This window comes from Lygodium microphyllum, chromosome 15 (assembly GCF_053477565.2).
Source record: "Lygodium microphyllum isolate KBCC chromosome 15, Lygodium_microphyllum_v1.1.10, whole genome shotgun sequence".
Taxonomy (NCBI): domain Eukaryota; kingdom Viridiplantae; phylum Streptophyta; class Polypodiopsida; order Schizaeales; family Lygodiaceae; genus Lygodium; species Lygodium microphyllum.
In genome coordinates, this window is record NC_141149.1 from 120004201 (window position 1) to 120076289 (window position 72089).

Here is a 72089-nt window from a genome sequence, read left to right on the forward strand (position 1 = left end):
AGAGGGTGGACCCTCTAGATTTAGTTGTAAATGGTGTGGTGGGCAGCACTTTCCCAAGAATTGTCCAAATGTGAAATGTGACATTTGTGGGAAGTCGGGCCATTTAGCTGCTACCTATTGGAGTAAGATTAGTTCTCTCCAACAAGGGAGTAAACAACCGGGCCCAGTGAATCATAGAGCACAAGGAAATAACTTGCAGCAAAATGATGCACCTAGGCAAATATTACAGAGGGGAAAAACAAATATAGAAGAGTTGCCACAAGGCAACGGAGTCAGGCTTATTGAGGCTGTACGAGTCCATGATGCTGAAACCTCCAACTTAAGAGCCGTGACAAGAGGCCAAAAGGCTAAAGAGGTTGACAAAGATAATACAAAACCGGTCGAGGCAAACCCTAAACAAGGGGATAAGGGGACGCAAGTCCAGAGTCCTAGCATAGAAGGGGGACCGCTAAAGCCGGTTGACAGAAAAGGTGACCCTAAAAAGGATGATGAAGTGCCAAGAAAGAGGGCAAGAGTTAAGAAAGAAGCACCAAAACCAGTTCAAAGACCAAAAGAGAGAATGGTTTGGTGTGAAAAGAGAGCTTTCGCTACTTATCCTGACTTTGATTTAGCAAGTTCTCTCTGTGAAGTTAAACCAGATGTGAATCTCTTGCAATTGATCAAATTATCTCCAGGAGTACGCAAGGAATTTAAGAAGATCCTGCGTATCGGGTATGCTGTGGAACCTCTGGGCATAGCACAAGTAGGGGAAGATTGGTTTGACCATGCTGAAAAGAATTGCCCTAAAATTCCAGCTTATGTGGATGGAATATTAGTAGAACATGCCATTGTAGACACTGGATCCTCCGTCAATATCATGAGTTCAGAATTTATGGAGAGACTGGGTCTAGGCATCCAGAAAGACAGCTCCACCCTTCTGAGAATGGCTGATGATAGTCTAAGACAACCAAAAGGTTGCGTTACTAAGGTCCATGTTACAGTGGCAAGTGTAGAATGTTTCTTGGACTTTAGGGTGATAAGATTTGCAGGACGTCCTAGCTATCGAGTTTTGCTAGGTAGGCCTTGGATCTTACGAACAGACTGTCAAGTTGATATACCTGTCGGTCGAGTGGTTCTAGGTAGAGGTGCTAATCGAGTAATAGTCGATGCTTATCCAGAGTCTCCTCAAAGTGAGAGAGCTCCTTTATCTTCTACTGAATGTTTCATGACTATAGCCCACTTGGATGAGCTGAAGTTACAGAGCTTGTTACACCAGGAGGTAGCCAAGCGTCGGATAAAGCGGTTGCATGACCTTAGAGTGAAGAAATATACCTTTAAAAAAGGGCAATTAGTCCTCTATTATGATGCACGTAGGGAGTTGTTTCCAGGGAAGCTGGAACCCAAATGGGATGGCCCCTACAAGATTGTTAGGTTAGGGAAAAATAGGTCTATGGCCTTATTAGCTGATCTACAGGGAGTAGAGTTTAAAAATAAGGTTAATCTGAATAAGATTAAACCTTATTATTTCTAAGTCTGCTAATACAAAGAAAATGCATTGCAGGTCCATGCTAGGAATGATCTGAGACCTGCAGAAAAGAGCTTAAAAGATGGTTGATGGGTTGATTAATCCCTTATTTGGGGCACCCATATCTGGAGCAAAGATACCATCAGGGGAAACTCATCTGGTGGAGCAAAGGATATAAAGTGATCGAGCAAGAAGACGGAACCTTTGTGTGGGAGATCAAAGTCTTCTGCCATCACTGCTTACGACTGTTGACGAGTATCCCTGTTGAGTTCAATGAAGAAGGTGGGATGGAGCCGTCAGTTTATCCTCTCAACATGCTAAACTTTGATTACCATAATTACGAATAGAGGAGTTCGTGATGGCAAGCTGTGTAAACCCATTGTGGATGTATATATTATATTTTGACGGAGTGTCCAGGGGCCCTAATAAAAAAGGAAGTGTTGGAGTAGTAATCCGAGACCCTTGACGTAGAGTGACGATGAAGTTAGCTGCTTATCTCGGGGTAGGATTCACTAACAATATGGCGGAGTATAAAGCCTTGATTATGGGACTGCATATTGCCAAACAAGGTGGTATTCGTTGTTTGTTAGTAAAAGGGGATTCCCAGTTGATCCTGAATCAGCTAGATGGGACATACACAGTGCGGAATCCCATTCTTTGTATGTATCATCGGACTGCGATGACCCTACTGGAAGAGTTTGAGAGAGTGTCTTTTCAGCTGATTCCACATTACTGGAATCAGTTTGCAGATTCATTGGCAAATCTTGCTTATGAAGAAGACCTCTTCTTTAATTGTGGTCCTAGTTTGGATATTGTGATCAATGATGAAACAAGACCCGGTCGCTTGTGGGGTATGTTATCAGAACATGCAATATCTGGTAGACGATTGGTTGATATGGGTGATGCAAAGAGTAGCCGAGACCCATCTACTGTTATTATCCTGGACTCGTAGGTTAATTAGACAACATGTGATGTGTATGCCTCTTGCTATATATGCAGGAGGGATGGGTCATAACCTTATGCATTTAGTTTAGGGCTACGAGCCCTGTGTCTTTCCTCCTTGGAAAGGAACCTATTATTGTATATCTAGATTCTTTCAGGGAGGGATGTGTAGGTGTTATTCTGTTTTATCTCATTAGGCCAAGAGGGCGAATTTGCGAGGCTTTTAGTGTTCTATTTCATTAGGCCAAGAGGGCCGATTAAGTTTTGTGGTGAAGTGCTTTATTTCATTAGGCCAAGAGGGCTAGTTGTCTGTTTAATGTAGGTGCGGTTAATGGTTTCTTGTTTTAGCTTTGTGCTAGACAGGTTTGAAGAAGAGCTTGGAAGGAGCCTTTTGTTGCGTGGAAGCTTCTTGTGGCCCTATCCAGGTGATATCTTTCCTTTATGAGTACAATGGTGTTTATGCTATATGTGTTTGTGTACTTGTTAAGAGGGGTTTTTCGTTTCTTATTGGGGACCGGCGTCCAAGGCATGAGGTCCCGAGGTTTAGGTTTAGTATGTCTGAGGGAGGTCTGAGTAGTTGTTGCTTCCTGTAAAGACATTGTCAAGTATTGAAGGACCTGTTTTAGAAGGGAGTCCTAGTGACCTTGTTCTGCTAGCCTGTTAGGTAGCCGTTCTAGGAGTTCTTGTTAGTTGTGAGGCCATTAGGGAAGCTTGTCGAAGAAGAAAAATAATGATGATAAAGGAAAAGAAACCTTGAATATCTTAAAGACAATAAATATATACAAAGGTGTGTAAAAAGGGGTTCTAACCCCTATTAAAGAAACTAAAAGAAAGAAAAATCTAGAAGCAGTTGTTCATCACCTTGCGAAGGACTTGGTAGGTCCCTGGGGACGAGTCAGACCCGGGGCCGATGCCTTGTCTTCCTAGGGGTGGTATCTTGCTAGAAAAGAAGAAATTAAGGAAGGTTGGAGCGAAAATAAAAGTGAGCGTCAGAAAAGGATTAAGTGTCGCCTTGCGAGGGCTTGGTAGGTTCTTGGGTACCGAGACAGGTCCTGAGGCCGATGCCCTGTTCTCCTTGGGTCACTACGCTCAGCTCCCTCCTTTTTACATGCCCAAGTATGGAAAAAATAAAAACCCTAAAAGAAGAAATGTGGTAAAAGCAAATACTTCTTGATCAGGCTAAAGGAGTCCTCGCCTCGTAGGAACTCCTAGTTGTGTTGTCCTTAGTTCGGTAGGTAGTTCAGACCACCACTTAGGGCAACCTCTTTGATAGTTCTTTTTAGTTTGGCCGTGTTGGAGCAGTTGGTTAGTGACTAGCTTCGGATCTTCTATCATATTATGCTAGGCCTACTCCTTGTGGATGTCATGCCTTGGTTTTGTCAGGGGGTAGGGTGAGCATTGTGCTATCTTTAATATGTATCTATTTTGTATCAGCTTGATGCTTCCTTTGGTTGTTTTGTGCAGATCTATTGTGGGATTCGACGGGCTCGGTCGTCCTATCCCGTGGTCACCAATGAGAGCAGAATTTTGATACTGAGAAATGCTTAAAAATAGCTAAAAATTACGAATATCAAGGAAAAAATATTCAACGTCGAAGGCGGCGGCTCGATCTAGGACGATTTTAAGCGCCAAAGTGCTTTAAAGGCGCCCAAGCGATACTTGTTGATTTTTCATAATTTTTCAGACTATCATGCGGGTTGACAAGAGTTAGTGGCCAATGCAGGATGCCAAGCTGGATGCCCAGGATTTTTCAGAGCTCAATTCGGAGTCCGGACGGGGAAATGACCACAAAGTGGGCAAGATTTGAAGAGGTGGACATGAGTTTGGCCAAAGGAGTGGTGACCTTTGGGGCTAGGGACATTTTATGCCAACATATAACTCAACATGAAATCGTGGAGAGAGAGAGAAGGAAGAAAACGTGATCAGGGAGGGCGCCAAAATTTGCGCTTGGAGGATGGAGGAGGATCATGCTGCTTGTGAATAACCATGCCAATTGATCATTGCCCCTCATTCCCCTCTGGATGCTGACTCTATCGCCGCCTCTCGCTCCTCCAATGGTGGTCTCTATGAAGATCTCTGATTTCAGTATTTCTCTCTCTTCCATCTCTCTCTTCTAAGGGCAGATTCATGTGGTGAAGAAGAAGAAGAAGAATGGATGACGGATTCTTGTCCAATGAAGATCGGATTGCTCCGTGCTTCAAGAGGAATGAAGATTGCTGATTGTGGACTGTCAAGAGCATTAATGGCTACTAGAAATCAGTCCCGAGACATGGCAAATAAAAACCCGCAACCCGTAAAGAACGGTAATTTTATTTTTACAAAGGAAATTGATGTTTTATGCAATTAGCTTCATGAATATTTGTTCCCATGGGCTGATTATGCATTATGTTGTTGTTTGCTATGAGTTTGATCAGTTTATGCTCAGAAAATCAGAAAATCATAAGTGTTATGACTGAAATTAATGGTGTAAAACCCGTAAAACACGCGAAATATGGGAAAATTGGGTGTTTTTGATATATAAATGGAAAATATAATAATACACACCAACTAAATTTGTGTTTTTGCTGCAAATGAACCTAAAGACCACAGCCCACAACTTATTTTGTATTTTCAGTCATTTAATATTGCAAAGAATACAAGAAAAATAGGAAAAATGGAAAAAAACAAGGGAAAAATAGATTTTGAGTGCCAAAAATTAAGAAAAAATAAGAACCATGTTTGTGAATGTATGGGGGGTCTGAAGTATGAGGTTTAGTTTCAGTTCATCCCTACCTTTATGTTCTAGTGAGTTTTTATGGCTTTTTATACAATAAAAATGTGGGAAATGAACCCTAAACCTGTCAATAATGCACAACCTAAACGGGTGAGGGGTAGAGTGTATAAAAGGTGTTTAAATGTTGAATGGAATGATGAAAAGCTTGCTAGTTTTTTTTTTTGCATACCATTTAGGTTGGTCGATAATTAAAAATTAAGAACCTAATAGCACGAGGGTTTCTCGGTGCTAGGTTCATGCAACGCCGCATACGAGCGATAGTCAAAATCATCGAAAGAATGTTTTTGCACTAAGCACAATGCTGATTTTTCTTTGTTTGAGCACGTGGACATTCACAATTTGCATGAAGCATAAAATGATAAAAGGTGTCAGACAATACCTCCTGGATGCATAGCACCTGTATTCTCTAGATCGTGACCAACGTTGAGTGAGTAAGGTTGTCCCAAGCTGTAGGCTAGGCGTTGGGTCTAAGGGGAAAGAAGGTGAGGAAAATGGTACATTCCTGGATGCGATCAATTGATACCTTGAGTGGAAATATGTGCGATATTGTGTTTTATGTTTAGCGACGCATCGAGGGGCCAATCCCCAAGGTGTAGGAGAGTCGCAGTGAGGTAGTGGCAGTCAGTCGTGGGGAGGACCTCCTATGTTTGTACTTCGTGCTATTTGGCAATGTGTTGGGACTCCCTCTGAGGAGTGTTAATTGGGTTAGAGTTGGACTACGAGACGTGATACAAACGCAAGATGTTTAGGAAGATGATGTATGTGTCATCCACACTCCTGGTCCGCGAGGCCGTGGGGTTGTTGAGCGCACGATAGAGGTCCGGCTAGTGCATGAGCCAGTGCCGGCCCGTTTTAGGTCCCATCAATGTCATATTCCATGAGAAAAAGTTGCATATGAGACCATAGCAAGTAGTTGAGATATGTAGGGTGATCTTTCAAGAGGAGCCTCCTATTATAGTCTAGCTAGCCCTAGTTAGATAGCTTGTTGTAGCTGGTGATGATGTAGTGGCCTAGGCTTTGCATGTTGTTTATGATCATAGTGTTGGATAGAGAGGACATGCCATATAGGTTCCACAACTAGTCTTGACACTCCACTAGAGCGTCATGTCCTGCTAATCATTTTGAGTCCTCTATGGATTATGCCATGGGTTAGATTCTGTTGAGTCCCTTACTTATGAGGAGGCTATGCATAGAGGTGAGAGTCACTCTTAGGAGAGGGCCATGCCGTTTGAGTATGATTCATGGTAGAAAATCAAATGTGGGATTTGGCTTCTTTGCTCAATGGAAAACATGCATTGCCATGCAAGTAGGTGTTTGTACAAGTTGAAGAGTACCCACCAAAAGGGACATAGTACCTATCATCATCCAACTGTCAGTGGAGATAAGGCTTTTAGTCAAAGCTGAGACATGACATACATCATGAAGCACAAATGGAGTAATAGCACCAAACTGTAATCTCACATCACCTATGCCAATAATGTCCACTGTAGTGTCATCTCCTAGTCCAACCAAACCTATAATAGTACAATAGGTATACAACTAATCATGATGTTGGGTAACATGACATGAGACCCCCAAATCAAGAATCAACACTAAGAGTAAGAAGAGGGAGCATCGATCGATTGAGTAGCATCAAATAATGAAGCAATAAGTATATAATCATTTGAGTTGTACTACTAGGAATTTATCTCTTCTATATTAGTATCACACTTAGAAATAATGTTGTGATTATCAAAAGATTTTTCACTATCATGCGCTTTTCCTTTGCCTTTTTTATGCATATCATTGTGCATCTTATGGCACTATGGCCTTATGTGACCTTGCTGCCCACAATAGTGACAAGTAAGAGAGGACTTACAACCATGAGACTTATTGCGTGATTGATCACAAGACTTAGACTTGACCATGTTGGATTGCGAGTCTCTACCATGATTCTTATTCCCATTACCACCTTGTCTATCTCTCACTATAAATGCATGAGAAGTATAGAGCGCATGAACATTCTTCCTATTTACTTCATCTGTAAGCAAAGAATCCTATACATCCTTGAGTGAAAAACCACCTTTAGGAGGGTTTATAGTCAAAGCAATGTAAAATGTATCCCAAGACTTAGGTGATGTGACAAGCAAGAAAAGAGACTTGGCACTCTTCTTCAAACTTAAGACCTTATGAAGTAAGTTGGCTGAAAATGGAATGAAACTCCCTTAAATGAGAGAACATAGACATCCCTTCCTTCATGTGAAGGTCCATGAGTAATTATAACCTAGTATACCTGAGCTGTAGAACTTTGCTTATCATAAAGATCACAAATCTTTTTCCATATTGCATAGGCACCACCCTCAATATTAAATGACATTGAAGTATACTTGCTTTGACAATGACAATATAATAGTAGATTTGTATAGCTCATCAAGCTCTTCCCATTCCTTTACATCATAAAGTTTTGTCTTTATGCCCTCTAATTTCAATGGCTTAACTTGCTTCTTTTGCACCAATACTTACCAAATTTGAGTCTTCCAATATGGGAAATTATTGCCATCCAAATTCTCTATGTTAAAGATAACATTGTCATTGGAAGCATTTGAAGCACTTTCCATTATGTCTACAAAAAGAGTGCATCCTATTATAATAATAGCAAATCAACCCCAAAAACAAGTCAAAAAGCATGCAATAGGAAGAAGATAGTGTCAATACACTACTGCCAATAAGTAGGAAGCACTCGAGTGTTGAATACAAATATCTGCTCTCAAAAGAACTACTCAAAATTGATTTTCAACATGGGTATCCATAAAACTATAGTAAATCAACATGTAATTATAGGCAAACATGATAAAGAGTAAGCTCTCACTACCAAGAAAATCGGGTATCAACCAAGATATACAATTCAACTAGCAATGTAGCATAAACTGTTGAGTCCCAAAGATTGTCAAAGCATCTAAGGTGTTAGGTATAAAGATGCATACCACAATGCATGCCAAGCATATATATGCATCATTGATAATCCACTGATAATAAGTGGTATAGGATGCCTAAATCAAAGGGAAATCCACCCACAGTCACAAACCTTTGTAGTTACAATATATGCATAAACTAATAAAGCATAAGAGAGTCTTCCATTGACTCAAATAAACCAAGATCTGCATAAAAAATACCAACTACTCTCAATGGAGTAAATCTAGAGTATCCAAAGTAGCAAAGAAAGCTCAACGCATAGGGCTCATAGCATTCAGAAGCCCAAAAAACATCATGTATACATTTGGAGTATATACATTCAATAAGTCTTCAAGCTTGCAAGTGGAAATTACTAAAGAAAATGGCCATTGCCTAAATGCAACTAGCCGAGCAAATCCAAGATATAGAGCTCAACATAAGTATATCTAAGCAGAAACAATAATATCAATCATCAAGATAACCATGTAGCATACCAAATAACATGTAGGCATTCAATACATAAACATTAACTTTAAATGCTTGCTGTCCAAATCAAAACTATTTTTTAATGTGTAAAACAATAAACATGTAGGCATTCAATACATAAACATTAACTTTAAATGCTTGTTGTCCAAATCAAAACTAAATTTTGATGTGTAAAACAATAAGTTGAAAATGGCATAAAATCAACACTATGATTGCACATATCTATATTTCTTGTCACCTATAGAACATCTCAATCCTCAATGTCATATGCAAAAGTTATGGCCAAAATACGAAAGTGATGTCAAGCTGCTATAGTTGACCATGATTGATATAACATGCTTTGTATCCACTCAAAATGGATAGAATGGTTTATTCTCAACTTAATAAGCACTCAACAAGGCTCAACTAATCCCTGGGAAGCTCCTCAACTAGCTTGGAAGAAGTGTTGAGAAGGTAGGGAAGCTAATGCATACCTCAAATGGACTGAAATGGGGTTGCCATGAAAGCTGCAAGTCAAGCTCTCTTCCCGGGTTGAATGCAATGTCGATGAAGCTTCTTGAATGCCCACTCTACACTAACACTAGTTGAAAGGTGGAGCAAGAGTGGAAGCACAAGCAAAAGCAAGAAAGAAACAAGAGCTATGGAGGTTCAAGTAAGAGAGAGCAAGATGGTATGTGGGAACTCCCAACAATCACAATGTATGTTGCACCTTCCCTTATTCTATTATAATGTAAAGAATTAATAATAAAGTGATAGTGACAAGTGGCCACCACCTGCCATGTATAGGTGTGTGGGTGGTAAGTACACGTAAATGTGGGTGACTAAGCACATGTGGCCTTCAACCCCCAACAATCAATGTGAAAAGTATATGGCTCAAACTCTATTAAAGCAACATGCACCTTGTGGTAGCCTAAGTTCACCTTAAGGACACTTGCCATTAGCTTTAGATCTCATGGTATTGAGGCCATAGGGAAATTTATTAAATGTTTTTCCAAAACAATCCTTGCACTTGGCATCAAAATTCTAAAAATATTGGGTTGCATATTTCAAAGTTGGAGACCCTTTTTGGTTTACATGATATGCCCTTAAGGCATCTAGGAGTTGAAGCATGCATACTCAAGTGACCAAAGCACTTGTGTTGATAAAGACCAGTAATAAGAGGTGAAAATTGTTGAGTTTCATCTTGAAGTTAGTTGCCATGATATGTATCTCCATGCTAGGAATCCCATCCAACCAGTAGGAGACACAAACTTGTCACCCAAAAACTAAGTAGGCCTAGTTTACAAATTGAGACACTTGACTTGGAAAGAAACCAACACCATGGAGGTGAAAGGTCCATGAGGAGATAAAATTTATTGAGCTTCATCTCAAGGAAGACTATTTTGACCTCAACCCTAAAAACCCATTTGATCATCATGAAGCATTAGTGAGTTGGGACATATATGGTCTTTACAGTAAGGTAGCTACTTTGATAAGAAAACACCAATGATGAGGTGAAAAGCCCATGGTGAGTTGAAAATTTATAACTTTTAGTTTGGAGATAAAACTTTGATTGACAACACCTTGATGAGCCCTTAAGCATCTATGTGCAAGTGAGAGTTTCTTGATTTTTACTTAGAGGTGTTCATTTTGGCCTAGATTATAGTCTAGAAAACCTTAAAAACATCTTAATACTAGTAGGAGTGCTTCCTAAGTGCTTCAAACAACCTAGTCAAAACTATCAATACAATCAAAGTCTCCATTAGGACTTTTGAATGGACTATCAACACTAGACTTGACCAATGAGACAAAATAAGAACTTAGGGACCAACCAAACAACCATAACCTCTCTTATAATGAGAATCTTATTAAAAGATATGGCCACCCTAGCAAGGATCCATTGGCTAGATATATTTCAACCAAAAAATTATTAGGTACTACAAGCAAAGCCTCTATTAGACTCTTGAATGAACTATCAACTATAAACTTGACCACTACGACACATAAGAACTCAGGGATCAACTAGAAGGCATAATGAAATAAAGGTTCAACATTATAATTGGAGCTATAAATGAGGAACAATGCAAAATTCTATAGAAGAAAAAAGAAATCTTGTAGAAAGAAGAATATTCTAGATGGGATATGTAGGTTGCTATCTATTGTGATGATAGCTAAAACTCCTCAAACACAACGCCCTTAGACTTCAAATAGAAATTTGGAGAAATTAGGCTAGCATAGATGATAAAATTATACTAGCTTCAAATGAACTTAGTGGCTCATGACTATGCTTTTCTACAAGGGGGACTCAAAGCTTTTTAGTCTAATCATATTGTTCAATATTAAGACCTTTTCTAATCACAACATTTCTAATTATAGTGTTCATATTAAGCTCTATAATGATTATGGCATGTGATCAATTTGATCATAGACTATGAAAAGCATGATACCCACTCACGATAATATTTAAATTAATACCATAGATTGTGATTGATATGCAAATCATTGTAATTAGGGCATACCATCTCAAAGTTGCCATGTGATTTATTTTATAGTATTGCTTTTTCTTGAAGTTCTTGATGTGATTTTTATTGTAGCCTTAATTATTTGGTGTTCTTTATCTTTCTTGATCATGGGATCGATTATGGGAATTTTCAAAAGATATATCTATTTTTCAAAATTATTGTACTACAATGTGGCCTTATTTTATATGATGTAAAGAACATAGACAAATTGGCTAAGTACAAAAGAAGAAATAATGGCTGCCATGAAGGCTTGAGTTGAAGCTTTAAATTCATGCTGAAGTAAATGATAAAGAAGCTCCTCAAATGGTTAGCTGTGATATCAATTGAAAGATAGAGTTTGAATGGAAGCACACAAATGGAAGCAAGATCAAAGCAAGAGCTATGGCGAAGAGAGAGAGAGAGAGAGAGAGAGAGAGAGAGAGAGAGAGAGAGAGAGAGAGAGAGAGAGAGAGAGAGAGAGAGAGGCACCGTATGTGGGAACTCTAGTAGTCACAATATGTGATCGACCTTCCGTTATTCAATAGTTACTAAAATAATAAAAAATAAAGTGACAATAATAGGCCTTGCCATATGCACTATACAGGTGTGTGGTCACAATGTGTGAAGTAAATACAAGGTGGTGTAGGCACAAATGCCTTTATCCCAACACATTTGTCTACTCCCAAATCAACCCCAACAATCAATGCCAACCCCCTCTCAATTTCCTATCACTATTCTATCTATTGTCATCTTCAACCCTTAGTATATCTCCTACTCTCCATTCCTAAATCTACCCAAGAATATAGAAAATGATAATATCATAGTTTGTAACTACTTGAGTCCCAATATCCTTATGGGACACCCTAAGCATCAAGTAGATGGACAAAAGTATAGGCACTTAGGAGGGGAATCCAATAGGAGAAACCCTCTTGTGATGGTACTTAGTCCATCCTTAGAACTCTCTAAACAATTGAATGTTTGTAATGCAATGATGAAATAATTAATCAAGAAAATGAATCATAAATCAAAGTTAACTTTCCAATTTTGAAAGGAAATCTTCATGTGACAAAAAAACTCAAGGAAGTTAAGATAACTAGGGATGATGGTTAGGTACTACCATAATTGTCTCATGAAACAAATTAATGTAGAGAGGTTGATATCTCAAGCTAGCATGGATTAGAAGAACACACTAACTCATTGCTAGAAATTTTTCTAGCAAAGTATTATTGATGAGAGTTTCCTTAGTAGATAGAAAAATAAATCTTGATGAAATTGAAACAAAAAGATAACTTAGGTATACTTAGATCTTTTGAAGAGGGAAGCCCTTTAATGCTTGAAATAGAAACGTCATCTCATCCTTATTACTTTGATTGGGAAAGAAATAGACCAAGGAAAGGCATCTCATTGGTAAAGCCTAAGATCCAATATCAAAACCATGACTTAAATCACTTGAAACTTATGCTTGTAGGGTTAGGGCTTGAAAGAACACTTATGCACAAGTATACTTGCCATAGTGCTTGCCACAATGAAAAAAATGTTTGAACTATTTGCGGATTCTAAGAAATAGTTCATCTAATATAGGTTAACTTGTTGTTGAGTGTTGAAATGACTTGATTTTTGGCTGTTTTTTGTTGTTTTTGAGAGCTGAATGGTTGATTTTATGAGACGATTGATTGGTTTGGAAGTGGTTTGAGAGTGTTTTGGATGATAATGATTGTGTTTTGGAAGTTCATGATGTTTATTGGTGGTTCTGTGATGTTCTGATAGGTTCTGATTGGTTCTGTATACCTTCTGTTTTGTTCTGTTTTGGTCTGTTTTGTTCTGATTGTCTTCTGTAAAGGAGGGATGAAGTATTGATTGATGAAGATTGAGATCTTGTGAAAGCTTATTGAATGGTTTGTGAGAGTTTGGAATGGTTTAAGAATGAGTTATGTGGTTTTGATGACCTTCTGTAACCTTCTGTAGGTCTTCTGTAGAGCTTCAGTCTCTGTTCTGTACTGTAGCTGTTCTGGTACTATTCTGTGGCTGTTCTGTATGCTTCTGTATGTGTTCTGATGGATGAGAAGTGTAGCTTGGGAAAGTTTTCTAGCCTTGGAAAGAGGTGAATACAAGTGCAAAAGAGCTGAAAGAAGTGAAAGAAGTAGCTGCTGAAGACTCAAGTGAAGACTAGAGTAAAGTGACAGTAGTGAGCTATGAAAAGACACTGTAGTGGCTCTGGTGACTCTTCATATCAGACATACCTCTTGGGAGGGGTATCCACGACCTAAGAAGGATTATTGAGAGTGATTTTTGAGAGATTGTAGTGAGGATATGATGTATTATTGATGGAGAGAGAGAGAGAGAGAGAGTCAGAGATAACCAATTCTACTCAAACAAAGTGATTGTATATGAGAGATTGAGAGAGAAGACTATGAAGATATTGAAGATCTACATGATGCTGCATGAAGATTTGTTGTGTCTGGTGTTCTTTTCTTCATTGTGATCATATGAAACATAATAAACAAGCTTGTTGGTATTACAAGATATATTTTCTTGCAAGAGAATTCCCTTTTCCTTGGTGTTCCTCTTGGGGCTCCATGTTTTTGGTGCGCAGCCGGGGAATCGAACAGGGTGGAGAAGGGGAAAATACCCTATCCTCAATAAAGGAATAGTATGTAAAAATGGGAATTTGAGGGAAAGATGAAGGTTGGAAAAGAAGGGGTAAAATAGTTGCGGGATTAGATTGACAAAGGGAAAGATATATAGCATATCGGTGAGCCATTTGTTGGTAATAGAGGAGGGTAGGAACAGAAGGTCCTAAGAGAGATCGTCGATGATAGGCATCAAAGAAGGTAGAATCAAACGGATTATGTTTTGAAAGATAGGCTAAGAGATCCATCCTCAGTTGATTAGTACGCTGGGTAGAGGTAGGAGCTGTGTTTTGTCTTTGATTCAAGACCACAGAATCAATCATGGGATGCCACGAATTATCATGACAATCAGCCACTTTGGAGGAGTAACTCTGGAACATGTCAGCTATGCGCAACTCCAAATGGTTGACATACAAAACAGCTTGTAAGACCACATCCCCCACATACCATGCCATATCCACCTCATCTGGAATTAACAAGTCTCCTCATAGATACATGTATGACATCAACATGTATCTAGCGTGACAGAATCTTCAAACACCATTCTTACTACCTCTGTCAACAACTCAGCAGACCAAGCCCCACTCCATCCATCCTCTGGAAGAGGTAAATCCATCGTGGAAAGCTTCATGTAGAAGACCAACTTCTGTAAGTGGTAGTGGACAAAGAAAGAATGGTCTGGTGGAACATATTCCTGAAACTGCTCAAACGTAGACCATAACAAGTCCATGTGGGATTGCAATCTTTCCACTTTATCTTGGAATAAAGGACACAAAGTAGCCTGTCTCTGAAGAGCAGCCAAGTCCTGCTGTGAAAGAGAGAAGGAATCAAGGGAACATTAGGGCTTGGAGGAACAGAGCGTGACTTCGCCAGTTGATCGTGCAACTGCTTGATTTGGGAGGCTTCGGATGCCACTGTGTCATTAGCAATCTGTAAAGCTGAAAGTTTGTCATCTAAGAGAGCTTGGAACTCCTGTGCTTCTCTGGACATCCTCTCCTTCTCCTCGGAAAGGCTAGTAACCTGGGATTGAGCCTCTAGTAACTGTATCTTCAAAGAAGAGATCTCATCTCTTTGGGTGGCAACCATTTGGGTTTGTTGTTCCATTTGCTTAAACAAATCTGCTAGGGTATCCTTAGTAGAAGCTAACTCAGATGTTGCCTTATGCAACTGGTCCTTAGACTGCATGAGTTCTTCATAAAAGGACGCGTACAACTATTGAACACAGGCTGTCACTGACAATTCAATGGAACTTTGAATATCTTTACAGAGGAAAGGAATTGCATCTCCTGAGACGAGACTGTTCAGGGAGGGAACTGATATGTCCAATGATCCTTCTCGATGTGCTCTGAACAGGTTATTACAAGTGAGATACCCAGGGAGATCACTGCCAGAGGTAGTAGGAATGGGCACTGAAGGAAGTACTGAAGGAGCTTTATCCGTTACCCGCTTCAAGCGTTTGCGCTGGATGACCAGGGGAGGCAGAGAATCATCATCCTCTATGTCAATGGGTTCTGACTCATCTGAAGGTGGAGGAGGAGGTACTGGATCTGATGGAGGAGGTGGAGGCGCAGTCTTCTGTAAACCTGAATAGATCAAGAAAGCAGACAAATATGATCCATATGTGACATTAGTAACATTACCCCTGGTGACTTTGACGAAATGTTGATCCATTTTAGTGAGGAGGTAAGTGCTCCAATCAATAGCAACTCCTTTCAACACCATCCTGGAAGCTGTAAAAAGCTCTTTGGACAAGTACTGGGATGGTGTTTTGGCAGGCATAAACCTGTCCTGGAGAAACTTACAGATCATCTTCCATACGGGATCAGTGATCATAGAAAAGGAAACTCCTGAAGAGTTGATCACCTTCTTAACATCCAGCATTTCCCTTGTCTGCTTTTGCAACAGCTTCAGAATCTCGTCATTAGAGAAAAACTGACGAGTGGTAACAAAAGGTTCATCTTTGGAGGGAAGAGACAGAGCCTTCCCTAAGCCTCGAGGTGTCAAAGTCATAGAAATTCCCTGGACTAGGCCTGTCTTCTTGCTGTAAGAGGCCAGAAACTCATCACATAACGACGGATCCTCGGGAAGCAATGGAAAAGAAGTAGCCACAAAAGCAGCGAGTCCCGCCTTCGTGAGAGGCTCAAAAGTAAGTAGGGAAGAGTAATCCCTACTAACTAAGGGGATGTACTGGATAGGGGGAGGAGCGTGAGAAGGCGCCATTCAGATGGTTACACACACACCACAAACACAGACAATCAAGGAGAATGCCTGCAAAGCAACAGACAAAAATCCAAGGATAAGAGAACAACCAAAACAATAAAACGTGACTCGACCAACTAACCCCAAGCAAACCACAACCTAGAAAAAATTCGACATGATCTCGAGACATATGCGACCGAAAGCTTCATGCTATGCATCAGACAAACACCCATAATCCCGTATCAGGCAAGAAAAGAAAAAACTGCATACCGTACCTGTAACCGTATCAAAGACAGTAAACCAAAACAATACCACATCTGACACATATCAAGACTACATCGTTGATAAACCAGTGTTTGACCATGGAAATAACTCTAATGACTGCGCATACCCATCCCACAAAACGGTTCGTTAAAAAGGGGAATTAAGTGCAGTGAGGGGGAATTAATTTAATGAAGGGTTTATTTTAAGAAATTATTAAAAAATGGGTGAATTTTTATTAAGTGATAAACCTTGGCAAGAAAACGGCGGTTCCTTATTATAAATTTAATTACCAATTATTAGGTGAAAACGGTGCTTTAATTCGAATCTCGGGCTGCGATACCCAGACTGGGTCTCTAAATGCAAGTTCATTGATTACAAATTAAGGTGATGTGGAGCGCTTTTTTGCCAGCGCGTGCTCTTGTGACAGCTGGTTCATTTTAATTAAAAATTAAAGTGCCTCTGTAGCGCACGTAGCGCGTGCGAAGTGAACGGCGGGTTTATTTTAATTAAAAAGATATGTGTGTATAGCGCGAATGCGCGTGCCATGGTGGTATTTAGGGTTCATTTATGGTAATTATGGGCGTCGTTTGTTTGTGGTGTTTGTTTTTACATGGTTGGGTTTTGCATTTTTATATTAACCGTGGGTTTTGGGGGAGCTTTTGTTTTTTATTATTTTTAAAAAAAATATAACAAATAAAAGGGAAATACCTCGTAGTGGGTGTATGGAAATGCAAAGAATGCGCTCTCCTCAATCCAAAAATATCTGGATTTATTCTAGACGTTTAGTTGGGGTGTTGGATGAAAAAGGTGAGTTTGTTTTGTTTTTTTTTTTAAATTTGAATTTTCAAGGAATTTAGGTGTGAAAGAAAAGATTATGAGAGCTGAGAAAAATATGCCAAAAATAAATAAAAATGTTAGGAAATTTTCAAAAATTAATTGGGAATTTTTTAGCATTTTAATGAATTGTTATCATATTTTTGGGTATTTTGAAAGATTTTGAAATTTTAAAAATAGGCAAAAATATTTTTTCTGAAATTTACAGGTTTAGAAAAATATGGCCATGGGTTGCAAAAATAAAAAGAAAGTGTCCTAGATTTTTCTATAATTTTTTAAGAATTTAAAGTGGTTTGTAATGATTTGTTTTGTATTTTTCAATGTTTTTGTTTGTTTGTTTCAAAAAAAAAAGAGGAAAAGGGTTTGCGGATGTGTGAATTAAAAAGCTGGGAAAATACCCAGCAATAAGATGCGTGGCAGCTGCGTGTCAGCAACCAACGATCAAAATCCCGGAGCCGCGTACAAACAACCGCACGATCAACTACAAGCTCCCACGCGCGCGTACACACCCGCACGCTTGTCGACGTCTCGAAGGAAATCCGGCGTGTGGATGGGGCGGTGGGCGAGGTGCCGCATGTCGGGGGGTTAAGGAGGGGTCAGGTGCTGCGAGGCTGCTAGGGTAGGACAGCGGACTTACAGAAGGATGGGGGGGTGGGTGTGTGCAAAGGTGGAGGGAAAGAGGGCCTGGTGAGTGGTGGGGGGTGTGCGTATGGGAATGGGGTATGAAAGGGGGCTAGTGTGGAGTAAGAGAGGTAGTGGGTGCGGGAGGCAGGAACAAGGATTAAGGGAGGTGGTGGGGTTATGTGTGTGTTGGGGGAAGGGTAGGGGGGTGGGTGGGAAAGGGGGTTTAGTGGGGGGGTTAATAGGTATGGTGGGAAAAAGGGGGAATAGGGTGTAGGTTGGGTGGGAATGGGGTTTGGGGGGGGGGGGGGGGTTTTAGGAATGGGGGTTGGGGTATGATGGGTAGGAAGGGGGGCTAGTGGGGAGGGTGGTTTAGGAATGGGGGTGGGGTATGATGGGTAGGAAGGGGGGCTAGTGGGGAGGGTGGTTGATGGGTGTGGTGGGAAGGGTTTGAATAGGTGGGAAGGCGGGAGGCTGGAGCAGGAGGCTGACGTGGAGCAGGAAGGCGCTGCAGGGGGCACATGGGCGAGGCGCTGACGGGTGGGGCGAAGGCGTTATCGACAACGTTGAGGGAGTCGGTGGAGAGGCTGGCGAAGGCGGTTGAGGTGACAAGGGGGCGGCCGCAGGCGGGCGAAGGCTAGAGCTGGAGCGCATTGGGCGACGAGGAGTGTGGCGGCGCGGGCTGGAGGCCGGGCGACGAGGCACTGCAGGGCGGCCGACGACTGGCAGAGAGGCGGCGGTTGCGACGGGCAGGACGACGAATGGCGGGGCTCGGGCCACAAGGCGAGGAGGCGGCCGCTGCAAGGCTGGCCAGGGAGGGAGGACGAGGCCGGAGGGAGAGGAAGGAGGGGAAGGAGAGGGGAGGAAGGAGGAGAGAAGGAGGAGAAGAGGAAATGGCGGGGAGAAGGAAGGGAGAAGAAGGAAGAGAAGAGGAAGGGAAAGAGAGGGGAAGAGGAGGAGGTGGAGAAGAACAGGGAGGGAAGAAGAAAAGAAAGAGAGGGAGGTGGAGTTGGAGGGAGGTGGGGGGTGGAGATGAAGGTAGGGAGGGGGGCACGCAGGAGCAGGAGAGGGAGAGAAGGAGGGGAGGCAGTTAGGATTGGGGAGGGGTCGGGGAGAGAGAAGGTGGGGAGGGTAAGGGTCAATGGGCAGGGGCCCATGCAAGGGGGCAGAGGAAAGGGCAGGGCCCATGGGGGGTGCCCATAGGGGAAGAGGGAAGGGTTAATGGGCAGGGGCCCATGCAAGGGGCGTACCCCCTCGCCCCGCGCACGCGCGCGCGCGGGGCGAGGGTAAAAAAATTTACCGTGACGGGATTGAATGGGCACCCGGATACGGGGACGAGACACGCGGATGCGACCGGGGCGTGTTAAAAAGCGTAAAATCAAAAAAGGCGCGTTCACGCGCGGGACGAGTACGTAAAAACACATAAAAAATAAAGACAAATTAATAACTCCCAATCCGGACGTCAAAAAGAAATGACGTAAAAACAAAAAATGGGCAGGACGGTAGGCGGAAAACAAGGAAAATATGTGACGGAGGTTCCGGGGGGGGGGGGGGGGGGAGGGTAAAGGGCGGTCACGTGCAAAAAACACAAAAAATGAACCAAAAAATGCAAGTAAAAATTAGTATCGGAAGATCCATGTATCGGAATGAGGTGCAGAAAAAAAGGAAAACTGTGCAGAAAGACATGCTCGACAATTCTATCACATCAAAACATAGTTCCGACTGAGATAAGACGCATTCACGTGGGAAAAACCCAAAAAAAAACTCGAAAATGAGATCGGAAATTAATATTGGACGAACCGTTCACCGGAATGACATGCAATAAGAAGGAAAAATGGCCGCAGGAAGGAGTGACACAGGGTTATCATGTTAAACTGCAGTTCCGGTGGAAGTAGGAGGGGTTCACATGCGAAAAACTCCAAAAATACGCCCGAAAACACATGTAAAAATTAATAAGTAAAAATTCGAAAGTCGAAAAAGGGTGGAGGAAAAATGAAAAAGGTAGGGGAAGACACATGGGACACGGTTGTCAAATCAAATTGGAATTCCGATGCAAACAGGGCAGGTTCACATGGAAAAATGTCAAAAAGATGCACGAAAAAGTCTTAAAAAACCGGAAAATTAATAATGGACAAACCGTGTATCGGAATGACTCGAAGTAAAAAGGAAAAATGTCAGGGGAAAAGTGATTGTCAGGGCTATGACGTCAGATCACGGTTTCGAAGCAAGCAAAGTGCGTTCACATGGAAAACCAATTAATTTGTGCAAAATGCTTCAAAAATTAATAACGCGAGAACCGTGCACTAGAACAGGGGTAGGTAAAAAGGAAAAATGGTCAGTTCAGAGGGAGGAACAAGGCTATGAGGTTGGATTTGGACTTCGATGAACGTAGGGTGCATTCACATGGCATGACCTCAAAAGCAGGGAAGGAAGGAAAACTGCAAGGGAACAGCCCCAAGGGTGGGGGGAACATAAACGGGTGGGTGGGAAGGGATCCCATTAGGGTAAAAGCAAGTCATGTCATACATGCATGAGCAGGTTAAGGCATATGCAGAAGGGTATGTAATGTAGACGTGCAGGGACGCGTCCCCACACTTAAGACCTCAATGGATAGGGTTAACTGAGCAACAGGGACCTAGGACCACGCCACAGACCATCCACTAACGTCCCCACACTTAAAACATGACCGTCACGAAGAAACCAAAGTGGGAGGGTTAGAAAAACTTGGCCCATTTCGTCAAGAAGCAATGGCACGTCCAGTGTTGTTGTCAGCTGCTGGAGGTACCAGGGCATCTTCTCGGCACATGTCCGTCATGGCAGGGACCATGTGGCAGCTCCCAAGGAGGTAGCTGATGGATGAATCACGTCGAGTCGATATTATTGACGAAGGAGAGTCACTCAGCTTACAGCACTTAGATGGGATGAGAGAACAGTCACTCGCCCCATTACTAATATCACTCGATGAATAATGATTAAAACCCATATCGCACACCCGGTTTAGGAATTGACAAGGGGATGGTGCAGAGGGAGTATGCCAAGGTGCACAGTTGATGGTGCATCAGTGCGTCCAACCCGTCTCGCATAAGTGCAAGGAGGAAGGCAAGGGAGCCTTATAGTGCAATGTACAGAACAGGGTGACGTGTCTTGTGATAAGGGCAAAGACCCATCCCGTGGGTGCATAGGAAAACGGGAACATACCTGACTCCAAGTATCGTAACGTCCCTCAATCTCACCTCTCGGTAATTGATTAAAGAAACTCCAGTCACACTCAACCCACCCTCTGTCTCACGCTTTGTTGATAGTTACAGGAGGGCAGCCCGTTCCTGAAACCCATTGATATTATCCTCACAGTCACTTGTGCAAAGGTTGTATGCCTTGTGCGCATTTGATGGTGCAAATGTGCATCCCGCCCTGTGCCGGCATACGGTGCGAGAAGGAAGGCCAGGGAGCCTTATGGTGCAGTGCATAGAAACAAATTGTGCTTTGTGCATTGAGAGGCCCATCGCGTGCGTGCAACACTTCATTCACACTACTCACCTCTCATTGGATTTGAAGGGAAAAGACTGGTCTCTCGCCCCACCCTTTGTCTCACGCTCTGTTGATAATTATAGAGGGCAACCATACTCACTTCCCCATCCGGTTAGGATGAAAGCTCACGTCACTCGATTGTTTGTGGATGAAGATCGCGTCGTCAGTTGTTGAAGAGGCGTACCCAGGGAGGTAGCCATCAAATCGAATGTTGTGTTAGATAGGACATGTCATCTGCGAGAGGACAGGTAGACACTCTGTAGAAAGACCCAGGACACAGTGTACCAAGGGAGGCAGCTTCGGAATTGGATCCGTGTTAGATAGGACATGTCATCTGCGAGAGGACAGGTAGACACTCTGTAGAAAGACCCAGGACACAGTGTACCAAGGGAGGCAGCTTCGGAATTGGATCCTGGGGATATCAATTAATGAATCCACTTTCTGGACTACTGGGTGTTACCACCTTTTCCACAGCCAGCTTCCCGCCCAAGGGTGTCTACCACCTTTTCTTGGAACGAGGCCTGCTATGACAAGGAATTACTTCCTTTTCTCTCATAACAGTTTTGTTTTTCTTTTTTTTTCTCTCTTTATTTTTTTCTTGTTTTCCCCTATTCCCGAGGGTGTTTCCACCTTTTCTCGAAGAATAGGTCGGCATGACAGGGACCTAAGTCCTTTTCTCCCATGACCGATATGTATATTTTTTCTTTTTTTTTCTTTTCTCTTCGAATTAAACAAGGGAATGGTAGAAAGACCATGTATCAGAACCAACCTCGCCACTGTCGCTGGTGGAAAATAGAGGATAAGAGATCAAGGCTGGAAGGGGGGTTTGAGGGGACAGAGGGTTGCGTCCACCTCATCAGGAGTGGCTGAAGAATGGCTATCAGAAATAGCATCATAAGAAGTACAGTGCCACGCCAATGAGGGAAAAGATCAAGTGACCATGATTGTCAGGATCCCCAAGGAGGGAAGTACTTCTTCAGGCGATATCCATTGATTAGGAAGGGATCATCAGAGGCATCAACGGTCTGCACTTGGACAGAGCCATTAGGGTTGATAGCAAGTACCTTATAGGGGCCCATCCACCGCTGTTGGAGCTTGCCAAATCGTGAATCATAGGCTAGGACCAAATCACCTTCTTTGAACTCCTTGTGCTTGATGAAGCTATCATGGTAAGCCTTGCGTCGAGCTTGTGTGGCTTCCATGCACTGTAGAGCCATCCTACGAATTTCCTCCAAACATTCCAAGTGCAGGAGACGGCGTTGCAGTGAATCATCGTCCCCCAAACGCTCTTTGATAGCCACTCTCAAAGAAGCTAATTCCAGTTCAACAGGGAAAACAGCTTCTGTACCATACACCAGCTGGAAAGGTGTCTGTCCTATTGCGGCTTTATGGGAGGTTCTGTACGCCCAGAGGGCCTCTGTAAGTCAATCATCCCAATCACGACGATGTGCGGCAATCGTTCTTGTCAGAATCGAGCAGAGGATGCGATTGGTGACTTTGACTCGGCCGTTGGCTCTAGGGTAATAAGGAGTAGACTTGCGATGGCGGATCTTATACAACTCTGTCAATTCTTCCATGACTTTATTAATGAAATGAGTGCCTCTGTCACTTACCAGCTCTAAGGAACTGCCAAAACGGGTGATGATATTCTCATACATGAACAGGGCCATGCTGTTACCATCGTCCCGTTTTAGGGCTTTAGCTTCACACCACTTTGTGATATAATCCGTACATACGAGGATGTATCGGTTCTGTTTCCTTCTGGTAGGAGGATCGATCGGACCTACGAAGTCGATGCCCCACTTCTCAAACGGCTTCAGGGGAAGGATAGGTTGCAGTGGCATGGCACTTGTCTTGGTGGGTTTCCCCATTCTCTGACAAGCATCACATCTTTTACAGTAATCATAGGCATCCTTATGAAGGGTAGGCCACCGATATCCTGCTAGCAGAGCCTTCCTAGCTGTAGCTTCTCCTGCAAAGTGGCCTCCACATGGCTCGTCATGGCAAGCCTTCAGAACAATCCCAATCTCATCTCCTGCAACACATCTTCTGAGCACTTCATCTTTGCCTTTCTTGTACAGTGCGCCACCTAGCAGGGTGTAAGGGTTGATTCTAACATGAGCTTCTTTCTATCTCGACTAGAGATACAAGGAGGGTACTGTTGGGTTGCCAACAGATTGGCAATGTCTGCATACCAAGGAGTTATAGTTTCTACCAAGAATAGGGAAGCATCAGGGAGGTCTGGATCATCCTGCTCCTCGTCCGCAGTTTGTGGGATACGCGACAGATGATCAGCCAGAACATGGGAACGACCAGGCTTAGTAATCACCTCAAAGTCGAACTCCTGGAATAAAAGGAGCCATCTCATCATTGGTCCTTTCACATCTGCTTTGTTCATCAAGAAGAACAGGGCCTCATGATCCACGTAAAACTTAAAGTGGGTGGACAGGAGGTAATGGCGGAACTTCTCTAGGGCAAACACCATTGCCAAGCACTCCAGCTCTGTCACTGTATAGTTCCGTTCCCTATCAGTGACTTTTCAGCTTGCATAATAGATCGGTTGATCCAGCTTCAAGGAACCCTTATGGCAGAGAACTGCGCCTAAACCTTCAATTGATGCATCAGTGTGTACATGGAACTCTTTCGTCCAATCAGGAGGTTGCAGAATGGGTGCCTCAATCAGACACTGCTTCAGAGTGTGGAAGGCTTTGTCACATTCTTTCGTCCAAGTAAACTCTGCATCTTTCCTCAGAAGCTTGTGCAAGGAGGTTGCCTTTGTTGCGAAATGAGCTATGAACCTTCTGTAGTAACCCACATGGCCTAGGAATCCCCTCAACTGTTTGAGGTTGGTGGGTGCGGTCAGAGCTGCAATCTTTTCAATCTTTGCAGGGTCTATTGATATCCCTTGTGTAGAGACAATGTGGCCCAACAGAACTCCAGAAGAGACCCCAAAGATGCATTTGTTGGGGTTGAGGGAAATCCCATACTCCTGGCATCGGTCAAAGCATTGTTCCAAATGTCCCCAGTGTTCACGGATCAAACTATAGACACAGAAGTCATCCAAATATACTTCAATAAAGTCGTGTAGATGATTTTGAAATGCGGCCATCATGACTCGTTGGAAAGTAGCAGGGGCATTGCAGAGCCCAAATGGCATCACTCTGTAAGCGTAGGTCTCCCATTCTGTGGTGAAGGTTGTTTTGGACTGGTCTTCTTCTGCGATTTGGACTTGGTTGTATCCGCTGAATCCATCCAGAAGGGAATAAAGCTCATGTCCTGCCACTGTGTCCAACAGTTGGTCTGTGAAAGGGATAGGAAAGTGATCCTTCTTGGTCTTGGAATTGAGCTTTCGGAAGTCAACACATATTCGCAATTTGCCATTCTTCTTGGGTACAACCACGATGGGTGAAACCCATTCACTATTTGCCACTGGATAGATGAACTCGGTTTCCAGAAGCTTCAGCAGCTCCGCTTTCACCAACGTATAATAATTCGGGTTCATTCGCCTCTGTCGTTGCCGTACTGGCTTGGCATCAGGCTCCAAGTCAATATGATGTTGACATATTGTGGGATCAATCCCCTTTAGGTCTTTGTAAGACCATACAAACACGTCCAAATTCTCTTTCAACAAGTTGTACAAGGTTGACAACTCCTCTTCTGGGAGGCTGCTACCTACCTTCAAGTGGCGTTCAGTGCCATCTGCATCCACAAAGGTTAACTGCCTTTCACCTTCTACTTCACGGATGAAGGTCCCACGGACTGCTTCTAGATACAGATCCGACTCCTTCAAGGGAGTGGTGTCCTCTTTTGATGTCCCACTATAACCAACTTCTTCTTTTGGTGGAGACTTAGGTTGCTCCTTAAGATGTTGTAATGGGATTAGGGCCGTTTCGGGTTTGGTTTCAAAATTAATTACCTCTTGGCTTGAAGACTCCTCTTCTGAAGATGACACATCCAGGAACGTCACATAACAGGAACCCTCTGATGCCTGTTGGGTTTGTGGGACTGGTGCTTGTTGGCACGGTGCATCATCATCATCTTTCTTAGGCAAAGATGGGTTAGAACGGCATGAGCCACTGCTAAAAAACGGCTTGTTCTTCTTAATCCATTCCTTATAAAGGTTTTGCATATGAGAAGATCCATTTACCAGACCAAATGGTACCATCACCATTCTGTCCCATAGCATGAGCTCGTCTACTTCTGATGCTTCTGGAACTTCTTCCTCAAATGTATCCTCTTCAGGTGGGATAGATTCTTTTGGCTCACTTTCATAACCTTCTTCGTCCATATCATATTCATCCTCTTCTGTCTCTGTCTCTGTCTCTGTCTCTGCGTCTGCTTCTGTCTCTGCTTCTGTCTCTGTAGGAGCTCTGTAGGAGAAGAACATGTTCTCTGTTTCCTCTTCTGCCTCTGCCTCTGTCTCTGTCTCTGCGTCTGCTTCTGTCTCTGCTTCTGTCTCTGTAGGAGCTCTGTAGGAGAAGAACATGTTCTCTGTTTTCTCTTCTGCCTCTGTCTTTGTCTCTGTCTCTGCTATGGCCATGTAACAGGGAGAGCAGTACATTCATGCTTCTATCTCATTGTCAGAAGTGATTTCGGAAATCGTTCCTGGTTCAGGCAGGAAGTATTCACCCATTGATAATGGCTTTGCATCTTTTGGAAGTCGACTTACAGTGTCCACTGTTAAGGAACGTGCCACTGTTTTCTTGGGAAGGATCTGTTTGACAGCATCTTCGTCTGCTGATGTTCCATTTGTAGCCTCATTAGGGGAGTCAGAAGATAATTCCAAGGAGGTGGATCCTTGTCCTTTTTGAGAACCATATAGCTTCAGCACCACTTTGTTGGGTCCTCGTCCCAAGGTCAAGGTTCCTTTGAACCAATCCGTCCTTGCTCGAGCTTCAAAAAGCCATGGTCTACCCAATAACAGAGGATAAGATGTACCATACGAGTTTGGCTTCACCACCAAATATGTTAGCCAATAATGTTTTCCAGCCATTGTAGTCTTCACATATGGGAGAATGTCCAAAGGCTTGATTCTACTCTGATCCGCCAGTCTGATGAGCCATTGGGTGGGTTGCACACCTTGTAGGCCTAGATCCTTCATTGTCACATCCATCATAATGTTCACTGATGAACCACCATCAATCAGTGCATTTGCAATAAAACAGCCTTCTATCCACACGCCAGTCTCTGGAGTACCCGGATCTAGGAAAGCGTTAGCCACATCCACTTCTTTTATAGGCTCTGGAGCTTTATTGGACTTTGTTGCTGTTGAAGGAGCAATCCTTAAACCACATCTTCTTGTCAGTATACTTTTGAACCTTTTTCGGCAACTGGGAGACAACATCAATAATTGTCAGAATGTAAGGTTTGGTTTAAAGGTATCTAGATCTCTGACCATATCGTATTCCTTAATAGGATCCACTGGCTTCTCTAATCGGTTAGGGACTGGGGCAACACCCATTTTCATTTTCCCTCTTTCTTCCAACAGAGGCATCATGGGAACTTCTTCTGTCACTTGTGGCACTTCCTCTTCTTCTATCTCCTGGACCTCTGAACCTGTCTCTGTAACTGTCTATGAACTCTTTGTGGCACTGTAGGGCTCTGTACGGCACTGTCAGGCTCTGTTCTGTTCTGTTCTTCTGGTGGAAGATTGAACTTCACTGTTCTGGCAGGAGGGTTATTTTCTTTCTGGATAGGTGGTTCCTTCTGCTTTGCACGCGTGATGGCAGCAACTTCCAATTCCACTAAATTGGAGGTAGGCTCTTGGGCCTTGGCCGGACTATCAGTAGCACTGTTTTTCACTGGGGCTGGGCTTGGACAGTCTTTTGCAGTGTGGCCTTCTCCTTTGCATCGACTACATAAGGGCTTGTAATCCACTGACCTTCGAGGATTTGGACAATTTGGTGAGATGTGTCCCTTTTCTCCACATCTATAACACTCCACTTCTGATCTCTGACCACCGCCAGACTATATTCCTCTATAACTTTGAGAAGGAAATCTTCTGGGTCTGAAATTAGGGCCAAACTCTCTGGGCTTGGGTCCAATATCCTATGTTGTCATTTTGGATTCCAGCAAGTTGAATCTTGCGTCTTCTTCCTTCCTTCTCCTATCATGCATCTCCTTTAGAGAGCAAATGTCCTCTGTATGGTTCTTCTGCAAACAGTAGGAACAGAAGGCTCCAGGATGGTTGGTTTTCGTGTGCATTCAGTGGCTAAATGGCCTGCTTGATGACACTTACCACACCAAGTATTTGACCGTATCACATCTCTTCCTGCTCCTGCAACGTTGGATATGCTAGCGGTATTCACTTTTAGCATCTGTAGCTGCTCTGTAATCGCATCCATCAATTCCTTTTTGATGTTTGCAACTGAGTTGGATAAGTAATCCTTCAAGCTTTCTCCTCCGGAGGTACTAGCAGGAGGGTTTTGAGGAGTCTCTGTAATCACTACATAAACGGGTTGGGCTGGTACAGAGGGGTCTCTGTTCTGGTTCTGATTCAGAGCTCCTGTTTGAACTGTTTGGCTGTTGGCTCCAGTTGGTAGGACTCCACTGTTGCTGCTGATTTGGCATGGAGGAAATTGGTTGGGACCATTGTTGTTGTGGTTGAACCACCATTTGAGGCATGGATGGTGGCCACTGTGGATTTTGTGCACTGTACTGTGATACTGGGGGCATCTGTTGGTAGGGATATGGAACAGTCCCTGGAACTGCATTTGGTGGATACATCATTCCTGGCATCAGAGGAGGTAGGACTCCTCTTCCGTATTCATCGCTAATCTAGCTTCCACTTCATCGTACAGTCTTGCACCTTCTGTTGCAGCTTGCAGGGTGGCTGGTCTTTGCAGCTTCACAAACTTACGGACTTCTGGTTGTAATCCTCTGAGAAACACCCCCTTCTGAATGCCATCATCTAGATTATGGTTAGTCCATCTCTTCAGGATGGATTCCATTCATGAGACATAAGCTTCCACTCTTTCTCCAGAAGACTGACTTAGGTTCATAAATTCCTCTCGCATCCGCTCTTCAAAACCTTCACGCCTGAATTTAGTGAGGAAGGCCAACTTCAGGTCGTCCCATGTGCCAAAAGTTCCTGCTGCTTGTCTCTCATACCACTGAAACGCCGCGCCCTTGAAAGTGGCGGGGAATATTGCCAACCAATGCTCAGGGGTTTTGGCATTGTTAGCCACACATGCTACCATAAACTCTGCTACATGAAGATCGAGGTCTTCATTGTACTCTCCCTTAAAAACTGGCAATGGAACTACATTCGCTGGTCTGTCATCAATATTTCCAGGACGGATCTGGCTTGGAAGTGGATCTCCAGCAAGAGGAGGAAGGGCTTGATGTGCCATTGGGACTTCTGTAAAGAGTTCTACAAGGGCGTCAAAGGCGGCTTCTGCTGCGAGCTTGTTCTCGGCCTTGATTTTTGCTTTCTCTCTTCTCACGTACCTCTGGACTCGTTCTAACGCTTGCCTCTTTATTGCGTCATTCATTAGGGGGTTGGCTCCACTATGTTGTTAGTGCTCCACAGAGGGTTAACAGAAGGCTTCAGTCTCTGGAGGACTCTCTTGCCAACATTTCTTCTACTTCTTTCTTTTCAACATCCCTAAATTCTGCTTTCATTCCACTGCACAGAGGAAGGTATTCGGTTCTGAAGGTGTCAAAATGCATACGTCTGAGCATTGTGGTGGTGCCATCATCATAGTAATGCCAGCTTCTGATGGTTTCAATAGTGTATGTTCTGAAAAACACTCTGTCTACCAACTTCCAGTGGGTTGCTAATTGAACAAACAGAAGATTATCAGTACACCAAGCATCCCATGTATCTTGCTGTTGAGCATCCACGAATAAATTCCAACTCTTTTCCTTCTTGTCTTTGTGAACCTCTACAGACCAAGACTCCTGAAGCTTCTTCACAATCTCCCACTTGATGTTGTCTGGAAACTTCTCAATGAATGCCAAATCTTCCATGGATGGTCATTCTCTCTGTTTCTGCTCTTTAGTTTATTCCCAAACAGTTTGCTACCAAGATGCAAGTTTCTGCTGCTTCAACAGGAAGAGGAAACTGTCCACCACATAGAGCATGCATCATGATGGTGATGTGTTTCCGCCATTGTGGGATGAACTTCTTGTGGAAAGTGGCTTTGATTATGAGAAATTCCAACTCTTCAGTGAAAGAAGGAACTTTACAAACATCCATTGAATTCTTCTCTTCTTGGCAATGCCATTTCCTTCATTTCCAACCTCTTCTGGTGCTTGTTGATGGCAAGTTTCTTTAACCTTTTCTTCCTTTTATGATTTTGCCTATCCCTCACTTCATCCACTCTTCCTTATTCCACTACCCTCTCCTAACACTTCTATATCTCAACCACCTCAGTTGGTTAGTGACTGTGATGGGTTTGATAATCAGATTTCCAAAAGAAGGGGATGGAGTTCAGATGATTCCCTTACAGGACCTCAGATTAATTGGCCAGTAATTCCAGGAGAATGGACAGCTTCCAGTCAAGCTTATCAGAACTATGTTCATTTTGCTCAGCAGTATTCATAGTCTGCAGATCCTTCAGTGAGATTAACTGCTCATTTTGCTTGGTATTTGGTGTATATGCATAGGCACTCTCATAATGATTCCAAGCCTATTCCCAAGTTGTGCATGAATGTCAATGTGAGCATTGATTCCCAACAGCTGGATATATTGTATTTTCATGCCCTTTGTTTGCCTAGCAGATACCTGGTCCTGTTGGAAAGGATGTGCTGTCTTTAGTTTTTTCAAAATCCTCCCAAAACCTTTGTAGATGAATCCTTGTCGATGGATAATTTCCGACAACATCAATCTTTCAAGAGGGATCATCTTCATTGATACCTTTTCAATGTATGGTGGATGCTTTTTAATGAAAATCTCTCTTTTTGGAGGAGTCATTCAGATGGTTGTATGTAGTGTTTGTGTTGTGAGTTCATTTATGTAAAACGAACATGGTGGTTTCCTATTGGATTGGATTTCGTGTGCGAGCTACATTTTGGAGAATTGTGGTGATGGAGTCGTGGTTGCAGAGTTGAAGCTGATGCAGATGAAGAAGAAGAAAAATTTTATATCCTTTACAAATTTGTTGTGATTTTCTTGTTTGCTAAGCGGTGTTAATGAATAAAGGGTTTTCCTTTCTTTGTATTTTTATATCAGCTACAGGTTATAAGTTGGGGTCATGGTGGATGGATTCTTTTTGAAGAGAAATTGAAGATTAAAGTTGAGCTTTTCCCTGAACTTGTATTCCCTTTTTCCTGGGTCGCGAGGACGCTTCCTTATTAAGTGTGGGGATATGTTGAGTGTTGAAATGACTTGTTTTTTGGCTGTTTTTTGTTGTTTTTGAGAGCTGAATGGTTGATTTTATGAGATGATTGATTGGTTTGGAAGTGGTTTGAGAGTGTTTTGGATGATAACGATTGTGTTTTGGAAGTTCATGATGTTTATTGGTGGTTCTGTGATGTTCTGATAGGTTCTGTATACCTTCTGTTTTGTTCTGTTTTGGTCTGTTTTGTTCTGATTGTCTTTTGTAAGGAGGGATGAAGTATTGATTGATGAAGATTGAGATCTTGTGAAAGCTTATTGAATGGTTTGTGAGAGTTTGGAATGGTTTAAGAATGAGTTATGTGGTTTTGATGACCTTCTGTAACCTTCTGTAGGTCTTCTGTAGAGCTTCTGTATGTGTTCTGATGGATGAGAAGTGTAGCTTGGGAAAGTTTTCTAGCCTTAGAAAGAGGTGAATACAAGTGCAAAAGAGCTGAAAGAAGTGAAAGAAGTAGCTGCTGAAGACTCAAGTGAAGACTAGAGTAAAGTGACAGTAGTGAGCTATGAAAAGACACTGTAGTGGCTCTGGTGACTCTTCATATCAGACATACCTCTTGGGAGGGGTATCCACAACCTAAGAAGGATTATTGAGAGTGATTTTTGAGAGATTGTAGTGAGGATATGATGTATTATTGATGGAGAGAGAGAGAGAGAGTCAGAGATAGCCAATTCTACTCAAATAAAGTGATTGTATATGAGAGATTGAGAGAGAAGACTATGAAGATATTGAAGATGAATACTATGTGATGTATTTCCATTCAAAGATGGTGTATTCCTTTGCTTTCTTTGTTCTATTGATGGATTTTATGAAGATATTGAAGAATATGATTGATTCTATCAAGTCCGTGGGAGATCTACATGATGCTGCATGAAGATTTGTTGTGCATGGTGTTCTTTTCTTCATTGTGATCATGATCATATGAAACATAATAAACAAGCTTGTTGGTGTTACAAGATAGATTTTCTTGCAAGAGAATTCCCTTTTCCTTGGTGTTCCTCTTGGGGCTCCACTTGTGGATGTGCACACTAGATCTCCCCCACGATTAGTTATGGTAGCTCTTCACCAAGGAGCTAGATCACCACTCCAAATGCTCGGGCTAATATCTAATGTGAGAACTCTCTCTGTAGGGAACTATTGTTTAGCTAGGAGGTGCCAAGGAGCTAGGGGGACTTTGGATCTAATTCCTTAGGCATTCTAGGACTAGCTTGACCCCTCTAGCTTGGGATGGATCTTTAGGAAGGTTCTAATGCTAGTTGAGGGTATACTTGGTGGGGTTTTTTTTTGCCTCACAAAGCCCCGATATAGACTAGGAAAATTATTGAAATAAGACTTAAAAATAATTAATTTGAATACATATTTTATTTTTCAAAATAGATTATAACTTGTATTCATTCATGTTTAACCTTACATAAATAATAATGTTTATGGGTTAACTAATGAAGCTACCTTTATATGTCAAATGAAAATATGTTAAAATAATTGGGAAATTAAAACTACTCCTTGAAGGAAGTAGGTGGTTAGATCCCCAAAAAATATTTCCTATGGTAGGGCGGTCTCAATTAGCCAAGAGTCTACCACAAAAAAATGAAACACTAGATTAGGACAAGTTAGGAAGGGCCGAATATTGATGTCATCATAGATCCTAACCAATGTTATTTTAGGAAATTGAAGTCAAGACTATAAAATGTCGATAGAGGAGTCAGTGCATATCTCTCCCTTTGATTTCTTACTCTCTTTGAACCAAGTGTGGCAATGATCCACTTCAATTTGTGGGATGATAGCAAAGCAGTTACCTCAAGCTAATGCCAAAGAATGTTAATAGGAGACCGTAGTAATAAATTAGTCTCCAATGCAAATCAATCCTTGTGGGATTGAGACAGAGCTTCTCTTGTAAGGTAGTCTCAATCAATTCAATGTTACAAAGTTTGGTTATTCCAAGGGAGTTCCAAACAAAAGTTATCTTGATTATATCTTGACGAACTACCAAGAACTCATGCCATTGTGGGATTCCTTAGGTAGGCATGTTACACTTGGTATCAGAGCAAAATAAAAATTTACATATAAACTTATATATTTTTGGAAAATTATAAAGATTAGATAAGTGTCAATTGATAAGGGATTATTTATGATTAATTCTTAATGAACTTATATCCAATTGATGAAGCTTGGAAGTATTTCCTAGTATTTCGGGCCATGTTTACTTTGGCCATGCACTTTCTAGATTTCGAATCAAGGGATCAATTTATGCACACCTTAGATTGACTTTATGATCCTTCTCCAATGTAATATGAAAGGCATTGGATGCGGAATGGAATGTGTTGCTTCATTAATGGTAATTGTCTTCTCTATATTCAAACCAATTTGAAGAACCAGATAAAGTGAATGAAAAATCTAAAAGTTGTTAAAACATCTAGTTTTGAGGAATCTAGGGATAATTCTATTGAAATTATTATAAAGAATGCTATCCAAACTTCCTTCCTAATACAAACTCCTAGAAATTTTTGTCGACTCTCCATTCTACCACACTATTGATGTATCCAATTTCCATGGGTGAATCTTTATAATAAGTTCTTTATCGTGATGTCTTATCATGATGTAATGCCTCTTGGCTATTGGAAAAAATTAAATAAAGTATGTTTCCTTTTCTGTTCTATTTATGCAAGGTCAATAACTCTTAAAAATCTTTCTTTGAAATGTGAGAAGATTTATATGGAATCTCAATAATGCATATTGAACTCATTCTTTATGCATTGTAAACCAGGACATTCCAACTTATGTTAATCCTATTGAGTGAAAGAGAAGAAATCTCTTCTCAAATAAATAAAATCCATTGAGTTTCATGGAAACGGTAAGAAACCAAATATAGATATCATGATCTGGATTGAATCCATAGAGGATTATTTTTTAGCTGTAGGGACAAGCACTCTAGAACAAGCCATGTTAGCTAAGTTGAAATTAATAGGGGAAGAATGTCTCTAGTGGAAGCGATAGTGTAAAGATAATATATTCTTGGAGGTTGCTACACTTTTTGAGAGCTAATAAAGAAAGCCATGTGCATGGAAGGTATCTTCCACCATCTGATCATGCCTTGAAAATGAATGAGTTTTTCAAACTTTGCCAATTAGGATTGAGCATGGAAATGTACTACTCCCAATTTGTGACCCTCAAGAAGTAAGCCCTAGCCTTGGATATTACTCAATAGGTGGCTAAGTTTTGCCAAGGCTTACATCCTCCCTTGGACACTCAATTGGAATCTATGCATCTCACAAATCTTCAAGATGCCTTGACAAGAGCTAAACCACATAATCCCAAAGTAAAATCAAGGAATCAAAGTTATTGGGTCAAGGATCATAGAATTAAGAATCTTGTGCCTTCATAGAAAGAGTGCAAGGGAAAAAACAATATGATACAAGAAAGAAGGCCAAGGTCAATACAATTGGCAGCTTTGCCCCATCAAATTGAAGTAATGGTACTCAAAGGTGTTTCCACTACAATGGTCTAGGTCACTATAAAAGAATAAAAGATAGTTCCCAAAGCTAAAAAAACCCTCTTGACAAGGGTAATCTGTGACCAAAATAGAGGTGCAATAGGAAGAGGAAGAGGAAAGACTATTGTAATGACCCTCATAGGAGAAGAAGAAGAACATGCAACAATGGAAGCAGAAATGAAAAAAGGGATGGTGCTTGCAGGCATGCTTCCCAAAGCATTTTACAATCTTACGATCTTATATGGTCTACAATATTGGGGGCTCAACTTCTTGAATTTACAAGGAGCTCTTCTTAGGGTGTGTCCCTAAGAAATGCCATATCTCTCTCCTTGAAGACTCACTCTTGCATCCCCAAATTAGCATAAGCCTTTTATTAGTCCTTGACTGCTTGCATATCATGACAAATGCATTTGATATGTTCTTTAGTCTCTTCTAAAATTTACTTCAGAGCTTCCATTTTGAGAGTTGGATTTGAATAATTCTAGGGTGTTAGACAATCTTGGTGATACAGTGTTTGGAACGGAGTTATCTTTATGCTTTGGGGATAAGTAACATTGTATGTAAATTATACTAAGGATAAGTACTAGATTGGCCAATTTGGCTCCCTACTATATAGAAAGCACTTAGTATATCCTCAATGACTTGGTTCACTCTTTTAGTTTGACCATGTGTTGGAGGGTGGTAAGCCATGCCGAAGCCGAGTCATGTACCAATAGCTTCAAATATACTTATCCAAAACTTGGAGGGAAATAAGAAGTCTCTATCATTGACTATCCTCTTTGGCAATTCATAAAGTCTAAATATCTCCTTGATGAATAGTTGGTGGGCAATATTTGAAGCCTTGAAAGTTGTTTTTATAGGAATAATATGAGTAACCTTAGTAAGCATATAAAAAACAACCATGATGGACTTATATCCTCCTTGGATAGTGGATAATCCCATTATGAAATCCATAGAATGATTCCCACTTCATCTGTCATGGGTCTTTAGTTTGTTAGGTAGTGTTATCCTTTGGACATCAACCCTTTGACAGTTGAAACATTGTGCGCCATAGTTGTACATCTCTTCTCAATAATTTCTAATGGTTGTATTTTCTTATTGCATTGATTATATTGGCATATCTAAAATGTTCAAGGGAAGGGGAGTTATGGGATTTATATAATATCATTTTTTAAAGCTCATGGCTATTAGGAATGCACACCCTATCCCCAAAGTATATGACTTCTCCATCCACTAGAAAATCTCTATACTTAAATCAGGAATGAGGACTCATATATTTTTGGGAAAAAACTTGCCTACGAAATTGATAATTGATAGCTTTTCTTACTTTCTCCTCGATTAGCTCAAGTATGGGTGGCTAGCATTGACAATGGGGATGCCAGTGTCTCTCTTTCATCGTTCTTTTGAAATGATTTTGTTGAGAAAAGATTTCAAACTTAGTGCATCAGCTACAACATTCCCTTTGCCTAGCTTATATCAAAATTTTAGGTTCAAACATTGAAGGACTTTGATTAATCTCCATTGCCTCATTTTGAGGTCAAGTTAGTTGAATATCCATTTTAGGCTCTTATGGCCTATGACTAAAGTGAATCTTCTTCCAAGGAGGTAGTGTTGCCACAATTTTAAGGCATGGATAATTGTAACTAGCTTGAGCTCTATGACTAAAGTAAACCTTCTTCTATGGAGGTAGTGTCATCACAATTTTAAGGCATGGATCTCTCATATGATTGCAAGTTTTGGGAAGAATGTGTAATGGGTTGTCCTTCTTGAGTGAGAACATATCAAAGTGCTAGAAAACTAGCATTAGTATTACCTCAAATTCTCTACTAAGATTTGGAAATCTTAGAATAGGGGTAGTAGTGAGGCATTCTTTGAGTTTGTCAAAGCTATCTTTCTTAATAGGAGCCCAAAATGAAGGTTTGCTTCTTTAGAAGATATGTAAGTGGCACCACTATTAAGGTATAATCCTTATAATCCTTAATAAGTATGTGGTACCAACCTATCAATCTAAGGAATCCCCTAAATTTTTGCATTGTTTGTGATGTGGCCACTCTTGAACATCTCTGAAATTTATTTGATCCACTACAATTTCTTCTTTGAAAACTATATATCCAAGATATTCTCTCTATTTCTTAAAAAAGGTACACTTTCCTTTATTGGCATAGAGTTTGCGTAATACCCTTGGGAGAGGATGCCACATGCCAACTATACCTATGAAACACCATAAAGGTTTAAAAGGAATGCCATAGTAGTATATTAATCAACAACAAATCATTTACTCTAGTATTGAACCACCATTAGATGAATTATTCACAACAAATCAATTTCATCAATGTTAGTTTTCATGCACAATGAGAGACACCATGCATTCGTGAGAAATTGATCCAATGTTTTGCATCATTACCTTCAATGGGAACTTTGGTATCAAACTAATTGCCATGAAAGGAAGGGATTTGATAATGATATATGATGAGAAGAGAGATGATCATATTGGAGTGAAACAAGATACACTCCAAGATTACACCTTGATCAAAATGAGGAGGAAATAAGACAATGTTGATTGGGGGGGGAGAGAGAGAGAGAGAGAGAGAGAGAGAGAGAGAGAGAGAGAGAGAGAGAGAGAGAGAGAGAGAGAGAGAGAGAGAGAGAGAGAGAGAGAGAGAGAGAGAGAGAGAGAGAGAGAGAGAGAGAGAGAGAGAGAGAGAGAGAGAGAGAGAGAGAGAGAGAGAGAGAGAGAGAGAGAGAGAGAGAGAGAGAGAGAGAAGATAGAATTTGAGCGACTATGTGAGAAAAGAAAGCAAGAGAAGGATTGTAGCACTACCAACAAGTAAACAACAATCTACTGGTTTTGAATATCATCAAGCTCAAAGGAAGTATAATCCCAACCTACTCTACACACCAACCAACTCTTGTGAGTCTTAATCCACATTGAATTGGAGGTACAATAGCTTGTTGAATCCTTGAAAGAACATCAAGACTCGAAAGCATATAGGAAGGAGCATGAGCTCAAGCCTTGAAGCTTGAAGATAAACATAAGTATTGCCAAGGTTTGGGAAAGAGCACAAGGAGCTTGGGATGTGTGATGGCTTGCAAGAGGAGCACTTCGAAGATAAAGCATAAAATTGTGACTATGATGTCCATTCCACCTGCATAGCAAGCTTTCCATGTGCCTTTATAAAAAGCTGAACAAAATGATGTAATACATATGCAAAGTATTTAACTCAACATTAGCATCACCTAGGAATATGTAGCATGACTGTCATTATTACATGAGGTATGAATATGTGGAATTAACCATCAAAGGACTTATATTTGAAATGGGAATTAGAGAGGCTAAGTATTGATTTGTAGGAAGTGGGACAAAAATTGTGGTCTTCTAGAAAGAGGAACAAATACCTTTTTCATGACATTGTTTTGCCAAATACAATTCCCCCAAGTAAGGATCATCTCAACAAGTTCTAAAGGAAAGCCTTGATAGCGTTTTGAGATATCTTTAATTAAGAGCTTACCTCAAGAAATCAAGCATATTCTAATTCCCTTGGGAGGATTAGAACAAAATTAGAGTGCTACATCATCAAGTTAGAAATTGAAGCATGGGATTAGTCTATAAGGGACTCACTAATCCCCCTAGATTGATATTAGAAATGGAAATAGACACCTTGTGATATAATAAGGAAATGATTTTACATGATAAATTATTATATATTTTTGAGAGAGAAAACTTGTGAATATGAAAAGGTTTAAGATATGCTAACTTAACTCGCAACTAGATATTAGAAATGGATTGTCATATTTATATATTGTTTCTCAAGTACTCGCGCTCACTAAAGGATTATGTTGGAAAATTTATCAACCCTTGTGGGATAGTCAAAGGGGTTTTTTGAATTCTATTTTTTCTTAAAGTGATTCTATACTTGTCATTGGAAAGATTGGTTTTTCTTAGTTCAAATATAGGAAAGATTGTTTTTCTTAGTTCAAAGATAGGATGTCGGCCTTCCTTTTTTTTGAGTCTTGAGAATCCCTTAATTAGGGAGAGTTGTACTTGTTCTTTTGAGACTTATCAGACAATTGTTTGATGCACAAAAATTTGACTACTCCTTTGGTCAAGCCTAACATCCATTTTTATAAATAGCATGTACTCATATGAACATGTGCTTAGAGAACATCTAAGAAGAAAATATCCAAATATTTAGGAGAACTAGATAAGATGGATCTAGAATATCTAGAAGATACTTCAGTAAGAGAACCTACCATATCCACAACTTTCTTTTATATATATTTGTACTCTTAGATATTGCAATACATTTATGTGATTCATTCTCCATCTCATTGTCTCATTGTCTCTTCTCTCTTTTGCTCACCATCACTTTCACTACATGGTATCAAGCACATGCTCTAGGCCTATACACATTTTTCAAGACCACTCACATAATTATTTCAAGCTTATTTATATCTCACTCATGCTTAGCACTAATCTCAGGTGAGTAGGAATATAATCTCAATCATTATTCTCATTTTCTTTGACCACCTGCCTCACTCTCTATATTCTCTCATCTCCACCAACTCTTTGCCATCTTTGGCATTTTCATCTTATTTTTTTCTTTTTATCTTCACCTGCTATCTTTCCTATCTTCATTATGATCAAGCCTCACCTACTCTACCTACTTCTTATCTCTTATTATCCTCTTCACCCACCATTCTTGGGGAGAAAAGAAAGTGTGCGATTCTCACATAAAATAGGGGGTGCGAATGAGTTTTTTTTTTTTTTTGGCTTCATTTGTAAAAAGAGGTGGAAGTCAATAGTTTTCTTCACTATCACATTATATCTTCTTCACCTACTCTCTTTCTACTTTTGGTCTACTCTACCTACTTTCCTTTGAAGCTTCTACCATGGAGCTATGATGACGCTGGGCCGCTAATTAACTACTCCTTGGTCCTCTCCTCCATCTCACTCTCTAGTTCTCTCAACTAGGTGATATTAGACAACTGCCATGCATATACCATTGCTTGTATAGCCATTCATTTAGGGTTTCCTACTTAAAAAAAGGACACAGATGGAGCCTCATATTAACAGATTGCAAAGGGCATTATATCTATTGCCAACATCATTGGCCATATTCTCTAGCTTCAACTCTAGCCTCTGGAATCAATGATGTGATCATTGGTAACTTCTACAAAAACACTAGCCTAAACATCGACACCAACAAGTCATGCAACTTAGTAGCATGTCATCAGTGACAACATCTACTTGCTACAACGTGGGGTCCATAGTGCTAATCTACATTAGTGATGATTAGGTTCCCCCACTCAGGCTTCTCCCTTCACTCACAAGATTGCTCAACATGATTTGCTGGGGAAGCCTCATGAAAAGAAAAGAAAAAAAAGAGATAATTGAAAGGTAGCCCAATGACACAATTGCTAGACCAATTGAAGATCCATAACCTCTTAGGTCCACAACTTTATTATCCAAAAGAAAGAAAAGGAAGCAAAAGAAACAATAGTAGTGTCAAGCAATTACTAATGTAGTAGCCACAAAAGAAACAATAGTAGTAACAAGTAGCTGTAAAAGCCACAAAAATAGACCTTGGCAAAAGCAAGAAGTTAATAGCCTTATCAAACAATCAATCTATAGATATTTTCATATCCGCTTAAAAAACTCGATCCATCAATAATGAAGCGCATGATGCCTAGTCAAAAGTGGAAAAAAAATAGTCACAACCATTAGTTGTGACTACACCTATCACATCCAACAAGAAACAAGACATGGTAGCCATGGAGCCTTAGGATAAATGTAAAAATCTCAATAGCACAAGTAATCTTGTGCTCGTTCAGTCTTGCCAATCCGCCTTGATCGCGTAGTGTCTTATGGATTTGGATGCTAGGTTGAAGTCACCCATAGGCTATAATGAAGGGGATTGGTGAGGGAGAATAGAAGAGAGAAAGGACTATAGAGAGGAGAGAGAAAGGGAGAGAATGACAAGATAATTAGAGAGAAAGAGAGAGAAGGAAGGAGAGGAAGCCATGAAAGTTGGATTCAAGGAAGATGAAGAGACTTGATTATTCATAAATTGATGCCCTAACTGAGCCTCTCAACACCTTATATACCCCATTGGTGTGACTGCGTATTTTCCCTATGCTAACCTAGCGTCTAACTCACCTACTCTAATCTTTAAATTCTATCTCGACCCCTAAGGTTGTTGCTTGCCCTTAAAAAAAAAGAGGACACTGTGGCTCAACAATGGGGCTATGGAGTGCTACATTGTTTAGTATTATGACAATAATATATATGTGGGGAAGCTCAATTTCATGTGAAATTGGGACATATAGATGTGTATATGATATGTACATCATGTAAGAGTTGGCATTGTAAAGAGTGGGAAAGATTAGTTAGACACAAGATTAGCATGGAAAAAATACCCAATCACACCAAAGGTGTATACAAGGTGTTGAGAGACTCAATTAGGGCATCAATTTATAAATAATCAAGTCCCTTCACCTTTCTTTCTGGCTTTTTGGCTCTCTCTCTTTCCTTCTATCTCATTTTGTCTTTCTCCAAATTTTGTCTCACTTATTCTCTTTCTCTCCCCTTTCTTCTCCCTCTCCAATCCTCTTTATTGTAGTTAGTATCAAAGCATAGTGCTTTGGTCCTTTCTTCCCTCTTTTTCTTCAAATATACTTTCCTTTTCAAGTGGTAAAACTTTAATTTACTAAGGTATAAAGGGGCTACTATAAGCAAGTGGTAGTCTTATTAAAGGAGGAGTAGAGCTATGCTATGAGCTAGAGGTATATTTAGAGATAACATGACTAATTTAGTAGGTTGTCACAAATTTTCATGAATATTTTAGAGGTATTTAGTAAAAAATAGAGTCTCAAGAGTTAGAGAAGTGAGAGCTAATTTTAAAGTCGACTTTATAGTGAAAAAGTGACTTGAGACCTCTGAAAGAGGCATTTTTGGGAAAAATAAAACGGTCACAAATCAAGGAGCTAGAGTTCTCTAGATGCATTTCAATGCCAAGAATCCAACACAAGTGTTCGTTCATTGATCAAAGTTAGCTTGACCCGGGTATGACATTATGAAGCACCTATTGGATTTAGAAGTTGAAAAGCATGTGATAGAGACCAGATTACTAGATTTCGATGCCAAAAAGCTGCCCCTGCAGTCAGATTGTGATTCTGAGGCCGTTTGTCCCTTCGTCCAGGCTTGAACCACTTGCAAGCAAGAGTGAACATGGAAATTTGAACTAGATAGTTTGGTAGTTAGTGCTTTATCATGCTTAAGAGAGCTAAAAGCTCAAAAATCACATGAATTGGGGGGGTGGGGGGAAGGGAGGGAGCATTTTTTCAATGCCCTTATTCATTAAAAAATGTTTTTTTGTGACTATTGCAACCTTCATCCATCTTCGGGGCATGAATTCTTGAATTTCTTTGTTGTCTGATGCTTCAGATCTCACACGAAAAATGATGCAGTGAATAAAAAGATCCAATTTCAGTCTTTCACTCTCATCTTTCTCTCTCCTCTTTGTTTTTCGTTCATATGATTGTGTATGAGAGAGAGAGAGAGAGAGAGAGAGAGAGAGAGAGAGAGAGAGAGAGAGAGAGAGAGAGAGAGAGAGAGAGAGAGAGAGAGAGAGAGAGAGAGAGAGAGAGAGAGAGAGAGAGAGAGAGAGAGAGAGAGAGAGAGAGAGAGAGAGAGAGAGAGAGAGGGTGATGCGATGAATTAGGAATGGACGATGGTTCAGAAGCATAATGGCATAAAGATTGGGCAATTTAGATGCGTTAGCCCAATGATTGGAAAATAGCATCCAACGGCTCCACTTTTTCGAAATACGGAGAGAATACATATGAAAAGATGATTGAAAATGGTAAAAATATATTTGTTGATATCTCTAATTTTAAGAGTTCATACGTTTTTCTTCACACATAAAAAATAATAAAATCACAAAATCTAAAACATGAAATTTAATGAAAAATGGCATTATTCTTGGATTTTGGGGATCAAATGATGTTCACAGGCATGAAAATGAGTATGCTAATAGATTATACTTCACAGAAGTCATAAAATAAGAAAACTCAAAAAAGCAATAATTTATGTTAACATAAATAAAAGAATTTATGAAAAATAGTAAAATAAAGGAAAAAAGTTTTTATGCATTACAAATTACAATAAATTAGAATGGTTGTGATTGTGCAATAAAGGTAAAGTATATTAGTTTGCCTTAGTTTACCTCCATTTATATCTTAAAGTGAGTGTTTAGAGCTTGTTTATATGGAAAATTATCACGAAATCTCTCTACATTTGTGCAAGTAAGCAAAATGTAAACGATAGGGGTTGTGGGGCTAAAATGAAAGATATTTGATTAAGTTGTTGATTTCTTTGCATATCTTAGTATATAGGCCGTGGTTTATATAAATTTTAAGGGGTTCAATAGCAGAGGTTAGCTTGGTGCTGTTCTAATGAAACACACTACAATGCTAGTAGAAAGAAATAAGATTGTTTGTGCACTTCATGTTGGCTAGTTTTTAGCTAAGTTATTTGAGCACAGAGTGTCACACGCTTTGTATATGCAATCTAAATATGGTATCAAGAGATAAATTCTTGGATACATTGCAATTATATATCTAGATGACTGAGAGTGTAAGATTTCCATTTGCTATAGGGTAGTGCGATATCTTAGGAAACTAATTAAGCAAGGAATATATATAGTCTCCTAGATCGTTATGTTTATATTATGAGAGAAACTCTCTATTACACTTGTGTTTTATATTGGAGATGACACATCTTGGGGCCAGTGATCCCTAGGGTATAGGAGAGCCATAGGATCCACAAAAATCTATTGGGAGGAGCTCTTTGTGTATGTGAATTGAGGTGTTGATCATTTGTATATTTGGATACTCCCTTTGTTGGAGTTGGAAAGGGAAAAAAATCATTGGATTGCATATCAATACAAATGTGTGATTTTATTTAGAGTAGTGTATTGCCTCAAGAAACTCCTGGCCATGAGGCTGCGAGGGTGGTTTGACGAGCGTGGAAGGCTTGGCTAGAGTCCTAAAGTCAGTGTTGTCGGGCCAATTTTAGGTCCCAATAAGTGGTGCATTTGCTTGGAGCCATTAATAAGTGGCGGTCTTTGAATCTTAGATGATAGGGATCAGTTGTTTAGTATATGCCAAAGAGGTTGGAATAGATCTGTTATTTCCTGGTAGATACCATCAAGCTGAGATTCAACATCAAGAAAGAGCTGAAAGGGCTAGACAAAGAGCTGAGATCCTTAGGAGATATTCTCCTAAGTATAGTAGTCCGAAAGAGAGGTCTTGTTGACCCAATCAATATCCCAATCAGTTTGTTTTAGTGGGAGAAGGAAGGTACAACATTCTCCTTTCCCCAAAAAGTCAATCTACTTCAAGTAGGAGTATAACCCCATCGATACAAACCCCTAGAGCAAACTTGGTCATCATGATGGGGCAACCCACTGCAATACCTATAGGAACATAAAATTTGCTAGCCTTAGGTTTCCCTCTACCTATTTTTAATGGATTAGTAGAGGAAAATGTAGAAATTCACATCAATGAGTTCCAAAATTTATGTTTCATTACTGAATTCAAGATGAATGACATCTTATGATGTTTTTCAATATGACACTGAGAAAGGAAGGGCTGCAATGTGGTATAATTGCTTGGAAGTTGGAACCATAACCACGATTAATTTATTCTTTGCAGCCTTTTGAATAGAGTTCACCCCTAAGAGAGATGGTAGATATTGGCTGCGTGTTTTGAATGTGACATGTGAGCCTCATGAGAATGCTCGAGCTTATACCAAGAAATTGAAAGAGATGTTTCACAAATTGCAAATCTCTATTTCTATTCCACATGCTATCCAATTGCAGTACTTTTTACATGGATTAGACTTCAATATTCAAGCACAGTTGAGTAGTGTTACTCTTGCTAGTATAGACACTAGTATTACATGAGTAGAGGAGGTAGAGTCATGCTTATAAGCGATCTATGCATCTAGGAAAAACCTAAATTTGAGTTTAGATCCTAGAAATAATTTGACATTGACTAATGGAAGTCAAGGTGCAACTAGTACACCTATGACTAATTTGAATGGAAGAGGAAGCATAACATAGAATATGCCCATGCTGCTAGCTCCTCTTAGTGTTGTTATGCCTAAATAATGGAAGCCAAATGATGAACCCTAATGTCATGCCAATTAATCAGCAAGACCGATCCCTAATTAGGTGGTTAGGCCAACTAAACGACAAGTGAATGATCATAGTTATAAGTCTAATGCATCAAATGTTCTTGGTGAAGTCAAGGACATGATGAAGCATTATACCAATATGATAACATAACAATATAGATAAATAAATATAGATGTTACTTTCCTAAAAAAGTAGCTGAAACTTGATAGGAAGTTGATGTCTTGAAGAGGGTGGTTCGTCGAGATTTAGTTGTAAGTGGTCCAATGATGAACGATTTCTAAGAAATTTCCCTAATGTCAAATGCGACATATGTTAGAAGTTTGGCCATCTAGCCTAGAGTAAAATTAGCTCTCGTTAGCAAGGGAGTAAGCAGCCAGGTCTAATTAATTATCAACCACAAGGAAATAATCTTTTGCAGGATGAGGGATCATAGCAAATATTGGAGAGAGAAAAAGCTATCGTAGAAGAGATACCTAGTGGTAGTGGTGTTAGCCTTATCGAAGTTGTGCATGTCAACACCACCAAGGTGTAACGTGTCCACTCGTATCTTCAGGACACCTCTTGGCAGTCCATCGGAAAGGATGTCTAGAAAGCTCCGCCCGGCACTCCCATGGAATGTTACGGGGTTTGCGATCTAGGGCTTTCCACGTCAGCCATGTAGTGGAAGTATTCCGACCGTTTCCACTTAGGACCAACCTGAATTAGGGTTTTCCTTATTGGTCATTTTCTAACGGCAACTAGCGTCGAACCCAAGCGAACTACTTTACACAGAAACGCCAGGTCGGAAGCAGATTCACGCTGCACTTAGTTCAAGGAGAATGGGAAACGAGAGGGATACGAAGCTCAACCTCTCTCCCATAAGGCATAGTCCCATTCCATTCCCCTAAAACAATGTAAATCGGGATCAATTATAACTCTAGGTCAAGGCTTTTGTTGTTCGTGTTCTTTGACGAACTTCTGGCTATCCATCATGATTTGAGAAAAGTTCCTGGCCAACCGGGACCACCATCCATAGGACGGACCTATGGCCACATCCACCGCACTTTCCTCAAGTTGTTTTAGTTGTTTAATTACCTAACACATATAGTTGGACATGTATCAATCAACTTCCTTAATTAACCTGTTAGGCACTGGTTCCTTCATGTAATCATATCACTTGACATAGAAAAACAATGTCAAACAAGTTCCTTGTTAACAGGTTATCATATTTATCTTTGAAATACAAAAAAGTCCAGCCCGTAGACTTATCCACAATCCACCCAAAGGCTATCCAGCAATCCACAGGGATCACTAATCCAAGTTTCTGCCTATAGACTAGTACGCGGGCCTCGAGATCTAATCCCGAGTCATGTTAGACTCTTGTGCAGGAACCGGAAGGTGAGGGATTTACGGCCAGAGCCCCCCTGGCACCCAAGTGTCCTCCTGCTCCAAGTAGCGCTTAACGAAGAGACCTCTCACGGGGCGGGTTTGGTCCACCTTCCCGGCGTGGTTACAACCCCCTTGGTTAGGGTCAGGTAGGTAGTCGGGGGTAACTCAAGCTGCCTCTCCCTTCAGGCCTTCAACCTGAAGCATTACATATCCATTTATCCTTTTAACTCATTGATCAAACAAAGCAAAACAGTGCTCTTAAATCTGTAACAAGCACAATCATTTCCATTGGTCATTATTGTTGGCCAACTGCTAAGGAGTGAATCCTTCCTTCCGAATGCATCCAGCACTCGATCCGGGATTACTTGTGACTTGGCAAGGTCCCCTATATCCTGGGATTAGGGCCTTACCCTATTAACCCGACTTGGTCAATACCTTAAGTTTATATGTTATTCTCATTTATTGGTTGGTCTTTTGCTTTCAAGCAATTATCTTTACCCAAGAAAGATACTATGTTAGGATGATTATTCATCCTCTTACAAGATAACTTGCGTAAGAATCTGCCAATCTCATTTCGAGAATTGGCCATTCCCTTGTGAGTCCGCTGTCCCTACATTCGGTGAATGTGGGCAAGTATTTAGGGTATAGGAGTTTCAGTTTTAGCAATACGTACGATTAGGTCAAGTATTAAATCCTAGTGAGTTCTTTGGAATTGAATTAACTCTTTCTAAAGCGAGTACTCCGCGGGTTTAGGTGTTTAGGTTTATGCCAATTTGTTTAATTCTTGAAGATAATTATGTTATCATTTCCATAAACACATGACTCGTTGTCTACGCGTAAATTGATTTTCAACCCTAACTTATCGATTTAAGATCAAGCATAGGTTAGGTTATAACCTAATTCCAATTAATCATTCTATAACTTGCGAACAAGATTCATGCTAAATAAGCAACCTTTTACTAAGAATTATGCAGTTGAAAAATGATAATTGACCAATTTATGCAACTTAGGAATCATTCCATGCCTTGCACTCTCCTATGGATTCTTAGCACTTTCCATGATGACTCATTGCGAAGAAGATATGGCTTAATAATGCGACATGCAGTTTATACTTCCATGCTTAAACGGAGTGCACTATCTTAATTCCGTTTTGAAAATATGGACAATAATCTAAGTTTAGTTCATTGAAATGCACAAAAACTACTTGCTAGGAACGCATATCAATCTTCTGCTTACTTTATTGTGTTCATTTTATTAAAAATGATAATGATTGAATTCCTCCGTCGTGAGCTAAAGCATTTTAGACGAAAAATGCATCCTATTTCCAAAAAAATCATCTACGCCCAATTGAATTATAACGACGTAAAATAAAAATTAGGAAGAAAAACCTGGACTTGTGGTGAGATGTCCATGTGGATGCTAGGAGACGATCCTTTTGTGGTTGTGCCTTGGGATTTCTTAGGAGCCATCGAAAATGTAGCCTTTCCGTCTTGGATGCGGCTTTGTGAACTCCCTTTTGAAATACCACCATCCTTTATGAGTCTTATGTTCCTTCCTTTCGTAGAAGCTCTTTGAAGGGATACTTGTGGAGGAGGGGAGAAACCACAAAAAGGGTTTAAAAATCCAGGAAGGGGGTATTTTAAAATCCTCCGCGAGTAAGGCTCATTAAAGCCATGGGAATGGGATTAATGGCCTTTTAAAGACTTAGAAGAAAAGGGAAAATGGAAAGTGTAATTGACCCTTACGAGGGCTTTTGGTATGGGGAAAGAAGGTGTCAAAAAAAACCCTTAACACCCTCTTTTCTTTTTGTGTGGGGGGGAAAACAAGGTATGAAAGGGCCCTTAGGGAGGAAATTTCGTGTATAGGGGTGTTATATGCAAGAGCACATGAAGGGCTTTGGAATTCCTCGGGGGGGGGGGGGGGGGGGGGGGGGGACAGGGGGTGTTTTAACAATCCCATACGAACCACGGCTAAGGGGGAAAAGGAAAGGGGTATGAAAGGGCTAAAGAAGGAATTCTTGCATAGGGAGGGGGGAAAAGGGCTTAAGGGCCACTTGAAAGCCCTTTAATGGCAAATCGGGGGGCGGGGGGGGGGGGGGGGAGGAGCCTAAGGGAGCCCTTAGGGGGAAATTTGAGGGGGGGGGGGGGGCTTATAGACCACAGGAGGGGGGGCTTAGGAAGCCCAACCCCTTAGAAGCCTCCAAGAAGCTTCTTGGAAGCTTCTGTGCTTGTAAGGTGGCATGGAGAGGGACATTAAATTAGTGTCGGACTGATGGCAATGGCAGCGGCGACCTGAGACGGCGTTGGTGGCAGCACTCGGTGACAAAGCTCCTCTCAGGCTTGCAGCGATCCGGCTCAGCTTTTATGGCAGTGTCCTCCTCACAATCATGATGGCATCATGGAGACTACGTTCAGCCTCCTCAATAAATTGATCAGCACCACCACGAAGCATGATTGTGGCTGCAACAACTGCAGAATTCTTCATTGCCCTCAGCCGTCCCTCTCTGCCCTCACACCCTCAGTTTATATAGGTGAGGGGATGGGGATCCTCCCTCCCTTGTGTGGCATCACGCATGAGCCTCCTCCCTCCAGAGAATCCAACAAGGATGCTTAGTTATCCACCATTCCCTCCCTCTCCCCCAGCACGATAGTCGGCTAGGGAAAGGAGGGAATAATAAGAAAAATTTTTCCTAATTCAAAAGAAAAATATTATCCCTAATAATTATCTCAACCTAAGAGGGCATTCATGCAAAATGCGTATTTTTATTTCGGAGTTGTTACATAAGGCTTCCAATTTATGAGACATTACAAGAGGATAGAAGGTTAAATAAAGCAATAGGGATGAGATAAAACTTGTTGAGGCAAACCCTAAGTAGGATGATAAGGGGACATAAGTCCTTAACCTTGATTTGGGGGCTAGTCCTCTATAAGCTGTTGGTGGCAAAGCTAATTCCAATAAGGAGCTGGCAAAGAAGAAGGTAAAAGCCAAGAAAGAGGTACCTAAGCTTGTTCAATGGCCAAGAGAAAGAATCATTTGGCAGGAGAAGAGAACCATTGCTAACTATCACGAATTTGACCTAGCCAATTCTCTTTGTGAGATAAAGCTTGATGTGAATATCTTGTAGCTAATCAAGTTATCACCAAGAATGCGTAAAGAGTTTAAGAAGACTCTTCACATTGGGTATATCATCAAACCCTTTGGAATAGCCCTTGTGGGAGATGATTGGTTTGAACATGCTAAAAAGCATTGCCCAAGGGTAGTAACATATGTTGATGGTATATTAATGGATCATGCCATTATGGATAGGGGATCCTCCATCAACATTATGAGTTCGGAATTGATGGAAAGGCTAGGACTGAAAATCTAAAAGGATGTCTTCATAATTCTTCGGATGGTTGATGAGATAGTTTAAGGCAATCAGAAGGTTGCGTTACCACATCCCACATGACTATTGCTAATATGGAATGCATTTTGGACTTTAGGGTTAATAGGTTTGTAGGGTGGCCAAGCTATCAAGTATTATTAAGAAGGCCATGGGTCTTGCAATCTGACTATCAAGTGGATACATATCTTGAATCTCCTCAAAGTGAGAGAGTACCCTTATCTTTGACAAAATTAGAGGCACTAAAGGGTCCTTTTGACAGTGAGACTTTGTCAAGTGATGAATCAAGAGAGGGATCCACTACAAAAGACATCTATTAGAGGTGACTCTGAATGAGCCGTTGATAGAAGATCAAGACAGAATTAGATATGCGGATGTTATTGAGCTAGATCTTGGTACATTGAATGAGCCATGACTGATTAAATTAGGATCTATGCTTAGTCTGAAAGAGAGGAAGGACTATGCATCCTTGATCCAAGAATTCCATGATATTTTTGCTTGGAGCTATAATGAGCCGAGGGGTATTCCTCGCTGTGTATACTATCCCTTGTGATAGAAGAGTTCGGTTTTCAAAACAGGTTTCATGATTCACTTTACGGGCGAGGTCTCTGGTTGACAAAAAGTGAGGCATATGCCTTTTGAGCTAAGAAATGGACTATTTGAGGAGCTACAAAAATTGCATAAGGCTGGCACCTGATATTTCTTGTACAACAAATGGAGTGGTGTTCGTTAGTAGTTATTAGGAAAAAAAAAATCAATTTTGGCTTTGTGTAGATTTTAGGGAGCTCAATAAACATGTAGTCAAGGATTATTATCCACTGCCATTTATTGATAAGATTCTAAATCAATTAGCAGGTGGGGATATCTATTCGTTTATGAACTACTTTGTTGATTATAACCAAATGGCTATCATGCAGAGGAAGATAAGTTGAAAATAACATTTATCACTGTATTTGGTATCTTTGCATATCATGTTATGACTTTTGTCCTATGTAGTATACCAAGGTCTTGGCAATGCATGGTTGATAGAACTTTTGATGACATTTTCCTAGAGGAGCTAAAAGTATTTATTGATGACCTAGGGGCAACCACCACAAGGGAGATACGACTTATTATTCTAAGAAAATGTTTTGAGCAATGCAGGTAATTCTGCATTCTCTCAGTCCAAAAAAGTGCGTCTTTGGAGTGTCCTATGGATTGTTGTTGGACCATGTGGTTAGCTCAACTGATATTGCGAGACTAATCTTAAAAAGATAAAGGTTACTATTTCCATGAGTCTACCACATATTCCTAAAGAAGTGCATAGATTTCTGTCATCATCAGTCAGTTATTATTGATGATTCATTAATGCACTAGTTGAGAGGACATTGCCATTGATGAATCTATTGTGCTTTAACTATCTATTTGTTTAGAGTGATCCATATCAAGTATCCTTCTATGATGTGAACAAGAAATTGGTGAAAGCACTAGTCTTGAAAGTACCTAAAAGGAGTGAGATATTTTATATATTTTCAGTAGCTATGATGCATAATATTAGCTGTTATTTAGCTCAAATTTGGAAGGAGAAGTTGTAATATCTGATTGTGTTTGCTAGTTGCAAATTGGGGGTGTATGAGATTAATTATACTTACATGGAGAAACTATGCCTTGGGGTGGTCTTTGCAATGAAGAAAATAAGGGACTACATCCTATATAAAAAGGTGGTATCCTATACAAAGGCAGAAAGGCGGAGACTATTGTCAAATAAGTTGTAGCCATCTGATCACCTAGTGAAGTGGCTTATCACATTGCAGGATTATGAAATTAGGAGTAAGCCGCTAAAGTTGGAGGTCATTTTTGAATATCTTGTGGATTTGAGGAGTCGAAGGAAGTCTTAGCTGAAGGTAGTGACCTCGAGGGTGTATTCAAAATCAATATGGCCTCCATTCCATCCTAGTATGCTGCCATAAGGCACTATGTATCCACACAGGAGAGGTTGGAGCCGCTTTGTTGAAGGCTAAAAGGAGGAAAATCAGGTAGCAATCCTTGAAATTTGCCTTGATTGTATGAACAATATATCGACCAGGATTTGATGATGTTTATCATTGATGTGTCATACCTGATGAGGTTCCATTTATCTTACAAGAGTGTCATGAATTCGCTTGTGGAGGGAACTTTACTGGATGGTTGATTGCACAGAAATATTTGAGAACCAGATATGGGTGGCCATCTATTTTCCAAGATGCATTTGTGTATGTTGAGAGATATGATACATGTGAGAGACATGGCAATAGGGAGAATAAGAAGCAGCCATTGACTTCTATTATGGCTATACTGCCATTTGAGAAGTAGGGCATCAATTTTGTTGGACCTATACATCCTTCATCAACTACACAAAAGCGTTATATCATCGTGGTGATAGATCGTTTCACAAAGTGGTTTGAAGCTTGTGCTATAATTAAGGATAATGCCAAGGAAATAGCTAATTTTATTTTGGAACAGATTGTTTGCCAACACCTAAGGAGCTTGTGTCTGACCATGGGACACATTTTTTGAATAAAGTGATTGAGGCTTTGATGGAAGCTTTGAAGATTAAACATAATAAGACCATATCTTATAACCCTCAAGCTAATGGGCAAGTAGAGAGTACTAATAAGGAGCTTGTGGGGATTTTATCCAAGAAGGTATTTGAAGGTAGGCGTGTTTGGGATAAAAAGTTGTATTTGATTGTCTAGGCTTATAATATGACATTTAGAAGAGATATAGGCCACATCCCTTTTAAATTAGTATATGGGAAAGAGCGTGCTTTACCTTTGGAGATTGAGTTGCCTACAATAAGGCTTGCTCTAAACCATTCTTTGGGAGAAGAGAAAGCATTGTAAGAAAAAGGCTTGGGAGAAGAGAAAGCATTGCAAGAAAAAGGCCAGCTTCCCTTGCACATCTTGATGAGATTAGATTACAAGCTTTGTTACATCAGGAAGTAGGGAAGAAGCAGGTGAAAATGCTTCATGATCTTTGGGCTAAGAAGTATAAATTTGTTAAGGGTCAATTCATATTATATTATGATGCTTGTCATGAGCTCTTCCTAGGCAAGTTGGAACCCAAATGGAATGGTTCTTATAAGATTACTTGTATGGGAAAGAATGACTCTATAGCCCTTTTAGCAGATTTACTGGGGGTAGAGTTCAAAACTAAAGTAAATTTCAATAAATTGAAGCCCTATTATGTATAGGGACTGATGTTGGATTTGGTGCCTTTGTAGGTCCTTCAATATTTAGCTTAAACTTGCAAAGGGTACCAAGACTATTGGATGGAAAAAGTCATTCCTTATCTTAAGTATTCATATTTAGAGAAACATTACCACCAAGGCAAAGTGATCAGGTGGAGTAAGGGTTATCACATTATTGAGTGGTAAGACAAATCTTTTATGTGGGATATTTGAATCTATTATCACCATTGCCATCGGGTTCTTACTAGCGTCCCTATTGAGTTTAATAAGGAAAGAGAGGGATTGTACTTGTCTTACACCCCCCTCTCGATTAGACTTTGATTATAGTAAGTATGAGTAGATTGATTGCCATGGTAGGTTACATCAATGAAGCCTTGATTTACACATTGTATTTTGATGGAGCTTCTCGAGGACTTGCTAAGAATATGAGTGTTGAGGTTGTCATTAAAGATCCCTATCGTCAAGTGGTTTTAAAAATGGGAGTGTATTTAGGCACTACTTTTAGACGTGTGGACTTCACTGGTTATTGGTGAAAGGTGATTGGCAATTAGTGATCAACCAATTGAATGGGACCTATAGTGCAAGGGATCTCATTCTAAGGATGTACCATCATGTAACCTTGGACACCCTTGAGATTTTTGAGACAGTGACTTGCCAGTTGATTCCTTGATAGTGGAATCGCTTTGCAAAATACCTAGCTAATTATGACTTTGTTAAGGATGTCTTTCTTAATTGTGGTCCTAAGGGGCTTTTACAACTGCGTCTTGATGTTAGTACAAGGCTACTATGGGGATTGCTTACTAACATGTCCTGTTTTGGTTGTCGATGGTTAGTTTGGATTATAAGCCATGTAGCGATTGACCATCTTTCTATTTTGTCATAGATGCATCGGGTCATTCAATGGCATATTCATCGAACACCCCTTGCTATTTATGCAAGGGGTTTGCTAATAAATTGATGCATTTAGGTTTGGGTGTGAATGATCATCCCCTTGGTCTAGTTTTGTGCTTCAGTATGGTTTATGTGGGAGACCAAGTGTTTGTTTTTAGTAGTAGGTTGTTGAATGGTGTGCTTTATAGCTATATTTTTGTTAGGCCAAGAGAGCCATTCCTATTGGATTTAATGTTATATTTTGTTAGGCCAAGATGACCGTTTCTTTTGTAGTGCAATGTTTTAATTTTGTTAGGCCAAGAGGGCCATCTGCTTGTTTGATGTAGGTGCAGTTAATGGTTTTTTTTTTAGTGTTGCATTAAACCGATTTGATGGAGTACTTGGAGAGAGCCTCTTGTTGTGCAGAAGCTTCTTGTGAGTAAGTCTAGGTGATGTTCTTCCTTTAAAGTTCTTTTCCTTCATGTTGTATATGTATATGCATGTGGGATATACTTTTTATATTGGGGACTAACATTCAAGGCATGAAGTCCTAGGGTTGGGTTAGTGTGTTTGGGGAGGTTTGATCAGTTGTCTGCCTCCTATAATGGCATTTTCGGACACTCTAAGGACTATTTTAGAGGGTAGTCCTAGTGACCCTATTCTACTAGCTTGCTAGGCATCTGTTTCTAGGAATCCCTGTTAATTCTTAGGCAAATAGGGAAGCTTGCCAAATAAAAGAGAATAAACAATGAATATATTTGAAATATATAAAATGTGAAGGTGTGTAAAAAGGGATTCTAAGCCCTAGAATAAGAAATTAAAGAAAGAAAAATTTCAAAGAGCAGATGATCACTACCTTGCAAAGGGTTGGTAGGTTCTTGGGGGACAAGTTGGACCTAGGGCCCCCGTAGCCGATGTCTTGCCTTCCCAGGGATGACATTTAGCAAAAAAAATATATGGTTGGAGCAAAAATAAAAATGAGTAAAAGAAGAAAAATATTAGTGTCGCCTTGTGAGAGCTTGGTAGGTTCTTGCATTAGGAAAAAAATGAACTCACAAACGGGCGCTTAAAAATAATATAGTTTAAGATGTGGGCCTTGTCCAATAGGAAGGCTAGATGTTGACATACATGGAGGGTGAATCTTCTCTCTCCAAATCTTGGGTTTTCTATTAAAAAAAGGGATAGTGGGGGATTAAAAAAAGGGAGAATAAATAGTACACAAAATTTGAGTTTCTCTTACCTCGTATTTCCTCCCATTTTTTTGGAGTATTTTCAATTTTAGCTTTTTTCCCTCCACGAAATTAGTTTGACCCAAAAGTTAAGCAACAGATCACTTTCCCTCTCTTCTCTATACTCGTGAATTTTCGTCTCCATTGACGCTCCTTGCAGAGAATAATTAGGGTTTTGAGCATTCTGCTTACCTCTGCACTTTCTTCTCCATGCAGCTCTAGATTTTGGGCAAAACATAAGTGCCCATCTCTCTTTGCATTTTTCTCTTGTTTGCTATTTTTTCAATAGGATTTGATGTCGTTTCTTACTGTTATTGTTGTTTTATTGCAGAGGTTGTTTGGGGCAGGAGACAGAGGTGCTCATCTCTCTCTCCTTTCTTTCCCCCCTCTCTCTATGTATTGTTTCTCTTTTCTGTTGTGTTTTCAATAGAATTTGATGTTGGTTCTAATTGTTGTTTTCTTGCAGAGTTTATTTGGAGCAAGAGGCAAATGTGTTAATCTCTCTCTCTGTTTGTTTTTTTTTTGTTGATATCTTTTCAATACAACATAATGTTAGTTCTAACCCTTGTTGTTTATCGCAGAGATCATTTTGGGTGACATTGCATAAGTGCTTATCTCTCTCTCCCTCTCTCATTCTCTCTTTATGTTTTCTCTTTTCTACTGTTTTTTCAATATAGCTTCATGTAAATACTAACTCTTGCAAAATTGTCTTTTGCAGAGATCAATTTGGGCAAGATTGGGTAGGTGCTCATTTCTTTCTCTCTCTTGCATACTCACACACTCTCTCTTTCTTCCTCTCTGCATTATCCCTTTTCTACTATCTTTATTACAATAGGGTTTGATGCTAGTTCTAGCTTAAGGGTCAATTGTTGTTGCAGCACTTAACACAAGGTAGAGTAGAGATTTTGTAGCTCAATTTACAGGTAAATCTGTCATATTTTGTGGTGCCAAAATTTATTCATTTAATTAGTGACTTTTATGTTTGATGGGATTGATGTTTTCTTATGTCCATCATTTGCAATGGGTTTTGATTAGCAATGATTCAATCTTATCTTCAGCAGATTAGCTTATAGGTAAATTGGCCCTGTTTTGTATTGCTTCTATTCATGCAGTTATCTAGATATTTTTTGCTAATAGGGGTTCATGCAAGTATTTTTGTTAAAAGGGATTCATGCATGTGTTTTTTTGTACATGCAAGTATTGCACAAGGTTTAGGTGAAGCATATAATTCTCGATCAACTATTTTGATGTAGTGATTTTGTATTGGATGATATGGATTTGCTAGAAGTCGATGGTTCAAAAATCCTCTACTTTATTGGTCCTATGTGTCCATTTGGATCTCCATGCAAATTGGCAATTATCCATGAAACTCTTGTATCATATCATCCATATAACACACAATGTGTTGAGTCTTAGAATATCTCAAGTGTCAATCCAATGTGCCTATTAAGATTTGCATGCCATGTGGCTGCTATCCTTGTAACAACTACTCTATAATACCCACATTTCATAATAAAATTTATTTTGGCAAAATTATCTGAGTATTCTTGTGCTATTCTTTTCATTATATTTCATGTAAATGGTATGATTAAAGTGATGCATTGAAATTAAATCTATACTTTGTATTGATGTATATATCCATATGCGTTTCGATATCGATGTTTATGCCTGTTTATAAAAGTGTAAACATCTCTTAATGCCATGTTGATTTGTATGGCATATTGGTGATTACTGGACAGACTTAAAATGCTTATTATTTAGGGGTTAATACATACTTCTTTACATCTAATGCGTAGGTTATAATGCCTAAGAGAAGAACAAGCATTCTCTCGATAGAAGTACATAACAAAAAAGATGAAGAAGGGAATTGGATCACTGATACGTATCATTGCTCGTCTTGGGTACATATGCGTCCAAGTATGAAGGGAGCTTTCAGGGTGAAAGCATTTGCAATTGCAAATGTATCAAAGCACTGGAAGGGTAAAATTTTAGCTCTCAAACAAAGGAATGTTGATTCTCACCTTGTAACAGAGGCATTTGTACAACATGTATTCATGCAAAAACAAATACATATTGCGCCCACTGTGCCCTTTCAACGAAACATTGCAAACAGTAAGTATTTGCAACTCATTGAGAATGGGAAATTTCATGATATCTATGTAACAACTTGTCTCGTATTTACAGAAGTATACCCTTCGGATTGCTGTGAGTGGCAAAATGTTGAGAGTTTCACTGGTTCTTTTAAGTGTTACCACCTCAAAATTGGTAGATTGCTCTTTGAGGGGCGTACAGCTAAGCAGGTCACAGAGGACCTTGTTTTTTTCTATGACTCCAAGTACATATTGCCCAAGGGGAGTTGAGAATATGGAACCCTTCAGTCTATGCACATATCAAATCTCAATAGCATAGATTGGCCATTATGTAGTAGCGATATTTTGCACATGTGTAGCACAAAAAATTCAGCAGACATATTGAATTCTATGAACCCAAGCACTAGCTTAAAGAATGTACATCTAAGCTGGTTCATATCGATTGCAATTTTTGCACACATGTTCAAGGAATGTAAGGGTTTGAGACGTACCAAAAGCACCTACATCATAAAAAATACATCAGAGGATTATGTAACAAGGATTCTAGGCAAAACTTGGACATAAAAAATAACTCACAGTCCTAACACAGTGGAGTGTCGAGTTACAACAAGGGACATGGCTTTCAGGTAAAATTTTTCTCTCTTAGTTGACTATTATCTTACTTTGAGATGAATCGGCTAACTTTCCTTTCCAATTACAGGTACTTTGTCGCACGACAAACTTTATGTCTAGTGTTCAAGTATCGTAGATGGAGGATGCTCAAGGGTAAATGGTTGTGCCTTGATCAAGACATGCATGAAAGTGCAACTGTGGATGTTACTAACATTTGTGAGGGCTGCGAGCCCCAAGTGTTGCAAATGGAGGATGATTGGCCCTTGAGTATAATGCGCAAGGAAATCACAATGTTAATGCAGAATCCACCTATTAGCTTCTATTTTAAACTAGATGGTAGGAAAATTCAAAGCCCAGCTCTGAGGATACTATTACCAGCGGAAAGTGTGTTACTCCACATATTTTAGAAATTATAGAGTCTCCCTAGAAATCCCAACACCACAAGTTGTGATATCCAACACCTATAAATTTTTGGATTTTTTTGGCCAATAGAATATTGTCGCTTACAAACTTGAAATATTTAAAAATTATGGTATTTATGCAAAATCATACACTTGTTATACACTTTTCACATCAACACATTTACATATGCATATAAACTTTACAAAGATGTAAGTAAAGCCATAACTAAATATCGTATGCAAATAACTGTTAATGGTTTAAAACTTAAGGTTTTTAAGGTAGAACTAGTTTAGTTCTTGTTTCATTGTTTCATTTCACACTTTCTCTCTTCATCTCTTTATATCCACCACCCCTCCTACTTGCTACGATGGATGCTTGCGCACACTTTGATGAGTGGATTCACGAGACCATCTTTGCCAACCAGGGTGATGAGAAAACCTGAAGGGGGGGATCCAGGTTTTCTCTAAGAACTTCAACCTTGAAAGCGTGCTCTCATCGCTGGATCCCCCCCTTCAAGTTTTGGAAGACTTTGTGACCACCATTGCTACATGCATATACTCCATCGAGGGATCCGACATGACTTGGGTGCCTTTGGAACATCTCATGGTATTTTAGGCAGGGAATAATCACCGAAAAGTGGTGAATAGGTGTATTTTCCATGTGAATCCTTTGCACAGAGTATTCACTGTTCCCATGGGAAGTGCACCAAATACATCACCTTTGGATCTCGTGGAGTGTGATTGCGCATTGGAAATTTATCTCCTTGCATTTAATACACCCCTAGAGGAGGAGAGCGATGAAGATACAACTCCACAAGTTGTTTCTATCACATACATGGGAGAAGAACCGATTGAAGAGCTCATAAATGTTGAAGAGGAACATCGAGTGGTGGTAGAGCAAGGGTTGGCTCTCATGGTGCCATCTTCTTTAGAAGAGCCACAGGTTGACAAACCCAACCTTACCTCCTTGACACCCATTGAAGTAGATGGTGTACAATACTTGCTTCTATCAGATGTACTGCAATACTTGAAAATGAAGGAAGAAGAGTTGTTTTCTATCCTAGTCAGGGATTCAATGGAAGACCCGATCGATTATGATTACATGGATGTGCATCCAATAATAGCAGAGATTGGAAGAGATGATGGCACAAGCTTAGATACTATGAGTGCGATCATAGCAGCACATGAGCATATTACCTCGATTGAAGAAGATTACCTTGTGCCAGATGCTGAATTTGAAGCACTATAGCATGATTTGTTTGGACCAAGGCCCCAACTTCCTACTAAGGAGTTTGTAGATCCCTCTACCCAAAGAGGTGCCTCCCTGACACACGAGGAAATGAAAATACAAGATGATCTAGAGAAGGTGAGATTTCTAACTACCATATATTTTTATGCAATGGCCAGAAAGTGGCCCCAGATGCCAGACTTCGGACAGGGCAGCTGTAGGCATCATTTTTGGCCAAGATTTCACCGGTGGACTCCGGGGACCTGATGCACCCTATCGTCAAGTTTCATTGCGCCAGAAAGTGGCCCTAGATTCCAAACTTCAGACAGGGCAGCTGTAGGCATCAATTTTGGCCAAGATTTCACCGGTGGATTTCGGGGGACCCGACGCACCCTACCGTCAAGTTTCATCGCTTTCTGATAACTCTAGGTTAGTTGCTAAATATATGGTTTGATTTGACTTTGTCATTCAGGACATACTATATGTACATGAGTTTGCATCAAGGCAAGGAGGAGCTCGACATGTAGATCGACGGAAGGATTCAGCTTTGAAGGAGTATATTGGTAACCTTGTTGCAGATTTGGTGGTCTTCCATAAGAAGTGCTCACCAAGAGGGTAAGAAATAATCATGAAAATTGGAGCTTTGACCAAGTTTGGACCTTTTCGAGTGATACTTGTGACATCTAGCTTGGAGAAGGTGGTGCTAATCAAGCTGTCACAAAGCTTCTTTACTTGTTTGACCAAATGCATGGTGGAGCAATGTGTGTGCTTGCTACATTAGGCGACCTCGCTAAAGTGTCAGATCCACTTCTCCTAGAGAAAGAGCTGAAGGGGGAGCGCATCATTTTTGAAGCAAAGAAGGATTTTATATTTTCATCGGAAGTTGGCCCCTCCTCTCCACCGATGAAAAAGCCAAGGAATAATTGAGAGTTCTTGTTGGCTATAGGCTTTTTGTATCTACCATCACTAACAACCATCACATGTATTTTTCTTGATGAATATAAGATACTTTACTTTGTCCCTACAAATAAATATTTATTAAATAAAGGTGTGGTTCGTATAAGTATGACGATAATGTGTGGTACATGAATGGTGCATTCGCATACATTAACTTAATTCAATGCATAGTACTGCACTTGCAATTGTGTAAGTGTGACGATAATGTGTGGTACGTGAATGGCGTATCTGCATATATTAACATAATTCAACACGTAGTAATGCATTTGCGATTGTGCATAAGAAATAACGTAACTTGTATCCGTACGTATTACTACTTTTGATGTGTTCATACGTTAAACAAAAATTAAGAGTCATGCGTTTCAAGAAACAAAACAAAACAACTTTACTCAATTATTTGAATTCAGTACACATCGCATGATATATTATGCATATATAAATAAATATTCCAATGTGGCAGAGTATAGAAAATTTTTTGGCCTTTCAAGATGTTATGGCGCTATAACAGTCATTACAAACCTTGCATCATTAATCTAGTAAACTATGGCGGAGTCCCCTTGCCGTGTCTAAGCCGAATGATAAAGTTCATGTCTTTATTTGTGATTGTGACACACTTTGCATGGATGGCCGCAAGCTATGTATCATTGAACAAGTCGATGAGAAACCCCTCTGAAGCTATTTGTAGGGCCTCCATAGCTGCAACAGTCCACCTTTCTGCTGGTGGGCCATCCCGCACTCGTGCCCAAAATCTTCCCATCCCTTTTAGCTCCAAGTCTTGCATGACTTCTCGAACAACCTTATGAAAAGAACTTTTTGGGATGAGAAGCTCGTATCCGCGTTGGATTCTCCTTATCTCTTGAAGGGCGACAATGCCCGGTTTCCATCTCCTCTTCTTCTGTGGTGGTCCTTGTGCTCTATGGGGAGCACCTGTTGCTGCACTAGAGGAGGCTCCACCTTGTGCTCCAGGTGGCGGGCCTTGGAGTGATGTCTTCCCGGGGCCAAAATGACAACATACTTGCTTGGTGCATGCCATGTAAGCTCAAGGAGAGCAAGACGGAGAAGAGACAGAGGTTGGGGATGTGAAAATGGAGGAAGCAAAGAAAGCAAGATGTAAAAATGAGAAGAAGAATGAAATTTTAACCCATTTAAACCCCAAAACCGGGTTAATGTAGTTTCATACGTACTATTCATCGTGTGATCGTAAATCCATAACCTTTTATCGGAATGCAACAAAACTTCGCACGTGCACTAGTTAGGTGGCCAAGAGCCCTTTTTTTTTTGAAAAAAAAGTGCATGCAAATCCTTGGTCCAAAGTCTGGCATCTGGAGCCACTTTCATGTACTCCAGTTGCTAGACTTCGAACAAGTCTGGCGTATGGAGCCACTTTCATGCACTCCAGATGCTAGACTTAAAACCAAGGGCTTGCAGGCACTTTTTTTAAAAAAAAGTAATAATTTGGAATCTTGGCCACCTAATGAGTGTAGGAAAGTGGCTCCAGATACCAGACTTCGGACCAAGGATTTGCACACACTTCTTTTTCAAAAAAAAAAGGGCTCTTGGCCACCTAACGAGTGTGCGTGTGAAGTTTCGTCGCATTTCGATACAGCTTAGTATTTTAAAAATTATCCCACACCAAAATTATGGATGGATTGATAATTGAGAAATCAACATCATGACTAGTAGCCCTTAGAAACGTCGCACCACATCGACTATACAGAGGCATCAAGGAGTAAAGTCTACAACAAGAAATGACAAATTTTTGCAATTTATTCCTATTGAAATTGATAGTGCTACCAAAAACTATAAGTAAGAATTGAAAATACAGCGGAGATGCACAATCAAAGTTGAGAGCGAAGGAAAAGTGTAAAATTTTAATTCATATTTTAAGGGCGCATATAATAGTTTTGCACTGGGACATGGTTATATGTCCAATGCACGAGGATAACACTATGCCAAAAAAGATAACATTACAAACTGTGTTCATTCCATTGGAACGAATGCATCCTTCACTGCTTGAAGATTTCTTATAAGTTGGAAGTCCTTGGGAGTTACAGTGATGCACTTCACATGTAGAGCATGAACACATTCTTTTGTGAAGCGATCAGGTCTATCCTAACCTTGTGCCAAAAACCACATCTTGCTTTCTGTGCGGTAGAGGTCTTGCACAATCTCGCGAACAAGTCTCGAGAAGCTTGCCTTCGGAATGATGAGATCAAAAGAGCGTTGATACCTTCTAATTTCTCTCAAGGACATTGTACCTGGCTTCCACTTGCGTTTCTTGTGGGGATGCTGAGGAGGACCCTTGTGAGGGCGGCTTGAGGAAGGTGGATTAGGTTGAGAAGGGGGTGCATTTGAGCTAGCAGATGCTCCAAGGGGCTGAATACGATATGGGGCTTTGAGCGGAAGCTTATTTGCAATGAACTTAGACCTAGCCATCTTTCCTGCACAAGAGATGTGAGAACTCAATGAATAAGATAAAAAGTGAAACCCTCTTTTATATAACCCTAAATTGTGAGACTCATTCACATAGATGCACACTCTCTCTTTCTCTCTTAAACTATGAATTGCATTCACACTGACTCACATTGTTCATCTTACTATCTTAGCTCTCTTTGAACCCATTTGCTGCCTTGTTGAAGCCTTGTTTCTAGCCACTTGGCATGGTTTTCTTTGGCACTTGAGGCTTCATAATGCCCTCTTTTAGTGACACGACGTGATTCCATCATGTCTGCAGCCGATTCATCAGCACTTTCATTTGCTCTCTTTTGCGAGAGTTTAGCTTCATCCGCTACTATAATCCTATGCCACCAAGATAGAAATTAGATCATTGGATTGCTACCATTCACCCCTCCACCATGATTAGTATTTCTTTGGTATGCACCACGCGCTATCCAATGTGAATTCTCCATCCCTTGTGTGGACCAAATTCCGATGCTTCCCTTTTCTGCAAAGTATGGCCCATGTGCCTCAAGGATATGCTATAAAGACACATATCACACATGAGTAAAACTATGCTCAATAGTTTATGCAATTCGTACAATTTTAAAATATTAACTTAGTACACACCATGTAATGTATGATAGAGATTTTGCCCCATGCTTCCACCATGTTTTTGTAGAAGCTATGCACAACATTGATAAATTCTTGTTTATCTTCATTGTTAAACACCATCTTGCGAAGTAAGGGAGCCAATTTGTTAAGACTTATCCAAGCCTTAGCTTTGGCCAATCTGGTTTTTCCTCCATTACTTCAATCAAGAACTACACTTGAGAAAATACCCAGTGGGATAAAGTCTCATTGAAACTTTTCCAATTAGTGAGAGTTTATCTCCTAAAACAGTTAGGGTAGTAACTACAAATCAGAAATTGAAAGACTCTCAGAAAGATGACCCTAGTTCAAGCAAAGTTAACCCTAAACATAGAAAGGATGACAAGAAGATGTTGGATGCCTAGGTGGGGCCTCTTAAAAATGAGGGTATTTTAGAGGGACTTGTGGTCAAAATAAAAAAAAATTGAAAGAAAAGGAGAGTATAAGATTATCAAGAAGCCAAAAGAGCGGTTGTGTGGAAAGAGAAGAAAGTAGTGGCAAACTTTTGTGAGTTTGACCTAGCAAATATGCTTTGTGAAGTTAAACCGAATATGAATCTACTACAACTAATTCAATTATCACCAAACATTCGTAAGGAGTTCAAGAAAATCCTAAGAACAGGTTATGTCATTGAACATTTTGGTGTCCATCAAGTGGGAAGCAAATGGTGGGATCATGTAGAGAAGCACTGCCCTAGGGTGTAGGCATATGTGGAATCTTGATAGACAATGTAGTGGTGGACCCTCGCTTATTCGTAAACATTATGAGTATGGATTTGTTGGAGAGACTGAGTCTACCAATCCAAAAGGATGTCACAACAGTTAATAAAATGGTAGATGATAGCCTAAGATAGTCGGAAGGAATGGTAATGCAAGTGCATGTGATGGTTGCTAATATTGAGTGTGTCCTTGACTTCCATGTTATTTGACTTGTTGGAAGACAAAATCATCAATTATTGTTGCTTGGACATTTTTGGATATTACATTCTGATTGTTTGGTGGATATCCTAGCCAGTTGACTAATTTTTGGGCATGGGTTAAAGAGGATAATTCTAGATGCATACCCTAAGTGCCCGTTGGATGAAAGGGCATTACCTCCCACTACAAAATGGGAGGCACTTAAGGGAAGTTCAGTCCCCGTCCACAGAACGTCAAGTTCTAGCGATTTTAAAGAGGGTTCTACTATTGAGGATGTTTACAAAGTATGTTTGAATGATCCATTTCAGGCAAAGGATAGGAATCATGATGCTAATGTGATAGAGCTAGATCTTGTGACTCCTAATGATCCCCGGCCCATTAAACTCAGTACTATGTTATCTACTAGTAAGGTGTACATTATATAGCACTCCTATAGGAGATTACAGATATATTCACATGGAGTTATGATGAACTGAAGGGTATTTCCCCCTTTGTTTGTTGTGCATATGATCCCATTAAAAGAAGGTAGCAAGCTAGTGAGACAGAAGGTTAGACATATGCCTTTTGAGCAGAGAGAGCCTCTTTTTGAGGAATTGATGTGTTTAAGGAAGGCCGGTCTAGTTTTTCCTACTGAACATATAGAATAGTATTCACCGATGGTAATAAGAAAGAAAAAGAATAATCGAATCCGTCTCTATGTCGATTTTAAGGAATTGAGCAAGCAGATGGTGAAGGACTATTATCCTTTTCCCTTTACCGATCATATTTTAGATCAACTGATTTGGGGGCAGCTATCATGACTCATCAAAGACAATTGATTGTTCTACGTGCATGCTTTGAGCAATGTCGTGAGTATTGCATAGTGTTGAATCCTTGGAAGTGTGTATTCGAGGTGTCTTATGATTTGCTTTTGGATCATGTCGTCAGTGTGACTAGTATTGCCACCAACCCTAAAAAGGTGGTTGTTATTGTGGCCCTGATCCCACCCACTTGCATTAGGCAAGTTTATAGTTTTGTTTCATATGTGGGGTATTATTGCCAATTCATTAATTCATTGACTGAACGTTTGTTACCCTTTTTGACGAATCTTTTGTCTCATAGCCATGTTTTTGAATGGATGGAAGTATGCAAAGTTGCATTTGAAGATGTTAAAATGGAATTATCCAAAGTGCCAGTTTTAAAAGCTCCAAAATGGGTGAGGTTTTCTATATATTTAGAGCTATGATAAGGCATCGTATTAGTTGTTGTTTATCCAAAATTTAGAAGGCACAACTTTATCATACTACTTCATTGCAAGCCAGAAGTTGGAAATGTCAGAGCTTTGTTACAACTATTTGGAGAAGGTTTGCTTGGCTATGGTATTCACCACCAAGAAGTTTAGGCATTATATTCTTTATGATGAGAAGGTGGTGTTTTTCACCAAGGCAGAGGGATTGTGCTTATTACTAAACAAGCTTCAACCCCCTAACCACCTAGCCAAGTGGTTGATTTCTTTGGAGGAGTTTGATTATGAGATTATGAGCAAGCCAGGAAAGCTATAGGGGTATTGTTGAGTGCCTAATCAATTTTGGTGAGCCTAATGTCAAGATTGTGGGAGAGAAGGAAGGAGTCTTGCTTGAAGCTTTCTTGCTTGCACAATGGGGGAAGACACACAAGGGTGGAGGCTGAAAACAGTTTTCCTCTTCTTAGTTGTGTAAGCCAAAAGAACTCAAGTACAAAGAAATAGAAAAACCCTAGATATGGGTCTCAAACCAAACTCAACTAACTAAGGTGGCATACTAACTGAGCCACGAACTAGAGTAGATAAGGATAGCTATCATGTAGCTATTATTCAGGGGCGGTGTACCAACCGCATCTACAACTGACAAGTCGGTGACATAAATACACAACGGTCACCCTGGCGTATCACGAGTGGAGCTCGATATCTCAACACTCCCCCTCGAGCTCAATCCCAATTCCTGCACACCAAGCAGGTCTCTAAACTTGCGCAGCTTCTCTGCGCCCAATGCCTTCGTGAATATGTCAGCTACCTGATCCTCTGTGCTGACATAAACTAGATCAATAAGACCTAGTAAAACCCTCTCTCGCACATAGTGATAATGCACCTCAATGTGCTTTGTTCTAGCATGATAGACTGGGTTATTTGCCAAGTGTATACTACTCATGTTGTCACAATAAATGACAACTGGCCCATCTGTAGACTGATGCATATCATAAAGTAGCTTATGCAACCAAGCTACCTCACATGCAGCCATTGCTGCACCCCTGTACTCAGCCTCTGTGCTCGACAAGGCAACTGTAGGTTGTTTCTTGCTGCTCCAAGTGACTGCAGCACTCCCAAAAGAGAACACATATCCACTGGTAGATCGTCTATCAGAAATACTACCAGCCCAATCCGCATCAGTGTATCCATGCAACTGTATCTGAATCCCAGTCTCATAAAATAGTCCATACTGCAATGTGGACTTCACATACCTGAGTATGCATCTAGTCGCATCCAAATGTGGTTTCCTTGGAGCCTGCATAAACTGACTTACCAATCCAACAGCATAGCTCAAATCTGGCCTGGTAATAGTCATATAAATCAAACTTCCTACTATGCGTCTGTACATAGTAGGGTCTTCTAGAAGCTCACCTGCATCTGTGCTCAGCTTCACATTCTGCTCCAAAGGAACTGAAATAGGCTTACAGCCAGTCATCCCATATTTGGACAGCATGTCCAATCCATACTGCCTCTGCAAGAGCTATATCTCACTTGGTGATCTAATCACCTCAATGCCCAAGAAATAACGCAGCTCTCCCAAATCCTTCATCTCAAACTTCTGCTTCAATAGCGTTTTCACATGAAGGATATCTTCATCACTGTCACCTGTCATAATCAAATCATCAACATAAATGACAAGCAGCATAATATCTTTCTCTGTTTTTCTCACATAAAGTGAGAAATCTGCCTTGGAAATCTGAAAGCCAATAGTGACAAGATACTGTCCTATCTTGTCAGACCATGCTCTAGGTGCTTGCTTCAAGCCATACAAAGCTTTCTTCAACCTACAAACAAACTCAGGATGAACAGCATGCACATAACCTGGTGGCTGCTCCATATAGACCTCTTCTTGCAAATCACCATGCAAGAAGGCATTCTTTACATCCATCTGATGTAAAGACCATCCCTTTGATGCAGCCATCGCAATGACCGCTCTTACGGTTGCCATCCTTGCAACCGGACTGAATGTTTCTTCATAGTCAATACCATATGTTTGTGCATACCCCTTGACTACTAATCTTGCCTTGTATCTGTTCACAGAACCATCTGCATTGTGCTTCACCTTATAAACCCACTTACAGCCAATTGCATTTTTACCTTTAGGCAAAGGTACCAATTCCCATGTAGCATTAGCTTCCAAGGCATCCATTTCTTCATCCATGGCTTTCTCCCATTTTTCTTTTCCCATGGCTTCCTCAAAAGAAGTGGGTTCTGGTTCCTGTATCACTTTGACCATATATGCATAGTGAATGGCAGTAAATCCATCATATTTCAGCCTATCCACAGGATACCTAACTCTGGTAGACTTGCGCAAAGTGGGTTCACTCCCAGGTGCTCTCAAAACATCCCTGGTCTTCCTTACTCCAGGTGTAACAATAGAAGGAATACCCAACTCATCATCAATGCTTTGTTCTGAGCCACTGGATTCACCATCCACATAAGAGTGACCTGCATTCACATCAAACATGGGCTGATCAACCTTCTCTTTTCCTTTTCGTGATACCTGCATACCACTATCTGCATTGCTTTGAGAAGATTCTCCTGATCTCAATCTGCCTGTCCATGGCGAAGAATGTGAACCACTGCTAGAGGACGCTCCAGGTCCACTAATATTTTGTGACTGCTGCTGTGAATTCTGTGCAGCATTACCATTTTGTGCATCTACATCATCAATCACATTTACTGGTTTATACCAGCTACTCATCTCATCAAAAACAACATCTCTGCTCACTGTAAACTTACGAGTAGAAGGGTTATAGCATCTATACCCTTTTTGCTGCAGAGAGTAACCAATAAAGATGCACTTTTCAACTTTTGGATCCAACTTGGATCTCAACTCATCTGGCACATGTACATAGACAATGCAACAAAAAATTTTCAAATGAGAAATATCTGGTTTCCTACCAGTATACCTCTCCTCTGGAGTCATTCCATGTATTGCTGCAGTGGGAGTCCTATTCATTATGTAGACTGCTGTAGCAACTGCTTCAGCCCAATAAAAATCTGGCAAGTCTTTTTCATTGAGCATGGCACGAGATACCTCTCCAATATGCCTGTTTTTCCTTTCTGCAATTCCATTTTGTTGTGGGGTATAACTGCATGAATATTGGTGCTTTATGCCATGCTCCTGCAAGAACTTTGCAAACTCATTTGAGAGGTACTCTCCCCCTCCATCTGACCTTAGGCATTTTATTTGCAGACCTGTTTCTTTTTCAGCCATAGCTTTAAGGGTTTTGAAATGCCCAAAAACTTCACTTTTCTTTTTCATAAAATACACCCAAACTTTTCTGCTATAGTCATCAATAAAAGTGACAAAATAATGACAGCCTCCAAGAGATGCAGCTTTAGTAGTCCACACATCAGAGTGGATTAATTCCAATGGCTTCTCACTCTCTTGAACATGTCTAGGAAATGGTTTCCTTGCCTGTTTTCCAAACTGACAGGCTTCACATACCTTATGCATTTCTGCAACCTTGAATTTTGGCAATCCTGCAACAATATTTTGGGCTTGCATTAATTTAAGTCGCTGTACATTAACATGACCAATGCGTTTATGCCAGATATCAATATCTGCAACTACACCGGTCCCATGTGCAAACATTGCTGCACTCAATTCAGACATGTCTGCATCCAACGTAAACATTCTGCCCTTCTTCTTTCCTTTTGCTATCAAGCGACCTTTATTTTTCATATCCTCAACAAAGCATCCATGAGGATTAAATCTGACTTGCAAGCCCTGCTCAACCATTTGACCGACAGAAACCAGATTCTTGGTGATATTCGGGACATGAAATACATCGGACAGGTATTTCTTTTTCCCATCCTGCATAGACAAGGGAATTTTTCCAATCTGCACAATAGGATGTGCAGTATCATCACCAGTCTCCACAAATCCTGGTTTTTCCATTTTCCTTGCATCCTCCATCCATTTTGCATGACCTGTCATGTGGTTTGATGCACCTGAGTCAACATACCATACATCATTGCTTTCTTCTGTACTTGTCACAGAATTGTTCATGTGCTGTACCATGAACAAATGCTCATTTCTGTCATCACCCTGTCTGCTAGAAGATACATAATTCCCTTGTTGCAGTTTTCCATTCATGATGTCATTCTGCTTTTTATAGCAGTCTTTAGCCATATGACCCATTTTACCACAGTAGTAGCATTCAACATTACTGTTTGCATTTTGACCTCTTTGCCATCCACCACGACCTCTTTGGCTCCCCCTGCCTCTAGAGTTACCACGTCCTCCTCCATAGGACTGGTTTTCTTGAGTTTGCTGCATATTCTGATTTCTACCACGGCCTCCAAATCGGCCTCCTCTACCTCTGCCTCTACCTCTTCCAGCATTTGAGTAGAAGACAGCTTCTTTTGAAGTTCCTCCTGAAGAAGATGCACCACCATTTCTCTGCTCCTCAGAAATTAGAAGAGCAATCAACTCCTCAAAATCAGAAAATCTTTCACGAACTGAAATGGATGTCCGAAACTGTGCATAATCCTTTCCTAGACCATTCAAGGTCACAGAAACTAAATCATCATCTTCCACTGGTGACTCAATGGAAGCAAGTGCATCTGCAATCTTCTTCACCTTCATGTGGTAGTCGTTGATGCTCATATTTTCTCTTTGCACATTGTGCAACTCTTGCTTGAGCTGCATTTTCCTGGCTTGCGTATTTGTGCTATACATTTTTGACAAAGTATCCCATGCCTCCTTTGGCGTACTTGCATCCTGAATATGCACAATCATAGAGTCTGAAATGCTGATAGACAGCCAATACATAACTTTCCTGGCTCTCTCATGCCATGCTTTAAATGCCTGCATTTGCTGTTGATTGGGAACATCAGGAAGAACTGGTTCTTCTTCATTTCCTGCAACAAATTCCCAATATCCTTTTCCCATAAGGAAATTCGTCATTCTAAACTTCCATGCTTGGAAGTTATTCTTGTCAAGCTTTTCAGTGACAATCTGTGAAAGAGAATCAGATGCCATTACAGAAGACTGCAGAAAATTCTGTCACTGCAAAAACCACAGCTTCACCCTCACAAGGGAAAATCTGCAAAACTGGCGAAAGTGGTATTTGACCACACAGTCACTTCCTAGTGAGGATTTTGCATCAACAGGCAACAGGGATGATTCTGTAACTCCCAATGTCTCTGCGCACAAGCATACAATGCAATTTTTACAGTAACTATTCACCGACCTGTAGAACAGTGGCTGCACAGCATAAAACTGAGCCTTTTTCTGAGTGCGTGCAGAAAACTTCCGCCTCCAAAACAGGCCCCGAAATGGCCTCAAATAAAAAAAACAAGGTCGGTGAATATACTGCCCTCTTGCTTCACCGCGAAGGGCGTCTCAACCTGAGACAATGCACTCCTGCACTTTTCGGCTGTGCTACCTGCAGAGATCTGCTCCCAAAACAGAAGATGAAAGCAACACTGCTCCTCTTACTAGAACACCGCGAGCTTGGCTTGCTTTCTTGAGCTCCTTACCACGAACAAGGCTCTGATACCATGTCAAGATTGTGGGAGAGAAGGAAGGAGTCTCGCTTGAAGCTTTCTTGCTTGCACAATGGGGGAAGACACACAAGGGTGGAGGCTGAAAACAGTTTTCCTCTTCTTAGTTGTGTAAGCCAAAAGAACTCAAGTACAAAGAAATAGAAGAACCCTAGATATGGGTCTCAAACCAAACTCAACTAACTAAGGTGGCATACTAACTGAGCCACGAACTAGAGTAGATAAGGATAGCTATCATGTAGCTATTATTCAGGGGCGGTGTACCAACCGCATCTGCAACTGACAAGTCGGTGACATAAATACACAACGGTCACCCTGGCATATCACGAGTGGAGCTCGATATCTCAACACCTAAGGAAGAGTAGGTTAATATTAGCGACTATGAGGATTTATGCAAGATTGATGCAACCCCTCTATTCTGTCATGGTATGCATCTATTACATATGATTTATCAATAGGCAACCTGGTGGAAACTCTTTCTAAATTTGAGAAGAGGAAGATTAAGTAGCAAGCACTTCACTTTTCAATAATACCAGATGTTTTATATAGGAAAGGTGTGGATGAGATTTATTGTTGTTGCATGATGCCTGATGAGGTACCCTTTATTCTAGAAGAATGTCATGATTTAGTATGTGGAGGCCATTTTGCTAGATGACTTAAATGCCCAGAAAGCTTTACATGCTAGCTATTGGTGGGGCTGATGGTTTTCCAGGATGCTTTTGCGTATGTTAAGAATTATGATGTCTGCCATAGAAACAATGCTAGGAAATATTGTAAGCGGCCACTCAATCTTATTCTTATAACTTTGCCCTTTGAGAAGTGAGGCATTGATTTTGTTGGATAGGTAGTGGGGCATCAAATTTGTTGGACTTTTACATCCTTCGTCTACCCACCCCCTATAATCCCCAAGAGAATGGACAAGTAGAGGGTACCAACAAAAAGCTTGTGGGGATTTATCTAAAACTGTATCTAAGGGAAAGCACAAATGGGACAAGAAACTTCATGTGGCTATTTGGGTTTATAATACGACATTCAGAAGAGAAAAATGCCACACCCAATTTAAGTTGATATATGGAGAAGAGTGTGTCTTGCCCTTAGAAATTGAGTTACCTATTGTGAGGTTTGCATTGAACCATTCTTTGGGTAAAGTGGAAGCATTGCAAGAAAGGTTGACCTCCCTGGCACGTCTTGATGAGATCCGATTGTAGGATTTGTTACATCAAGAGGTAGGAAAGAAGAGGATGAAAGCACTTCATGAACTTCACACTAAAAGATATACATTTGTGAAGGGTCAACTAGTTCTATATTATGATGCATGATGCATATTATTTATTGGCAAGTTGGAACCCAAATGGGATGGTCCTTATAAGATTGTTTGGATAGGAAAGAATGGCTCTATAGCCCTTTTAGCAGATTTGTAGGGAGTAGAGTTTAAAACTAAAGTAAACTTTAATAAGTTGAAGCCATATTATGTGTGGGGGATTGATATCGGATGACTTGGTACCTTTACAGATATTTTAGGGGATCCAACTTAAACTTGTAGTAGGTGCCAAGGCAATCGGATGGGTAGAATCATTCCTTATCTTGAACATTTGTAGTTAGAGCAATGTTACCACCAAGGTCAAGTGATCTAGTGGAGTAAGGGTTATTAGATTACTGAGTGGCAAGATGGATATTTTACTTGGGAGATTAAGATCTACTGTCATCATTGTCACATGGTTCTCATTGGTATCCCTATTG